Below are 61,410 nucleotides of genomic sequence, written 5' to 3'. Positions count from 1 at the left end.
CTCTACTTAAAACTTTATGCCCTTGTTTGCCTCTTCTGACCTCAATCCTGTGCTAACTGAACACTAATCAAACAGAATAAGATGACTAAAATTGCTATTGTCTATAACATCATTAATGTACTAAAATTGCTGTTGTAGATATCATCATTAACACACAAAATCAGGTTGTTTCTCCAGAGCAGGATGAGCTCACAGATCCCCCAGGTGCCTAGAGAATTGTAAACTGGAAACATCCTGACTTCCACAACTATGATTAAGAGATGTCACAAGATGATGGTTAATCCCAACTTCTTTTTTCTTCTTCTTTTTAAAAACACTCCCAACTCAAAGGCCAAGTTGGAGCAGATCTGAGGCTTGTCTCCCACTCCCTTGCTTGGCACCCTGCAATAAACCCTTACTTTATTGCAAACATCAGCTGTCAGAGTCTGGCTTTCGGTGCTGTAGTCACAGGAGCTCTTGCTCAATAACAAAGCCACATGCAGGTGACTTAAAAGTTATGTTGAAGGTAACGCTGAAGACTGTTACAGGCTTAGCAAATCAGGTATTACTTATTTATTGTTTATAAAACACTGGAGAGCTAATATTTGATGATCAGCTTTACAAAGCCTTTTGGAAGTGGGAAAGACTGGAGCTAAGGGAACCAAGGAGGAGGATTAATTAGAAAACGTGGAGCCAGAAAAAAAGTGTCTGCTGGAACAGAAAGGACAGGAATAACTTCAAGAGCTATTTCCAGGATAGAATGAATAAAACTTAATGATGGATTCGGATGGTGGTGATGGGGAAGGGATGTATAGGTAGACATTAAATCAAAAGCCTTATTGAAATCAGCTAGAAACAATGGGGATGAAGGTCCTCAACTGTGATCTCAATGAGTGAAGTCCCAAAAGTTCTATCCCCTTCAACCATTTCCAGCCACCAGCAGCAACCACTGCTTCCCTCAATGTCACTTTTCCACCAGTCACCTCCACTGGGGCTTTTTACCTATATCTTCCAGTAGTTTCACCTCCTTAAATTCACTCAATTAATCAGCTCAGTGAGCCTTCATCATGATCTCCCATTTTAACATTCCCAGTCTCTGAGCTGTCATTCACCATATTTCTACTTCGCCCTTAGAAGGAAAGGAAACCACCTAGTTTTCTGTGTTTTGTGAGGGTCACAGGCTGGGAAATTACCTTATCAGTACTTGTTTAAATTTAGTTCCAGGACTTTGGTGGCTCAAGGATGAGGGGAAGCATGGATGGGGGTGGAGGGAAGGGCAGATGACCAGCAGGGGTTGGGTGCAGGGTGGGGTACCAGTCTTCAGATTGGTGGGGTCGAGCAAAGGAACCACCAGTGGAAGGCTGTGAGGGAAGGGCATGGTTGTAGGGGTGATGGAAGCAGGTCATTGGGGGAGGTGGTGTTGGGTAGGAGTAGGGGCAAGCAGGGCGCTCAGGCAAGAAACCGGAGAAGGTGGCAGGAGACAGATGGGCCAGTGGCTGGAGCAGTGACCGCTCTTGCTTCTTCTGCTTAGCTCTGCGGTTCTGGAACCAGACCTGAGGAGGAGGGAGAATAGCCACATTAGAGCCCCTCTCTCAAATAGGTGGCATTGTCATATGCATCTACACACTGGTACAGGGCATAAGACTCCCCCACATCCCCAGAGGAAGTAAAGCTCTTGCAGAAGGCATAGCTGAACCAGGACTAGTGACAAAGCAAGACCCACACCATTCCCCCAATCCATATCTAAATTTGCCCTGCTACAACTTTGGGTGAGTAAGAAATGTCAACTTGTAAAAAGAAAGAGATAAACATGACACAGTGGCATTTCACCTCCACAGAGAATGGGAAATTTCCTCTAGGGTTATTAGAGACTAAGACTATGGATGAGTTTAATTGTTACAGACCAGGTTAGATTTAGGGTACAGTTTATTCTTAAGATTAAGTAACTCTATGGTTAGAATTGAGCAAGCATCAGGTTGAGTTTCAAGACCATGGTTAGGGACAAGGTTACATACGTGTGTGAATAGTTAGGATTGAATTTCTGTTGGAGTTCACATCACTGTTAAGGATGGAGTTTGACATTGAAATTCAAGTTAGATTAGGTTAGCCCCAAGGTTAAACTCCAGTGAAATTCCTGACGTAGATGAGGTTATGCTGACTGTTGGGTAAGACTCTGTTCTGGTGAACATTTGGGTTAGGGTTATAGTGCCCTGAGAATTTATGCCCCAGTAGTTCCCAATCACCGAATCTGCATTTCTTCAGGGGATGGTGGGCGGAGGATCCTGGGCCATCACCAGGATTCTGGCCTCGCTGAGACCTGTGTCCTGGGCCAGGCCTTCTCGGGCCCAAATGTCAGGGTAGCAGTTCCTCCAAAAAGCTGACTCCAGCTGTTCCAAGTGCGCTGGACTGAAGGTGGTGCATTGGCGGCGCCAGGAGTGTGGGCGACCCCTCTGTTCTCCTTGTGAGCAAAGACTTGGTCTCCCCACTCGTACACCAGAGAGGTTCCTGCAGGGCTGAGTGCTCATGTCTGAGAAGGAGGGTGGAGGAGAATTTGTTGCCGCATGGATCCACCCATCCATCCCAGACCACATATGCTGGAACCCCCAGATTCTACTAGGACCCAGTGTATTGCTCATATACTCTGCCCTGACCAGAAATTCTTCAGCTTTCAGAATTAGCTGAATCCAGCTCAGCCTTGGCCCTGCTTCACTTCTGATTCCCTTAACCCATGCTGCCCTCTCCACATGAAGTCTGCCCCTCAGTCTCACTTGTCCTAGGCACTCACGCTCCCTCTGCCTCACTTCTGCACCTTGTGCCCACTCCCCATTACACTCCCCCAGATACATCCCCATGTAAGGCATGCCCCTCCATAGCCTTTCATCTCTCTCAGCACACATACCACCTTCCTGGGTCTCACCCTGTGGATCTCCTATTCGCTCTGACAACCTAACAAACTGCCCAGGTCTCTGTCTAAGACCCCTATGACTTGCTCCCTGCTCTCATGGTTCACATGCAACTTAAACCTTTATATTGTTCCCATTGTCCTATTCCCTCCACCTGGGAAGATGAAACATTCCTCACTCTTCTGCTCAGACACACCCTCCTCACACATACATTTCATCTTCTCCCCTATCCCAGTCCTGGCCTGGCCACCAGGCTGCAGGAACCTGAGCTCATGGGAAAGGCCTGCCTCTTCTCCCTACAGACTCACTAAGCCCCCACACTAATTAGTCTGAGAGCCAGCTGGGGAATAGAGAACAGGAGCAAAAGGAAACACCTGGGAGGCACACACTGAGAAAAGATATCTGGATTGAGGATCCCAACCCCATGGGGACCCAGGTGGTAGTCCCTACCCCGTGCTCACTGTCCACCTTAGCCCCCTGCTCTCCTCAGATCCAAAGCCCTGGCCCCTCCAACTCTCTTCCTTGGAGAAAGCAGTGCAGTGAGCAAACTCTGAGGTCAGGAGTGAGGAGACAGCTTTTAGCTCAGCCTCTGCCGCCTCCTCATCCGTCACGGTCTCAGTGTGCCACTCTGTAAAGCAAAGGGGTTGTATCAGCCCATGTGTATTAAGATTCTCTTGTTTTTAACATTCTAGGATTCTGGTTTTTTATTTCTCCTCTTCACTTTCCTCGTGATGAACCATCGCCCCATGGAGCCTGGGCATGGAGCATGCACACCTGCTGTCTCCTCAGGACCACCCCAGAGATTCACTCACCCACCGTGGAGGTCAAAGTCCCAGCGGCTGCAAAGCCCTCGGGCCAGAGACTGCTGCAAACTCGCCCCTTCTTTTCTTTACCCTGCTCACTCTTCCCTTCTGCATCCATGGCTCACATCAAAGACCAAAGACAGCTCAGTCTCATGTCCCTGATTCTGGATCAGTCTTTCTCTCTTTCTGTTCCCCTCTATGCCTTGTATTTCACTGCTTTCCCCCTGTTTATACCTCTCTCTGAATCTCTCTCCCTGTGTAGATATAGATAGATAGACCTTTTTCTCTCTCTCCTTTTTTCTAACTTTTATTTCAATTTCTAATTCCCCATTCCTTTGCTTGAGTATCATCTCATTCTGCCTTTCCCTCACCCTGTTTCTCTGTTATAGTCTGCACTTTTCTCCGCCTGCACCTTCTCTCTCTGGGATGCTGTTCTCTCCTTTTGCTCTCAGATGCCTACTTTCCCAGCTTGCAATCCCACACTAACTCTTTCTCCCTGAGCCTTGGAGGAGTGACCTGTTCCTCACCCCTGTGAGCCCATCCAATCATTGCCTGGTCGCCAGAGCCCCCCATCATCAGGGGAGGATCACAAGCCAGATGAGGGAAGGTGCTCTGTTGGAGGGTCTAGGGACTGGGGACCAAGAGCTCATACTCCCGGAGGACCAAATTCTTTTGTCCTGTTAAATCCCCTCCTGGGAGCAGGCAGGGGAAGGAAGAGAAAATGCATTCCTCCTGAGACTCCTCCTCAGAACCTCATCATGAGGGGAGAGGGAGAGGGAGAGTTTGTGCAAATGGAGATGAGGAGTAGGGCCTGCCTTGTGTCTCAGTATGTGGGTGATTCCCACAGACTTCTTTATATGAAACTAAAAAACTAAAAACACAAGTACATTCTGGCCCCTCCTAAATATCCTGATTCTCAGAATACACTGGACACCCCGTCAGGACAACCTGAACCATAGGATGAGTCTCCCGGACACCATACTTCTCAAGTACTTTCTGTTTTCTTCTCCCAAATGTCACCTCCTCATTCACTCAGAACCCCCCAGGACTCCCTGACCCTCCAAGGTCATCCAGACCATCAGAGAACACTTACCCTCAAGAGCATCTGTATTCCAGGTGCATCCTTATCTCCCTGGACCTCAGGTCTCTGCAGAAGACTGAGATTCCCATGACATCCCGACATTCTGATTCTTCAAGGAAACCCTGACATACCCAGCATTGCTGAGCAGTCAGGACACCCTGACACACGCAGTACTCTGCTTCTTGAGATTACATAGATCTAGGAATTACATTCTGACATCCGTAGGACATCCTGAACCTTTAAAGACAACCCAATATCCTAGGACTCTAGGGTTCTCTAGGACGCACTGAAACCTAGAGTATTCAACCTCAACTAGGAGATTATCCCTGTCCCCCGCCATGAAGTTCTGAAATGTCAGAATAGACTGAATCAATGAGGGCACCCTAATCCCCTTGGAACACACTGTACTCATAGGACTGTCTGATCCCCTATGTTATGCTAATCTTTCACACACATTCTTTAAAAGAACAACTCAAGACAGAAAAACATAGTAATCGTCCAGGATCCTGAGGCTTACAATATGATCCATGGATCAGAAGTATAAGCAGCACATGAGAGCTTGTTAGAAATGTAAGATTTGAGGCCTCACTTCAGTCCTACTGAATCAGAATTTTCACTGTAACAAGATCCCCAAGAGAACTGACTGTACACTTGTCTTCATCAGCTCTGGCTGCCATAATAAAATGCCAAAGGCAAGGTGGCTAAAACAACAGGTATTCATTTCTCACAGTTCTGGAGGCTGAGAAGTCCATGATTAACGTGCCAGCTGATTCAGTTCCTAAGAGACTTTTCCTGGGTTACAGACAGCCACCTTCTGTGTCTTCACAAGACAGAAAGAGAACTCAGTCCTGGTCTCTTTTCTCTTCTTATAAAGACACTACTCTAATCTTGTGGCCTCAACCTCACGATCTCACTTAACCCTAATCACCTCCCAAAGGCCCCACCTCCAAATATCATTGCATCACATTGGGGTTAGGACTCAACATATGAAGTGGTGAGGAGACACAAACATTCAGGTCATAACAACATAAAAGTCGAGAAACACTGATCCAAGATGCCAACCCCTCTCCCCCTACCCCAGGGTATACTGTGACCTCCTAGAGAAACTCGAGCTGCATGACAGCTCTGCCTCCCAAGATTCATGTAGTCAACTTGGATCCACAAGCACACACTGAATTCCAATACTCTTGCTGCCTCAAAATAGCCTAACCCTATAAGGGAACTCTGACCAGCCATCCAAAGCAGCCTGATGATCCCAGGACACTCTGATATTACAAAGAAACTCTGACCTACTACCCTGCTCCCCAAGACATTGAGACACTACAGGTTTGACTTGACATCCCAGGATACCATTATTTCCTAGTAGGCTAGGGAGGAGTATTTTTCCAGGGCATTGTAATTCCCACTCAAACTTGACCTTCAAGGAAGTCTGATACCCAGGGTTCTCTCACACTACCAGAAGCAGGATGGTGTGGTGGGGAAGAATACAGGTTCTGGAGCCAGGCTGCCCTGGGTTCAAATATCAGCTATACCACTTACTAGCTATGTGATCCCAGGCTCATTACTTTGTATCTCTGCACCTCAGCTTTATCATCCAAGGATAATAATACAGTCAATTCTCTTTATATAGGTAGTTTTCTTCCATAAAGTCATGATAAACACTGAATTGGTGAATACTGAACCACTGTTACTAAGGGAAATAGGTTCCTGTGAGCCTCTGACCACAATATTTTTGGTCAACCAATCAATACATAACATTGTTGTATGTGTGTCTCAGTTTAAATACACCTTACTTAATATATATTGTAAGCTCATTAACATTGAACTCATGGCCAACAGCACTATAACTCATGCCTGAACAAAGATTATTTTCTCCGTTAAACACCTCATGGACCTCCTGCACTTAGGAACACTAGACAACATTGCAGCACTATGCTTGGGGGCCATTTGGAACAGTACTATTACCTTCAAAAGACAAAAATGTATAAAATGTTGGCTTAGACAAGATAGAAGTTTATTTCTATCACACACAAAATAAGTTCAGAAATAGGTATTCAAAGGCTGGTACAGTGGATCTAAGATGTCATCAGACTCCCAAGCTCAGAAATTTCTACCCCATTATCTTACTGTAAGTTTTCCATCCTCATCTTATGGTCCAGGGTGGCAGCTGGAGGTACTGTCATCATTTCCACACCACAGGCCAGAGAAAGAAGGAAAAGTAGAAGAACGAGCATCCATGTGCCACGATGGTGGTGCACCCCAAACTCTATGGGACAGAAATTCCTGCACTCAGGACCCTTCCTGACCTTGGCCTGTCCCTATGTGCCTCTTCCTCTGGCTGGTCATTTGTGTCATTTATAGTATCCTTTAAAATGAACCAATAATAGTAAATAAACTGTTTCCTTGAGTTCTGTGAGACATTATAGCAAATTATCCAATTTGAGGATGGGGTCATGGAAACCCCGATGTGTAACCAAGTTTAACAGAGTATGAGTAACCTGGGGGCCCAGTACTTCTGATTGGCATCTGAATGGGGGTATCTTTGTGGGACTGAGCCCTTAAGCTCTGGAGTCTGTCTTAGGTCAGAATAGTTAGTATCTGAATTAAATTAAATTATAGGGCACCCAATTAGATTGGAAAGGAAAAAGTAAAATTGTCTTTGTATGTGGACACAATAATCTGCCATGCAGAATTTTTGATGGAATTATAAGGAATCTATTATGGCTAATTAGTGAGTTTAGCAAAGTTTCAGGATTCAAAACCAATATAAAAAAATAATCATATAACAACAAATAATAAATAATTTGAATTATAAACTTAGTACCATTTACAGTAGCATAAAATATGAAACATTTAGTGTTAAAGTTGTCAAAAATATGAGCAATCTGTACACTGAAAACTAAAAATAATATTCATGAGTGGAATAAAAGAAAACCTTTTAAAATGAAGAAATATGCTATGCTTTTGGGTCAGGAGACTAATTATTGTTAATTCTGAAATTGATAACATTTCATGTGGTCTCAAAATTTCATCAGACTTTTTCATAGAAATTGGAAAACTGATTCTAAAATTTATATAACAATGCAAAAAACCTAGCATTGCCAAAACAGCTTTGAAAAAGATCTAAGTTGGAAGACTTACACTGTCCAAATTCAAGAATTATTATATAAAGATTGTACTCAAGACAAATGAGTCTTGGCCATCAGTCTTGGCCATGAGTCCTGCCATCAGTATAGACTAATATATGAATGAAAAGGAAAGAATTCAGAAATAAACCCAAATAAAAAGGCAATTTAGCAGAGAACGTCTAGCTTTTTTAAACAAGTGGTGCTGGACCAGTTGGCTATATAAATCATATGGGGTGAGGGGGGATGGGACTTGGATCCATACCTCATACCATATTTTAAAATTAACCCAAAATGGACAACAGATCTGAATGTAAAATCTAAAATTATAAAACTTCCAAAACACGTAAAAAATCTTTGGAGGGCTTCCCTGGTAGTGCACTCATTGAGAGTCCACCTGCCAATGCAGGGGACAAAGGTTCATGCCCCGGTCTGGGAAGATCCCACATGCTGCGGAGTGGCTGGGCCCGTGAGCCATGGCCACTGAGCCTGCATGTCTGGAGCCTGTGCTCCACAACGGGAGAAACCACAGCATTGAGAGGCCCACGTACAGCAAAAAAAAAAAAAAAAAAAAAAAAAAAAAAACTTTGGGAACATGGATTACATAAATATGTCTTAGTTATGACACCAAAAGACCATATATAAATGAACAAACTGGTAAATTTGACATCAAAGTAAGAACTTCTGCTCTTCAAAATACACTGATAAATGAATTAAAAGACAAGTTACATACTGGAAGAAAACATTTGCAAATCATATATGTAATAAGAATATTTATCTGTTAATTCATATATCTGATAAAGGTTAACTATGCCCAATATACAAATTCAAGAATATAAAGACAAACATTGTAATTTTTAAAAATGCAAAAAAAATGAACAGGCAATTCACCAGGAAATATATGCAATACAACAACCTTGGAAAAGAGTTTGGCATTTTCTTAAAAATGTTAATTTCTTAAAATGATCCAGCCTTTCCTCTTCTAGTTAATTAATCCAAGAGAAGAAAAAGCATAGATCCATATCAAGTCTTGTAGTTGAATGTTGCCTGTGACTTTATTTCTGAGACAACACAAGTCTTCATAGATAGGCACCTGTATGAACCGTTGTAGTATAGCCATGAAATGGAATATTACCTGCAATAAAAAGGAATAAACTACAACTACAGCATGGATGAATCTCAAAACAATTATGCTGTTAAAGAAGCCAGACAAAAGTGTACATGTTATAGGATTTCATTTCTGCAAAACCCAAGAACAAGAGTTGGCAAAGCACAGCCTATAAGCAAAATTCAGCCCTCTGCCTTTTTTTTTCTTTTTTTAACAAGTTCTTTGGAACATAGCCATCATCATTTTTTTCATATTTTCTATGACTGCTCTCCTTCTACAATGGGAGAGGTGACATTGCAACATCTAGAGTACTCAGTAACTGGCCTTTTACAGTAAAAATTTGCTGACTCTTGCCTTAGTGTACATGTTGAAGTACATAGAAAACACAATGGAATCTATAGAAACATTCTTAGAATTGATAAGCTAATTTCAGAGTACAAGGTGAATACGCAAAATCAACTGTGTGTCTATATGTTAGCAATAAAAGATTAGAATTTAATCCTCCCCAATTTAATCAACAGATTCAATACAACACAATCAAAATCCTAACAGACAATTTTCAAGAAATTGACAAGCTGATTTAAAGGTTTATATTGAAAAGCAAAGGACCTAAAATAGCGGAAAACCTTGAAAATTAAGAACAAGTTCAGGTCACTTATACTATTGATTTCAATATTTAACATAAAGATTCAATAATCATGACAGTGTGAAATGAATGCAACACACAGAAACTCCAGAAATAGAATTGAATTTCAACAAAGGTGCAAGTATAATTCAATATGGAAACAGAAATCTTTTTAGCAGGTGACGTTGGAACAACTGGTTATCAGTATAGATAAAAACTAACTCTAATTTTTACCTCACATCATATTCACTCACGGAAATGAATCATAAAGTTAAATACAAAATTCTATTAAATTACTGGAAGAAAACATGGTACAAAATATTTGTTACAGTGACTTAGGCAAAGATTTCATGAATAGGACATAAAAAGCATGACTTTAAGGGGAAAGAGTGATAAGATGAACATTAAAATTATTTTTTTTCTCTTCATAAGGCATAAGAAAATTAAAAGCAAACCACAAACCGGGAGAAAATATTTGCGAAATTTACAATTGAGTCCAGAAAAAAAACCCTCAAAAAATGAGATGAAAAACAGCTCAATAAAAATAGGCAAACAACCCAATAAAAAATGGGAAAATATTTGAACATAACTTCACAAAAGGAGATATATGAATAGGCGATAAGTATAAGATGCTCAACATCACTAGTTATCAGGAAAATGCAAATTAAAACCACAATGAGATATTATTATACATCCAGTAGAATAGTTAATGTTAAAAAGACTGACAAGGGCTTCCATGGTGGCACAGTGGTTGAGACTCCGCCTGCCGATGCAGGGGACGTGGGTTTGTGCCCTGGTCTGGGAAGATCCCACGTGCTGCGTGAGCCATGGCCGCTGAGCCTGTGTGTCTGGAGCCTGTGCTCTGCAACGGGAGAGGCCACAGCAGTGAGAGGCCTGCATACCGAAAAACAAAATGACTGACAATACCCAGTGTTGATAAGGATGTGTAACAATTGGAAGTATCAAATATTGCTGATAGGAATGCCAACTGTCCAGCTAGTTTTTGCAAAAACAGTATTGCAGTATCTTATAAAGTTAAAACATTTACCATAAAACCCAGTAATCACATTCCAAGAAAAATGAAAGCATATGGCCACACACAAACTTCTACAGAAATATACATGGTAGTATTACATGCGCATTGTATACATATATAGTGATATGCATACATATTATACATAATAGTTCTAAACTGGAAACAAACCAATTTCCTCAACTGTTGAATGGTTATAAAAATTGTGGATCTCCTTACTATGGAATACTACACAGGAATGAAAAGGAACACAATGTTAATAAATGCAACAAATTTGTGATACATTGACAAAATGGATTAATCTCAAAAGCATTATGCTAAGTGAAAGAATTCAAACACAAAAGACCACATACTGTATGATTCCATTTATATTAAATTCTAGGAAACACAAAATTGTAGTGAAAGAAAGCAGATCAGTGATTACCTGGTCATGGAAGGGTGCTAACTTCAAAGGGAAACAAGAAAACTTTTTAGGGTGATATAACTGTTGTGTTTCTTGATTGTGGTGGTGGTAACATGACAACATGATTTTAAAATTCATCGAAGTGTAACGTAAATGGGTAATGTTTATTATCTATCAATTATAACTCACCCCCCCAAAATTAATTTCAAAATATGGAAAGAAAAGAGGCATAAAAATTAAACAAATGATGGCCTCCCTGGTGGTGCAGTGGTTGAGAGTCCGCCTGCCAATGCAGGGGATACGGGTTCGTGCCCGGGTCCGGGAGGATCACATATGCCGCGGAGCGGCTGGGCCCGTGAGCCATGGCCGCTGAGCCTGCACGTCCGGAGCCTGTGCTCCACAACGGGAGAGGCCACAACAGTGAGAGGCCCGCATGCCGAAAAAAAAAATTAAGCAAATGAAAAAAATAGGCAATTATTAACTTCAGGAACATTCAAAATTTGTGCCAGGATAAACAAAAGGATTAGTACACAAACAGTGTATAACAGAGTCAGAAAGTCAATAATAGATATTGACATACCTCCAAATTGTGATGTGCCTATAATAGGAGCATTTGAGGAAGAGGAAAAGGGATGGTGAAGTGGTATTAACTCATCACCTGTCAAAATGGGAAGACAACATATTGTAAGTCAATGATCAAAAATAGCATTATAAACATATTATTTAGAAATATGTAAAAGTATTTATATTGGGAAGTTGGATCATGGAGTGGAAAGACAGGTAGGGAACTACGTTTCTATTTAAAGAATTGTTTAACTTTTAAAGCTATGCTAATATATTTATTTGACTAAAATAATTTTAAAATAAAAATTCTTGATTAAATACTTGATTTATTCAGTTTTTATATTCCTTTATTATTAATAAGAGCATTTAAGGATATTTTCCCATAGCTTTTTATATTTTTTCTCTAATTTATGAATCATTTGGTTTAAACTTTCTTTTTGATATGGGGATTATGAAGAACACTGTTTTAAATTTTATCAAATGAACATTTCTTTTTACATTTTGATTTGTGGTTTCTAATTTTTGGCTTTGTGGTGAAGGCCATAAGAGAATATATCCTATGAAATCAATGTTTGATTTCATTGATTCAGTTTTCATTTCAAAAACTCTATTATAAAGTTTTTGTTGTAGTAAAGAAAATGGCCAACATTTGTAATTATTCCCTGGGCTTAAAATAGGAATATATATTCTCTATTTTCAAGGTGGAAATATGTGTATTTTATATGAGTATATATATATATACATATATATATATTTTTTTTATTTTATTTTTTTTTGCGGTACACTGGCCTCTCACTGCCGTGGCCTCTCCCGTTGCGGAGCACAGGCTCCAGACATGCAGGCTCCGCGGCCATGGCTCACGGGCTCAGCTGCTTCGCGGCATGTGGGATCATCCCGGACCAGGGCACGAACCCATGTCCCCTGCATTGGCAGGCGGACTCTCAACAACTGCGCCACCAGGGGAGCCCTATATATATATTTTTAACTGATGTATAGTTGATTTACAATGTGATAATTTCTGCTGTACAGCAAAGTGATTCAGTTATATATGCATTTTTTAAATATTCTTTTCCATTATGGTATATCACAGAATATTGAATATATTTCCCTGTGTACAAATCAAATTTCTTTGTTGTTTATACAAAATCTCTGTCATATTTTTTAATTAACTACTTGATCTTTCAAATTCTGGGAATCTTATATTAAAGTCCATCATTAAGACATGAATCAACTTCTTTAAAATTTTTTTTAAACCTTTGCCTAACCTATTCCTATTCTACATTGCTTACATTGCTATTGCAAACAGTTGCTACATTGTTTTGTTTGATTTCATAAGTGTGATTAAGTTTTATGAATTTGTCCTTTGTTATCATAAAATATTCCTCTTTTGTGATTTATGCTTTCAGTTGACTTAATTATTGCTTTATCTGTAATTAATAACACCACCAATGTTCTCTAATTTTTGCACTTGCCTAACACATCTTTGCCAAATTTCATATTTGTGTTCTTTCTTTTTTTAAAATTAGTTTTAAAACTCACCTTGTAAAAATTTTGCTATGTATATGCACACAAATAGAAACTTAAAAATACACATCCAAGTTCCAATAGCCCACAGATATTATTTAGATGACCACATATATAACCCACACCCAGTATTCCCTACCCCCGTCCACAGGCCAGCATTTCTAAGTGGTACGTCTGGTTTCCTATGTCAGGGACACAGCAACTATTACAGAGATTAACTGAGACAGAATTGAGGGTCTGTTCTTAGACCTTACTTTCTTACTATAAATTGACAAACCTTTTATTTGAAAGAAGAAAGAGTGCAGAGTCCTAAAGACTTAAGGATTATACAAAAGGGAGTCAGTGTAGAGCAAAGAATGGAGCTACCATGAATATCTGTGGGCCAAGTTCACTGGCTTCACAATTTTTCTTCAGATCCATTCTGAGCACAGAGCAAGGGACCAAGTATATTTTGTCTGTGACATGGGTGTGAGATGTACTTGAGGCAATGGGAAGCAACAAGTCTGAACACTAAACTGATTTCCTCTCAGGCTGAGATATCTGTGTCCAGAGAGGATAGGAACAAAGAACCCTTAGTATGTGTGCCTTTAATGAGGAGCTGTGGGGAATCCACCTTAGAGGCACCTGTCTGAATCTAAGTGTTCTCCTCCAGGGAGAAAATCTTTCTGACTCCCCCACTAGCTGTGACTTTCTCATGATTCAGGGTCAGGCAAGCAGCCAGTGGAGACAGGGGTCCCATGATAGCCTCTCACAGCAGCAGAGCAGCCAGGTAAGAAAATCTGGGAAAGCAGGTGAGGACACAGTTATCTCCCACAGAGACAGAATCACACAGACAAAAACACATACATGTACATTTGGAGAAACACACACTAAATGCTTCAGCATCTCACCAAGTTCAAACGGGAAACATCACCTGGTTTAACATGTACAAGCCTTTCCTCTTTCAGGATGTACTACCCATTGCAGAATAGAGCAAGCATGTTTCCAAGGTGGAAATAGAAAATTAAGCAGTGGGAAACGAAAGAGGTAATAACTAAGGGCAGCAGTGCTAAGATCAGTGACGGCCGGCTCTTAGAAATTCTGGCCAAAAGCTCAGAGCCAAGAGCCACCCTCTTTCCTCACAAAGGAGACTCTTCTGTCAGACATTCAAGACCCTCCTATTCTGCCCTTAAGCTCCACCGTTTTATTAGTTGCTTCCTTGTGTACCTTCACTGTGGTCTATGACCACATTAAAGAAGTGTCTCAGAGGGTGGTTGCTTGGATGCCACATGGAACCCCACAGAGGGGGTCAGCTTGAGCTGCGGTCCAAGCACTAAGCATCCTCAGTTTTAAGGTCCAGGAACACAAACACTCAATGCTGCAAAACATGAGATGTCTCAGGGACAGTCACAAACTAAAGAGATTCACAAGGGACTGATGTATGAAACCAGGCCCTCTTACCATATTGACTTGGGGGTGGGGCCAACGTTGCTTGTACTCCTGGTAGGACTATCCCAGCAAACATTGACAGGAAGTGGCTAACCTTAATGCTGGCAGATCTCTCGACATAGAGTCTGGGTTATTTAGAGCCTCTACACCTGTTTTTGCCTTTGCCAGTTCCCAGACAATAGGAAAAACCCTACACCATCCTGCTATACTTCTTTCACCTTCTACTACCATTTCCATTATGGGAAATAGCTTACAATTAAGACCCTAATATCAACATCTACTCTTTGGAGCACAATGAAAACGTCTGCACAAATATTGTTTTGGTTTTTCCTTGATGCAACCCCTGTAACCCCACTTCTACATTCTACATCCTTTCCCTGAAGTACTTTCTTTCAATAGCTCTGGGTACTGCCAACTTCTGCCTTTCTACCTTTTAATTCTGTGATATAATTTATGAGAAAATGGCTTCAGATCTCAGAATTTTACATTGGTTTTACTAATTTAACTCTCAAAATGCTGGATATTTTATAGTCACCATACTATATACATCCTGCAACCACTCTCCTAAAAGTATTGCCTGTGACACCCTTTATCCCAGTCAGTCAAGACATTTAACCTGTAAATCTCCTCCCCTGAAATGCCATCTCCTCTCCTCTTTACTATTCGAATACTGTGTATTCTTACATATTCAAAATTCTCTATCTGACTCTTTCTGCCTGCATTAATTCCTTAAGGCTGGGATTATCACTTGGATATGCCCCCATAACTTTACTTTCTCTATGAATCTCCTTTTCCTCTTCAAAAATAATACCAAATACCAGTGATCCTGTTTTGGCCAGCACAGGGAGAAAAGTAGTCTCTTCACAGAATGTCGTACATAGCAAACTCACTAGCACGCTTAGCTCATCCAAGCCAACATTTGTGAGCTACTGCAATGACATTTTGATGCTATCCAGTTACAACGTTGAGGGAAAACTGCCAGGCAGATCCTTCAGTGCCTAGAATTAGTATAATCCTGAGAAAATAAGAGAGATCCAGAATGAATTTGAGTGAGTTGTATAAAGTTATTCGGGTAAAAGAACTTATGACTTTAAACAAATAGCTAAATCTCATTGCTTCATTTTTCCCTTCTGCTTAATGAAGCTTGTTATTTTTTAAATTTACATATTTTAAATCTGTAAGAAATGTATGTAAAGCAGGAAGACACTGCCTGGCACCTGGTTATAGTCTCAGTAAATGGTTGATAATTGAAACTTGGAAGTAAAACTAGGGAGGAATATAAAGAAAAGGGCATTTCAGCTGTTTCAAGACTATAAATGTTATGCTTTCTTTCAATCTAATCTGTCATCACCTAATTTCTCTGAATCCCAGGTTCTTCATCTCTGATTCTTCTTCTCAGGGTCCTCACTTATGAATGATGGATGACAGAAGTTCCTGGTGGCCTAGTGGTTAGGATTCTAGGCTTTTACTGCTGTGGCCCAGGTTCAGTACCTGGTCAGGGAACTGAGATCCCACAAGCCATGTGAGGCGGCCAAAATATATATATATATATATATATATGAATGATATGGATTAAAAGAAATTGTGTATGTGAAAATAACTTGTATATACCAGATATTCATTAACTGTTAGTGAAGTATGAATTAAGCTGCATGAAACCAAAGATAATTAAACACAAATTAAAATTATAGAAATTAACCAGCTATTTATTTCATTAAAACTCGCTTCATAGAATTATCTAATGTGAATTAATTCTCAATGACACAACAGTATCATAAAAAATTTGCTCAAATGATGACATTATCAATCTCATCTACTTTTATGTTTGAAGTGTTATTAATTAAGAAATACATTTTGGATCTGGTATCATTAAAAACTTGTACTCTCTAAACAATATATGGAGGCTAATTAAATAAATATTTCCTTTTACTTTTGACCACATTTTCTCCCCTGCAGACATGGGCAGAGACAACCAGACTGGAGTCACAGAATTCATTCTCCTGGGACTCTCTGGGCAGTCAGAGCAGGAGGAGGTTCTCTTTGGGCTGTTCTTGTGGATGTACCTGGTCACCCTCATTGGGAACTTTCTCATTGTCTTGGCTATCAGCTGTGACAGTCATCTCCAAACACCCATGTCCTTATTCTTGGCCAACCTCTCCTGTGTCAACATCTGCTTTTCATCAGTCACAATCCTCAAAAAGCTGGTGAATCACATACTGTGAAGCAAGTCTTTCTCTTACATGGTATGTACGACCCAGATTTACTTCATCATTTTCATCAACAGAGATGGGTTCCTCCACTGTGTGATGGCCTATGATGATTATACTGCCATCTGTTGCCCACTCCACTACACCATGATCATGAGGCCCAAACTCTGTGTCCTTCTGGTGGCTGCATCTTGGGTCAGTACAAATCTGCATGCTCTCCTACAGACTCTTCTCATGGTGCAACTCACATTTTGTTCCAACAATGCTGTGTATAACTTTTTCTGTGACCCTTATCCTATTCTAAAACTCTCTTGTTTGAATACCTTTATCAATGACCTGATGGTATTCACTGTGGGTGAACTGGTATTTATGACACCATTTGCATGTATCATCATTTTATATGATTACATCTTCTGTAATGTACTGAAGTTGCCATCTGCCCATGGAATAAGGAAAGCCCTGTCCACGTGTGGATCCCACCTCACTGTGGTCTCCCTGTTCTATGGGGCAATCCTGGGAGTCTATAAGCACCCTTCATCCTCGTACTCAGTGCAAGATGTGGTGACTATTGTCATCTTCACAGTGGTGACTCCTCTCATCAATCTCTTCATCTACAGCTTGAGAAATCATGACATGAAGGGAGCTTTAAGGAAACTAATTTCATATTCTATAATTTAAAACTTTTAGAACTGAGAGGACTCTTGGATAGCATACATTTTTTCATTTTACAAACCAAGAAACTGAGTCCCTATAGGTGTAAATTTAACCATGACTATTCCTGTAATTAATGATATGTGATCATGGTCATGCTTTTAAATATGAGGCTGATAGGTGCTCATAAGTCATAAAACCATTAGTTATGTATAAAAGGTGTGATTTTAAAACACTTATTTTACAGACAATAAAAATTCAGGAAAACACAGGATTGGGTCCAGCAACCCTATGAGACAGTGGCTACTATATGGTCTGAGAGTTTCAGAAAACTTTAGAGTTGGCTCTCCTCAGTGTCACCTGTCCTCTATGGCCTCACATTAGGAGATGTTAAATTATCCCCAATTTACTGAGTCACAGAAAAGTTACCTTTTCCAGGGCTGTACAACGAGCAATTACTGGTTACAAGTGGTGCTGTTACTTTCAGGGTCTTTGGTCATTACTGAATTAGTTAACTTTTCCTCTGTCTTAGGCTCAATTCCTACCTTCTCCTCTCACAGCTCAGAACCTAGCCCTGCACTATTCTTCTTCCCCCACAACCAATCTAACTTTTTGGTGCTTTATTGCCTGGCATGGGTGTCAGGGATGGGTATCAGAGGGTGGCGAGCCTCAGACAGTAGCTAGAATTCCTCATATAAATCTCGGTATCCCTTCAAATTTAGATGGGCTAAGAGAAGCAGAGGTTCCCTTAATGCTAAACTGTCCAGAGTTCCTATAACACCTTAGGAACATGAAAACATGAATTAATTACAGGATTTGGATTACAACCCAGAACTTCTGACTCCAAGTCCAGAGTTTGTTCCAATCCATGGGCATAGTTTCCAGGAGTCCTTGCCTCTTTTCCTACTCTACACGTGAGGGTTCCCACCTCGTCTCCCCTGGTGTCCAGGGAGCACTCACCTAAATCTCCAGTTGTCATTCTTCAGAAGCCTTCAATTCCTCATTGGACTTCTCTCCTTTCTCAATCTTCTCTACTCTCGTGAAAAATCAGTACTCATTGTCCTCACTATCACCTCCTTTCCCACTTGGTCCCAACACTGACCAGCTCTTACCATGAGCACAGCAACAGGCTTATCGTGGTTCTGACTGCCTCCTGCTTCCCCCTACACATATCTGTCCTGCACACAGGATCAGTTTAATCCTCCTAAAACACTGATGACATCCTGTCAGCCACTCCTTATAGAAATATTGAAGAGGCCAGGATAAATCCAAGTATTACCTTCAAATACAAGCCCAAGATGACTCGGCCCCGAGCCATACTTACAACTTTGTTTGTCATCAACTCACATAATTATATGTTCCATGACTTTCTCCTAATTCTCTTCCTCTTTCTTTCATTCGTCTGCTGAAAAACTCCCTTGATTTTTTTTTTTTTTTTTTGTGGTACACGGACCGCTCACAGTTGTGGCCTCTCCCATTGTGGAGCACAGGCTCTGGACGTGCAGGCTCAGCAGCCATGGCTCACGGGCCCAGCCGCTCTGCGGCATATGGGATCCTCCCGGACCCGGGCATGAAACCATATCCCCTGCATCAGCAGGTGGACTCCCAAACACTGTGCCACCAGGAAAGCCCTCCCTTGATTTTTAAAGACTCTAATAATTGTGCATTCCCCTTAACTCCTTTACTAATTACATCTCACAGACATGTACTGAGCACACAACACAGTTCTTCTTGGTTGTAGTAAATGAACTCCCAAATGTATGTTGGTGCCAGTGGGAACCTGACTACATGTGACAAAATCAATGTAGTGTTCTGAACTGTTAAGTTTTATTTTAGAAGTACTTTAGTGCAAATATTTGAGATATAATAACATGGACTAATGTTGGTGTTTAAGGTTACATGACTCATTTTTGTCTCATCATATTCTTCCTTGCATTACCCATATCTGCATACATGTCTCCTCTGGTTATTACATTACATATTCACTTTGATAAAATACCATAGATTATGCATGGGCACATCCCATACAATGCTCAGTAGAGTTTTGTTCATCCCAAATAATCATGTATTGAAAAATCACTGATGATGTGGTAGGCAAGTCTAAAGGTAACCTGGGAAGTGAACATTCCTAGACACACAAAAAATCAGAAGGGTAAAAATTTAAATCTAGGGAACTAAAGTACTGAGAAGGTTACTCCAGAACACAGAAAGGTTTCACTGCATACTGGACCCAAAGAAGCAGCAGGGTTGAATGAAAAGAGCCATGTTTGGGATATAGTTTTAATGCTCATCCATCTCTCCCTCAACTGTCAGTCAAAAGTTGGCTGTGAGAAGGAGCATGAGGATAGAGAGAAATCAGTGAACTTACAATAGGGTACAAAGTCAAAGGGAAAATCACTCTCTATCTACATGGTCCCCACTCGTTCATCTGAAGGGAGAAATCATCATTCACCAGACAGAAGATCCTGTCTGAAGGGGAAAAGAAATCTCAGCAGTGTGGTGTTAGCAGAAAGAGGAAAGGCCTCTGTCTTGCTCAGACTGGCTGTGGTGTGAGGTTATATGCTGTTTAATTCTACCAGAGCCTCAACTCTTTAAACCTCCTACTTCTGAGGACCACCTTCAACTCCATCTTCACTGGCTCCTTGCATTACTTCAACCACTTAAGGGGAATGAAGGGGAAATAAGAAAAGGGGTTTACTCTAAGGTCCAGGTAGAATCAGCCTCTGTTGTGGTTTCCTGCATGTGAGAGTCACACATGACATGAAGTGGTCATAAATTAAAGCTCAGCCTCATGCAGGGCTTCGAGGGACCTCTGCCCATAGAAGCAAAGCAGTGCCAGGCTGGCACAGTCCCCCCTGGGAGCAGCCAGGAAATCAGGATTGTGTCTGGGAGTTCACCCTCCAGAGGCTGAGTTAGCAGATGCCAGGCCTCTGCCAGGAGCCTCTTCTCTGCAGCTGGGACTCCCTAAAGGCACCACCCCCACTTCCCCACAGGCAACTTCCATCTAGCACTAGTTAGCCAACAGGAACAGCTCTTTGTGAGCCAGTTAAAACCATTTGGACACAAACCACCTAGAGGGGTGGGATAGGGTGGGTGGGAGGGACGGAGATTAAAGAGGGAAGAGATATGGGAACAGATGTATATGTATGACTGATTCACTTTGTTATAAAGCAGAAACTAATTTAAAAAATTAAATAAATAAATAAATAAATAAATAAATAAATAAATAAATAAATAAAAACAACAACAAAAACAAACAAACAAAAAACATATGGAGGGAAAGTTTGGCTTCACCTCAATGATGTTGGAATAAAGGCTCATCCTTCTTCCTGGCACATTTCCCCAGATACTGTTCTCCCTGGAGGGAGCAAGGATTGTTCCATGTCACGGCCATTGGAGGTCTTTTCAAGTTTCATGGAATCATTTTCCTCTAACTTGTCCTTCAAGTGTCTGTTCCAAGGCCACGGTTTCCATCAGAGTCCAGCACCATCTCTCATGAGCTGAAGAAGCCCTTCCTGCTATTCCCTGGATATTGTAGCCTAGTAGATATTCTTAGTGTTCTGCCTGTAATATCTTGTCTCCTTGTGCTTGAGGGCAGAAAGCTAGGCTTTATATGAACTTTATCTATCACATTGTCAATTGGCCTTCAAGTAGATGACTTTGTTCTCGGCATTGACCTTTTGTCACTTGAATATTGAAAGCTGGCTATGTCTAACTTATGAACTCTGATTCCAAATGAATCTGGTTTTCTAGATTAACTTTTCATTTGTGAGCCACACAGAGGTACCCAGTGTATTGCCAAGCCCACCGTCAAAACAGGCCAACTTTTATTCATTCTAAACTTCAGGCGTATCCTGTTGCTCATCAAAAACTACTGGTTCAGGTTCATCATGATTTCTAAATGTGAGATACAAGTGATATAAAGGCACAAACTTGCCCCTGTATTGTGGATGGATATATTTGCCAAGAAGGATGTGAGGTTATCTTTGTTGCATGAAAGTAGCTGCAGATGTCCCTTAAGAATTCAGACTTGATGATGCAGATCAAATCCCACAATACAAAGCCATGATTACAACACAAACTCCCTATAGAACCTAAAAAGACCAAAGAACTGCCTAGTGATCCAGTTGTTTCAAGAAATTTCTATCGTAAACAAATTCAGCTTATATCCTTAAAAATTGTCATAATGAAGCCAAAAGTAGTCTCAAGAAATCATATCTAATATAATATTTTGGTAAAGAAGTTATTCAAAGCCAAATAGGTAAATAAATTACTCTGACTTTACTACATGAAGTGGGGAGGAGAGGATCAGGAAGGAGGGAACAGGGACATGGTATAATACTGATGACATTTATATGGTCAGGCCACTCAGGATAGGGGTTCTCTTCCTCTCTGAACATCCCCTGCTCAACCACTGCCTGCTTCCCCTATACCCTACTCACACGACTGAACTTCCTACATGCTTGCCCCAGGCCCAGGCTACTGATTGTCCTTATCAAAGGGGTAGTATGGGTCCTGGTAACTAATGCGCCAAACTGATGTAATTCCCTCTATAACTGGCAATCTACACCCCCTACCATCCATTAAGCCACTGATGTCTCTGTTGCTGACTCCAGGCTTCTTCTTTGGTCTTAAACTGGGCAAATGTAGGCCTTATAGGCCTGCTGGGTGCAGCCCAACAGTTGGCAGAGCCAGCCAGGAGAACAAGGAAACTCCAGTGAGCACTGAGATGTTGGGAAATACAGGATGGGGAATGGAATGTTGCAGGGGTTGTCCACTAGCTTGTGGGGCCTGAAGGTTGTGGGTTTTATCCCGGGGTGACCGGCCATTCACACGTGGGGTCCAAAAGTTGAGGGGGTAATCCTGAAAGTTGCAGGGGTAGTACTGCAGTGGATGTCTACTAGTATGTGGGACCCTGTAGTGGCTGTGCATGATGAATGGGGGCTGCCAAGAGATCTGGAGAACAATGGCCCCTCATGGCTCTGCTATTGTATCAAAGTGAGCCTTCTGTAATTGGTTAAGCTAGCTCTCTGGAAGGAATTGGTATTTCTCTTCCTGTACCTTTGAGATGTATATGATCTACCTGGGTTCTCAGGAACTTTAATCTAATCATATGTGATCCTTAAGAGTACATGAACAAAAAGGAGCAAGGTTTTAGAAATCTTTATTGGAATAATTATGCTTTGGGAATGTCTATCTAAAATAGTCTCTAAGATTTTTGTAACTTGAAACTAAACTAAGTTACATGAAGAGAATTCACTGACTAAGTCATTTCAAAAAAGGTAAAATAATGGAACATTAATTCCTGGGCAGGTCTAAGTTTAACTACTTTTGCCTGCTTAGGAGAATAAGACTAAAGCATTAAGCTTTCCAACCAGGAAATGCACAATTGTTTCTTGGTTTTTGCGAGAGATTAAGGTTTTTTAGGGTTAAGATTATAATCAGTCATAATTCTAGTTACTATAACCAAGATGCTTTATCGCATACATTGTGATAATATGTTTAACTGTGACTTTTTAAGTCTTTTGTCTTTTGTAGACAGTTATTGTTGTACTCTGATGCTTTTGCAAAAGTGCTTCATCTTCCAGATTCATAGGAACGACCTTTTGACAATAACAGGTCTCTGATAAATTTCAGATTACAGTTCAGAACTGGGTAAGAACTTAAATAATCCTAAAGGAAAACCTGATGGCTTCTTAAAAAGTTAATGGAAGGATTGGTTACTGAGTGAACAGGTGAATATGGTCATAATATTTATGGGTTTTGTCTGGAAAGTTTTGATCTGTGTTTTCCAGATAGAGGGAAGCCTTTCCCCTCAAGTTAGTTGTGACTTACAGCAATTGGGTAAACTACTTCTGAGGGTAGAATTGAAACATTTTTCTTTTCTCTCTGCCCAGTCCCTCCAAAAACTGGGACTCTTGGTTTCTGAGCAGCCTTATCAGATGAATGGGAAAGACTGTCTCCTGGCATGTGCAGGAATCTTGATATTTGGGATACCTCTAGAAGACAGAAATCCACTGAGGTGGAGGCTTATGGCAGTGTTTTGTCATGGTGTTCCTGGCCTTGAGAGGCCTTTGGGGAATTCAGTCTGAGACTTCTGAGGACTTATATCTCAGCCAGTTTGAAGGAGCTGATATGATCAATTACACACAAACTAGTTTTGATTTGCTGTGTTTGGTGGAGATGAGGGTTATTTCAGAGAGAAAAAAGACTATATTTTAGGGGATGTTAAATTCTAGTTCTGTTAGGTAAGGTCTGTATTTATGACAGTTATTGTGTCTGATGTTATTGCCCTGATGTTCTGAATGGAAAGAAAATTATCTAGCGAAATTTTCACAGATTATGACTACTCATGAAATGTGACACTGCTTGCTTTAAGTCTGCTGCTAATAGCACATGTGCAATGCTTGTGTGACAATTGAGTGTAAGTGAAAAAACGTATAGCATATATAGTGTTTCCTCATTAACATATCTCTGAGCCTGTTCCTGAGATCAGCTTAGTTTTCCTCCAATGTGAATGAATAGGTGAATATAAAGGAGACCTAACAGCGAGGGACATGATCTGAACCTGAGGTAGGAGCCAGCACCCCAGCATTGAGGGATGGATATTTTGAGCATCATTGCTTTCTATCAAGATTTGCAATCAAAAGGGGAAATGATGGAAAATATGCACATATTCAGGCATGGGGGAAGTCAGAGGGCTTATGCATGTTTTAACTTAAATTTTACCAGCCATTTATGATAAAAATCCTGCAGAAAGTAGGCATAGAGGGAACTTTCCTCAACATAATAAAGGCCATATATAACAAACCCACAGCCAACATCGTCCTCAATGGTGAAAAACTGAAACCATTTCCCTAAGATTAGGAACAAGACAAGGTTGCCCACTCTCACCACTCTTATTCAACATAGTTTTGGAAGTTTTAGCCACAGCAATCAGAGAAGAAAACGAAATAAAAGGAATCCAAATCAGAAAAGAAGAAGTAAAGCTGTCACTGTTTGCAGATGATAATGTACTCTACATAGAGAATCCTAAAGATGCTACCAGAAAACTACTAGAGCTAAACAATGAATTTGCTAAAGTAGCAGGATACAAAATTAATGCACAGAAATCTCTGGCATTCCTATACACTAATGATGAAAAATCTGAAAGTGAAATTAAGAAAACACTCCCATTTACCATTGCAACAAAAAGAAAAAAATATCTAGGAATAAACTTACCTAAGGAGACAAAAGACCTGTATGCAGAAAATTATAAGACACTGATGAAAGAAATTAAAGTTGAAACAAATAGATGGAGAGATATACCCATGTTCTTGGATTGGAAGAACCAACATTGTGAAAATGACTCTTCCACCCAAAGCAATCTACAGATTCAATGCAATCCCTACCAAACTACCACTGGCATTTTTCACAGAACTAGAATAAAAAAATTCACAATTTGTATGGAAACACAAAAGACCCCGAATAGCCAAAGCAATCTTAAGAATGAAAAACGGAGCTGGAGGAATCAGGTTCCCTGACTTCAGACTATACAACAAAGCTACAGTAATCAAGACAGCATGGTACTGGAACAAAACAGAAATATAGATCAATGGAACAGGATAGAAAGACCAGAGATAAACTCACACACATATGGTCAACTTATCTTTGATAAAGGAGGCAGGAATGTACAGTGGAGAAAGGACAGCCTCTTCAATAATTGGTGCTGGGGAAACTGGATAGGTACATGTAAAAGTATGAGATTAGAACACTCCCTAACACCATACACAAAAATAAGCTCAAAATGGATTAAAGATCTAAATGTAAGGTGAGAAAATATGAAACTCTTAGAGGAAAACATAGGCAGAACACTCTATGACATAAATCACAGCAAGATCCTTTTGGACCCACCTCCTAGAGAAATGGATATAAAACCAAAAATAAACAAATGGTACCTAATGAAACTTCAAAACTTTGCACAGCAAAGGAAACCATAAATAAGGCAACTCTCAGAATGGGAGAAAATATTTGCAAATGAAGCAACTTTTTCAGTTGGATTAATATCCAAAATTTACAAGCAGCTCATGCAGCTCAATAACCAAAAAGCAAACAAACCAATCCAAAAATGGGCAGAAGACCTGAATCGACATTTCTCCAAAGACATACAGATTGCCAACAAACACATGAAAGAATGCTCAACATCATTAATCATTAGAGATATGCAAATCAAAACTACAATGAGGTATCATCTCACTCTGGTCAGAATGGCCATCATCAAAAAGTCTAGAAACAATAAATGCTGGAGAGGGTGTGGAGAAAAGGGAACACTCTTGCACTGCTTGTGGGAATATAAATTGATACAGCCACTATGGAGAACAGTATGCAGCTTCCTTAAAAAACTACAAATAGAACTACCATATGACCCAGCAATCCCACTACTGGACATATACCCTGAGAAAACCGTAATTCAAAAAGAGTCATGTACCAAAATGTTCATTGTAGCTCTATTTACAATAGCCCGGAGATGGAAACAACCTAAGTGTCCATCATCAGATGAATAGATAAAGAAGATGTGGTACATATATACAATGGAATATTACTCAGCCATAAAAAGAAATGAAATTGACTTATTTGTAGTGAGGTGCATGGATCTAGAGTCTGTCATACAGAGTGAAGTAAGTCAGAAAGAGAAAGACAAATACCATATGCTAACACATATATATGGAATCTAAGAAAAAAATGTCATGAAGAACGTAGGGGTAAGATGGGAATAATGACACAGACCTACTAGAGAATGGACTTGAGGATATGGGGAGTGGGAAGGGTAAGCTGTGACAAAGTGAGAGAGTGGCATGGACATATATACACTACCAAATGTAAAATAGATAGTGGGAAGCAGCCTTATAGCACAAGGAAGTCAGCTCGGTGGTTTGTGACCACCTAGAGCGGTCGGATAGGGAGGGTGGGAGGGAGGGAGATGCAAGAGGGAAGAGATATGGGAACATATGTATATGTATAACTGATTCTTTTCGTTATAAAGCAGAAACTAACACACTATTGTAAAGCAATTATAATCCAATAAAGATGTAAAAAAAACAACTAAACATAGAATTATGATATGACCCAGCAATCCCACTACTGGACACATACCCTGAGAAAACCATATTCAAAAAGACACATGCACCACACCCCAGTGTTCACTGCAGCACTATTTACAATAGCCAGGTCATGGAAGCCACCTAAATGCCCATTGGCAGATGAATGGATAAAGAACATGTGGTACATATATACAATGGAATATTACTCAGCCATAAAAAGGAACGTAATTGGGTCATTTGTTGAGACATGGATGAATCTAGAGACTGTCATACAGAGTGAAGTAAGTCAGAAAGAGAAAAACAAATATCGCATATTAACACATGTATGTGGAACCTAGAAAAATGGTACAGATGGACTGGTTTGCAGGGCAGAAATTGAGACACATGTGGAGAACAGATGTATGGACACTAGGGGAGGAAAGTGGCAGTGGGCAGGGTTGAGGTGACGAATTGGGAGATTGGGATTGACATGTATACACTGATGTGTATGAAATGGATAACTAATAAGAACCTGCAGTATATAAAAAAAATAGTGAGGGAAGCTGTGTATGTGGATAAGGTAGGAGGTATATGGGAGCTCTCCGTAGCTTCTGCTCAGTTTTTCTGTGAAGCTAACACTGATCTAAAAAAGTAAAGTCTACTAAAAATGTTGGTAAAACTGGTTTGGGAGAGAAGATAAAACATCCAATTTAAAACATACTAAGTTTGAGATGCCTAAAAGAGACACTTGTTGAGAGAGTGAAAGAGATACTGTTAACTCTGTCAAATAACACTGTTTGGTGTGTTAAATACTGTCATACTATTATTTAGTAGAAAATTTCCTATAAAAATTCTATGGATACTAAAAAGTTATTTTGATCAAAAAAATCACCTAATTATTTAATAAATAAATTGGTTGTTAATGGCCCATTTTATAATATAAGTCCTGGTGACCAGGTATATACTAACCTGTCTTCTTTTCTGTATTAAAAAAGCTAACAAGCACATTATTGTACTATAGTTTTGCATGATGTTGCCACTGGGGAAATGGTAAAGTATACACAGGAGCCCTGTGTGTTATTTCTGACAACTGCATGTCAATCAGTAATGATCTCAAAATACAGTTTAATGAAAAAAAAACAATTAACCAAAGAACAAGGGGATGGGTGATAGGTAATAAGATAAGGAAATCCTTTCTCTTTCTCTGTGAAAGAATTTGACCTTGGAATAGCATTTTAGCTCTGTTCCCCTGGTAACCACCCAAGAAAGTATGTCAACTGTGTTTCTGAACAATCTTATTTATGTTTCTGACTGCCTTGGTAACATGCTCAAAAGATTCATCAGCTGCATGATGAGGCAACATTGCTTAAGATAAAACTGACTCCTGATTGGTAAAGTGTATTTACACTGGGCAAGTCCCTTGCAGGAACCTTGGAAACTCAGCTGTTCTCATAGGCTGTTACAAGATACATTAGATCTGATAGGGCCTAGGGCTTCAAAGCCATCATGAGTCTTGCTTCCTTGTACCTGAGCTATCATTTGAAACATCTGAGGAGACAGCTGCTGAATAGTTGTATGCACCTCTGGAAAGACCACTCCCACTGAAGGGAAATATCTGACAAAGACCAGCTGGCACACTGCACTCCTTGTATCTATTCAAAACATAAATGAAACAATAAAATGGTGTGAAGCCAGCTGAAATTATGGCTGCTGGGCCAGAAGATACTTCTGGATACTTGGAGGATGTGGAGGATAATGGCCCCAAAGTTACACCTATCTAATCTTAGCTATATATTCTTGGATAGAAGGTATAAGATCTAAATTTTTCTGTATGTTAAGATGCATGGGTACGTTTATTAATCATAATTTTTTACCTTTACCTCTTGGGACAGAAAATGCTCACTTCAACTTAAAGACTATTCTCAGATTTGTCCTTCTGTGTGGGCCATTGTTACCTGGTGTCTGGAGGCCTTGAGAACACACAGAATCACATGCCTTATGAGCATAGTGCTTTAGACACAGGAGGAAATCTGTAAGGGGTATCTTGAAATCTTTACAAAATATATTCTATGCTAGCAAGAGATTAATATGCCACAATTTGCTAAGTCACATTTCTTGGGCTGATGTATTGCTGAGCCAAGAAATGAAAGAAAGTATTAATGTAATGTCATAAATAATGTGAATGAGAATAGAATAAGTGTGGATTACTTGTTAGAACTGGATCAATTTTAAATGTTTCAAAATATGTGCTCCTTAAACCTAGCCAATGATTTTAGCCCTATAGCACAAGATTAGATTTGGGTTTCAATGTTATTAATTGGTATAGGTATAATGATATGCAGTACTGATTACCATGCATGTTGTTATGTATTAGACAATTCATTAATTAAACCTCTTATAGGAAAAATTTTAAAGATGATGTAAGGATTCGAACCATGGGGATGACGTGCAGTGTGACCCATGAAGTCTACTGGTGGTAGAGCAAGCAGTGTGCTTCCAAGTGGGGTCATCTGAAGACACAAAGCTGTGCCACAGCTCTGGTACACAGCTGAGCAACGATGAACATAGCATATAGCGAGAATGTAGAGTCTGTGCTCAGGATAAATTTTTTTTAATTAATTTATTTTATTTTATTTATTTTTGGCTGTGCTGGGTCTTCGTTGCTGTGTTCAGGCTTTCTCTAGTTGCAGCGACTGGGGGCTACTCTTCGTGGCAGTGCGCTGGCTTCTCATTGTGGTGGTTTCTCTCGTTGTGGAGAACAGGCTATAGGCATGCGGGCTTCAGTAGTTGTGGCTTGTGGGCTCTAGAGTGCAGGCTCAGTAGTTGTGGCGCACAGATTTAGTTGCTCCGTGGCCTGTGGGATCTTCCCGGACCAGGGCTGGAACCCGTGTCCCTTGCATTGGCAGGCGGATTCTTAACTACTGTGTTACCAGGGAAGCTCAGGATAAAAGTTCTTAACAGCATGAAACAACTGAACTGAGTTTTATATCGTTTTTTTTTTTTTTGTGGTATGTGGGCCTCTCACTGTTGTGGCCTCTCCCATTGCGGAGCACAGGCTCCGGACGTGTAGGCTCAGCGGCCATGGCTCACGGGCCCAGTCGCTCTGCGGCATGTGGACCAGGGCACGAACCTGTGTCCCCTGCATCGGCAGGCGGACTCTCAACTACTGTGCCACCAGGGAAGCCCTTATATCAGTTTTGATATTAATTTTATCAATTTGAGTTTGATGAAATTCAGCCAGTCCTTTCAGAGGCATTCCCTACCTACAGAACCATTGTTTGACACACCTAAATTCACCAAAGAATGTTTAGGAGCAGTTACTGTGACCAAAAGGCTAAGGGATAGTTTAAAGCATCTAGAGGTTTAGTAAAATTTAATTTATGTTTGGGAGAATAAGAAAAATAGCTCTGATGGAGGACATCCCACATCACTGCAATTCCTGACTCCCTTCAGATCTGCTTGTGTCCTTTGGTACCAAGTAAATCATATTTCACAGAGACCTTGAAAACTGTGATAGTGACTTGAAAGAGACTTGAGCTGATACTTCACAAAAGAACATATACAAGTGGCCCATGAGCACCTGAAAAGGGTCTCAAAATCATTAGTCTTCAGGGAAATACGAATTGAAAGTACAATGAGATGCCATTATGCACTCAGTAAAAGGCTAAAATGAAAGAGATGACAGTGCCAAGTGTTAGTGAACATGTGGGAACTCTCCTGCATTGCTCCTGGGAGTGTAAAATGAGAAAACCACTTTGGAAAGCTAGTTAATAGTTTGTATAAAGTTAAACGTCACCTACTGTTATGGACTGAATGTTTGTGTTCCTCCCAAAATGCATATGTTGAAGTCCTAACCCCCAGTGGATGGTATTTGAAAATGAGGCTTTTGGGAAGTAATCAGGGCTAGTTGAGGTCACGAGGGTGGGGCCCTCATGATGGGATTAGGGCCCTTATAAGAAGAGATACTAGGGAGCTTGCTCTCTCTCTCTTTCCTGCACTCACAAAGAGATCATGTGAGCACACAGCAAGATGGCAGCTGCCTACAAGCCAAGAGAAGAGGCCTCAGAATAAACCCTACCTTGCTGGTGCCTTAACCTTACACTTCTCAGATCAGACTTCCCAGGTCTTTTTAGCCTCAAGAACAGTGAGAAATAAATTTCTGTTGTTTAAACCACCCAGTCTGTGTATTTTCTTATGGCAGCCCAAGCAGAGTAATACACCTACCCCACAACCAGTTGTTCTAGCCTTAGGTATTTACTCAAGAGAAATAAATCGATGCCCACCAAAACACTTGTGCACCAATGTTCATGGCAGCTTTATTCATAATAACTTAGAAACAATCCAAGTGTGCATCAACAGGTGAATGCATAAATACTGTTGTACATTTGTGCAATGAAATACTACACAGTGGGACTTCCCTGGTGGTCTAGTGGTTAAGAATCCACCTTACAATGTGGGAGATGTGGGTTTGATCCCTGGATGGAGAACAAAGATTCCACATTCAGCAGGGAAACTAAGCCCGTGCAGTGCAACTACTGAGCCTGCACGCCACAACTAAGAGAGCCTGCACACAGCAACTAGAGAGGAGCCCACATACCACAATGAAGAGCCCACATGCCACAACTAAGACCCGATGAAGCAAAAAATAAAATTAATGAAATAAATATTTTTAAAAGAATGTAAATTCTATTGATATTGGGTATTTTTTAAAAAAGAAAAAAATACTACACAGTAATGAAAAGAAGTATCGATACATAGACCATAATAAATTAATCTCATAAATAATATGTTGAGGGAGAGAAGTGAGACACAAAAAAGTACATACTATAAGATTCCATTTATATGAAGTTTTAGAACTGGCAAAACTAATATACAGCAAAAAATATCAGAAGAGTGGTTGCTTCTGGGTGGGTAGTTTTGAGTGGGAAGTAGTTTGAGGGAACTTTCTGGGATAATGAGAATGTTCCATGTTTTATTTGGGGTCAAACAAATTTATCAAATTTGACGAAAATGTACACTTACAAATCTGCATTTAAAAAAGAGAATAAATGAAAAGACAAGAAGCTTCATTAACATGACTGTTTCAAGTTGTTGTTTTGGCCAGTTTGTGATATTGTGATTTATAATAAGAAATATATATATGATCTTCAACCAGTTTCTAGCACAGAGCTCCCAAAACCCTTGGGATTTCCTAAGTGGTAAGAGAGATAAATGTGTCTTTTGATATTCATAACAAGCTCTTGTCAACCACACCAGACCTTATGTTAATGAACTAATTTTTGGAAAACACCTAAAGATGGGGGCAGGTTGCCAGGGAACAACCCATGTTATTAGAGGGTTGAAGTAGCCCCATCCCTGCTCCCCAATATCAAGGGAGGGAAGAGGGGCTGGAGAGCTGGAGATTGAGTTCAATCATCAATGACAAATGATTTCATCAATCATGCCTATGTAATGAAGCCTCTATAGAATCTCAAAATGACTGGGGTTCAGAGCGTCCAGGTTGGTGAACTTGTGGAGGTGCTGGGAGAGAGGTGCTGAGAGAGAGCAAGAAAACTCTGCATCCTTTCCCCATACCTTGTCCTATGCCTCTCTTCCATTGGGCTGTTTCTGTATTATATCCTTTTATAGTAAACTGGTGATTTGGTAAGCAAAATGTTTTCCTGAATTCTGTGAGCAGCTGTAGAAAATTAATCAAACTTGAGGAGGGGGGTGCATAAACCCCTGATTTATAGCCAGGTCAGAGTCACAGGCAACAACCTGAACTTGAGATTGGTGTCTGAAGTGGGGGTGGAATTTGGGGTGGTGGACAATCTTGTAGGACTGAAGCCTTAACTTGTGGCATCTGATATCATCTCCAGCTAGCCTGTGTCACAATTGAGTTAACAGCTTGGTGGTGTTAGAAAAAATACAGGTTGGACATTTAATGCGCCCTCCTGTGGATGAATATGGAGCAGAGCTGAAGACAAAGTTGACATCAGTGAGTAAGCCCAGTAAGTTTCTCTGGTTGGTATCGATTTTGAAATACTTTTCACATCATCTCTTGCAGAACGGTGCTTGCTTTAAAAAAAAAGGTGTGTGTGTGTGTGGTGTGTGTGTGTGGCATTTTAATCATTCAATATTTTCTTTACCAGCGCCTTAATTGCATTGTTCTCACCATACACTCTTTCTTGAAAGCAGTACATTATTTGACAGTTTGTTGACTAGATGAGAAGGGACAGTGAAACTACCACGACTCTCCAATTGTAGAAGTATCTGGTCTCAGAGACTGCTAAGGGCCTATATACCCCATTTCTAACAGAAATGTGACTAACGACAGGGAAGCCCCATGTGTGGGGTCTTTCATTAATCAGAAAAGAAGTCTTCCTAGAAAAGATTTGTTTCAGTAGTCCTAGACTGTGGTACTCCAGAGAGTTTGACACCATTGGGCACTGAACCATTTTAAGAGTCCTCTGGTGAGTGGGAAGAAGGTTATTTGAAGGGAATGGAAATAGGAGAGAACCTTCCTTGCTCAAGAGAACACAAATGGAAATTGTGGCCTAGACATTCATTCCCTTACAACTATCAGTAACTATGCACTCTTGGGAAAGTCTTAATTAACCACAGGTACCTGCAAACTCTAGAAAAACTCATAAAAAGGTACATCAGCATGTACAGAGTATGTACAGCAGCATTTTTTTTCCAAGAAATTTTATTCTGGTAAAATACACATAAAATTTACCATCTTAACCATTTTCAAATATACAGTTCAGTGGTATTAAATATATCCACAGTCTTGTGCAACCATCACCACCATCTATCTCCAGAACTCTTCATCTTGTAAATCTAAAACTCTGTACCAATTAAACAATAACTCCCCACAGCACCTCCCCCCAGCCCCAGGCAACCACCATTCTGCTTTCTGTTTCCATGATTCTGACTATTCAAATAACCTCATATAAGTAGAATAATAGAGTATTTGTCTTTCTGTGACTGGTTTATTACAGCAGCATGTTTTTTAAAGCTACTATTACTCTTACTTGAAAATGAAAAACAAACAAATAAATCTTGAGATAGTCTATCATGAGTCATTTGGTTAACGAGAGAGAAAGGATTTTGTTTAACCTTGTTTTCTGTTTCATGTTTATTGTTCTGCTTCTCTTCTCTGGCCTTCTCGTATGTTACTTAAACATTTTTTAGACTTCCCCCTTGATTTATATAGTCTTCTTCAGTATATCATTTTGTATAATTTTTTAGTGGTTGCTCTAGGCATACACACATAACTTAGCAAAGTACAGAAAGCTTAATTCCACTGAGGTCCCTCTGTCTCCCCACTTTTTAAAATATAATTGTCTTAAGTCTTTCCTCTGTATACATTGGGCACCAATCGTGCTATCATTTTACTTCAACCATCACTTCTGTTTTAAGAAACTCATAGTTAGGAGAGTCTGTTTTAGTTATCCCTATTTTTACCCCTTCTGATGTCCTTTTTTTTCCTCTCTCTACAGTTCCAAGCCTTCTTCTGTTATCATTTACTTTGTTTAGAATACTTCCTTTAGTTATTCTTTAAGGGTAGTTCTGCTAGCAATGAATACTCTTGGTTATCCTTTGTCTGAGAATGTCTTTATTTCCCTTTTACTCCTGAATTGTATTTTCACCAGATATAGAATTCATGGTTGACAGTTCCTTTTCTTTCCATTTGAGAAAAACATGCTGCTTCCTTTGGCTTCCACAGTTCAGATGAGTGGGGGGTGGTTTCCCACTGGTGTTTGGTTACAGTAAGGTGGGTATTACCAAAAAAGTTCTCTTTGTTTGGCCACCATTTTCCCCAGTTTCAACTAAGGCAAATAGGCTTTTCTTAGAGTTTTGTTTTTTTCTTGTCTGGGTCTGTTGTTGGTTCTGGCTTGTAAGCTTCTGCAACACCCTAGCTGAGACATACAGGAGGTGATAAGGAAAACAAGGGAATTTACCACATGTCCTTCCCTGGCTCTAAAGTTCTCAGTTTGCCTTCTTCCTTCCACATTTCAGTCTTCCTGTGCTTGTTTGTTGTGTTATGTCCATGGATATTTAATTGTAAAAGGGATGACATGGGAGGAATGGGGCTACTCCATTTTGGGTCAAACCCCAGGTATGGAGTTTTCCTCAACATTTTATTATGAAAATTTTCAAACACAAAGTAAAGTTGAAAGAATTTTACAGTGAACGCCCATATACCATCACCTAGATTCTACTAATAACATATTACTAAATTTGTTTTATCACGGTTCCTAAAAGATAAAACTTGGAAACAACACAAATGTCCGTTGACAGTATAATAAGTAAAGCTACCTGCAATAATGGGGATAAATCTGACAAAATGTTTGGAGAACAAAGCACACAAAAAATATGACTATATGACTCTATTTTATAAAGTTAAAAACAAGTAAAACTATTACATAAGGATGTATGAGTAGGTAGTAAAACCATAAAGAAAAGCACAAAAAGGTCTATCACAAAAGTCATGATAGTATCTGATTAGTGATTAGGAAGAAGGCACTGAGTGTTAGTAGGGGGCTACCTCTCAAGTTGGATAGATGTTTACAGGGGTGATCTCTTTATAATCATGTGTTACACTGGATTATATGTTCTAATTGGCTTTCTGTATGTATATTTCACATTTTTTAATGTATGAGAAATATGACTCTATTTTTGTTTCATACTCACAAATGTGTATATGCACATACAACAGCATATATAAATAGCATATAAACATGTAACCAATGTTTCTGATGGATTTATTTCTTTATTACATGTTTCTTCATTCCATATACTGTGTGTAAATTTTTTTAACAATGAATGCATTATTTTCATAGACAGGATAAACAACAAAGCACTTTTCTCTTTAAAAAAATGTGCATATACAGTATTTCAAAATGATACCAAAAGTTTTAACATTTCAATAGGAAATGGGCAAAGTACATATACAGGCAATAATATATCTGCATGGTTCAATAAATATGATATTATATTTAATTTCAAATTAAATATAAAAATTTTGCTCTATTAAATAAAAAAAGAGCATTTTTTAAATCGTTAAAAAGGAAAAACCCAGAGTGGGCATGGGTGTCAGAAACTGCTTATGGAAATATAAATTGTAAAATCTTCCTGGAAGGCAACTAGGCAATGTACTTAGAATTCTACCAGTCCTTGATCCAGCAATTCAACTTCAGGGAATTTAAACTAAAAAGTAATTTTCGAGCTTCCCTGGTGGTGCAGTGGTTGAGAGTCCGCCTGCTGATGCAGGGGACACGGGTTCATGCCCCGGCCTGGGAAGATCCCACATGCCACAGAGTGGCTAGGCCCGTGAGCCATGGCCACTGAGCCTGCGCGTCCGGAGCCTGTGCTCCGCAACGGGAGAGGCCACAATAGTGAGAGGACCGTGTACCACAAAAAAAAAAAGAAACGAATTTTCGAGCTTCCCTGGTGGAGCAGTGGTTGAGAATCTGCCTGCCAACGCAGGGGACACGGGTTCGATCCCTGGTCTGGGAGGATCCCACATGCCCCGGAGCGACGGAGACCTTGAGCCACAACTACTGAGCCTGTGCGTCTGGAGCCTGTGCTCTGCAACAAGAGAGGCCGAGATAGTGAGAGGCCCGCACACCACAATGAAGAGTGGTCCCCGCTCACCGCAAGTAGAGAAAGCCCTCGTACAGAAACAAAGAACCAACACAGCCAAAAATAAATAAATAAATAAATAAATAAATAAAAATAATTTTAAAAGATATAGCTACAAGGATATTAATGGAGCAAAAAACTAGAAAAAATATAACTAACAGTAGGGGTAAAATATTAGGTAAATACATTTAAATAAATAAGTTTAAATATGTTTAACAAAAGAATTTATTTAAATGCAATGGTTTGTACTGAAGTCACTGAAAACACTACTGACGGATAATATTTATTGGCCAGTTCACATATTCAAGGCATATTCTTAAGTGGGGAAAAAACCCACACATAATTGTAACCAACATAGGTTACAATTGCTATCTGCAATATTCCATTTTGTTAAAAACAGATTGGTGTGACTAGCAGAGAGATTAATATGGAGTTCAAAGGGCTGCTAAAAGATGTTCACCAAAATGTTAACCATTTATTTTTGTGTGGTGGCATCAAGTGCATCTTTCTTTATTTTATTTATCAAACCTTCTAAATGGGCCATGTGTTTCTTTACCAAAATAAAAATTTGTTGCTTTCTCGGTGCCTGAAATGGCCCTCCTCTCCTGCACTGCCTCTGACTCTTCCCTCCATTCTCACTCTCTCAGTGAGGGCTGCGAGGAGCCACCCTACTCACTTTCCCAAATGAGCCCCAAATCCCCACCACACTGCTCTTCTTTCACTTTTTCCCATAACACTTATCTCCTAAAATGTTATATAATGATATTCATGGCTTATTGTCTGCTCTCTACCTCCTTCCCCCACCCCCACCTCCAAAAACTCTTCTCCAGAGCAATGATCTCTCTTTTGCCCACTGAGGTATTTCAAATCCTTTACAATGGGGCTTGGCACATAGCAGGTGATCCATACATTTTTTTTCGAATATAAATTTCTTTCTTTATTTTTGGCTGCGTTGGGTCTTCGTTGCTGCTCACAGGCTTTCTCTAGTTGTGGTGTGAGGGGGGCTACTCTTCGTTGAGGTTCGTGGGCTTCTCATTGAGGTGGCTTCTCTTTCTTGCCGAGCATGGGCTCTAGGTGCACAGGCTTCAGTAGTTGTGGCACATGGGCTCAGTAGCTCTGGCTCACCGGCTCTAAAGCACAGGCTCAGTAGTTCTGGAACACAGGTTTAGTTGCTCCAAGGCATGTGGGGTCTTCTGGGACCAGGACTCGAACCCGTGTTCCTTGCATTGGCAGGCGGATTCTCAACCACTTAGTCACCAGGGAAGTCCTCCATACACTCTTGTTGAAAGACTTACAGGGAAATAGGTTTGTTCTTGGCGGTTGTCTACTTGCCTTGCTCTCATTTACGCAGATGCAGAGCTACAAGTGACTGCCCTGTAGGAACCTCGGTTTCCTCCTGGAAGAACCGGGAACCCAGGAGCCAGCAGCCCAAGGAGCTCGACCACGAACCCAGAATGGGGTCTGGACAAGTGATAGGCTCAGCCAGGGCTCTCCTCGCAGACAAGCTCGAAGAACTCCATTTCCCAGAATCTTTTGTTCTCGCATGGACTACATTTCCCAGAGGGGCTCGCGACTGTCCCTGCCCCGCCCCTCCCGGAGTTACGTGGGGCGTCGGGCGTCGGGCGTGGGCCGTTGGCTTGAGCTGATTACCCGCCAGAGGTCCGCCAGGGCGGCACCGCGTGGAGTCCCCAGCGGAAGCTTCTGTCCGGCCGTGGCAGTTCCGGAGCCTCCAGCCTGCGGCCCGCGGAACCCCCGATGCCTGGGCGAGGTGAGCGGTGGGGGGTAGGCAGGATGCGGGAGGGAGGACCGGGCTTCGGGAGGATCCGTCGCCGGGGCATGGGGCACAGGCCCAAGAGACGCGAGCCGGGTCTTTGTGGGCGCCGGCGGGCCGAGAGCCGGGCACCCCTGGCTCTGTTCGCCTGCCGCACCCAGCCATCCCACTGACGTGCCCCTGAACGAGACAGGTCGGACACATCGTCCCCATTGACTGGACCCAGCCACCCTCCTGCTTCTTCCCAACCAGTTCCCAGCGCGCTACCTGCTCAGCGCCTGCCAGCATTTGAATTTGTTTCAGGCTGGCAGTGAACGTGAGAAAATTATTTCCTCCCCTTACCATCACCCCTGCACTCCCGAGTGACAGGCTTGTTTTACGCGAGAAGTGAGTCGCCAGCTTCTCCCAGTGGCAGAGCCAGGACTGGACCCAGGTCTTTGGTTTAATGTGCCCTTTCCTCAAGACAGCAGCCCCTCCCCGCCATAGGAGAGCTGATGTTTTCCCTTTTCAAAGCAGCTTTCTCTAGAAATCTGGCAATTGTTTCCTTGACAGGAGGGGGAGGAATTGGGTGGGAATGCTTGAGGTGGAGAAAAGTTGTCACATGCACGCAGGGAGGTTAGAGCAGGTGCTCTGGAGCCCGCGGTGCTTGGAACCCTGGTGCCACCCTCCCTGGCTGTGTGGACTGGGACAAGTTGCTCCCACTCTGCCCTCAGTTTCCTGATCTATAAAATGGGGTGCTGACAGTGCCAACTGTGCTGTGGGACTCGATGATGTATTGATAGGTAGTGCCTGGCATGCGGTGAGGCTCAGGGAGTTGCTGCTACTGCTGATAGAGTCCTAGGACTTTTCCTCTGAGCCAGGGAAAGAGCTGGGCCTGGACCAGGATGACCCAGCCCTTCTCTCTGGTCCTGTCTAGCCCTCGTTCCTTCTGACTTCCTTCTCTGGGGGCACTTGGCATCATTTTCAAGTGGTATAAAGGTTTCAGAGCTGCTGATTCTGAGGGGTGGAAAGCAGAAGGGGCTTCCTCCTGGTTCCCTTTTTCTTCTCTCAGATCTGGCTTCTGGAGACTTCTCCCATCCTAAGGTGAAACTGCCCAGAAAGAGGACATGGCTACTGAACAGAGGGAAGCAAGGTCTCAGGTGAGTTCATTGCCATCTCAGGTCTTAGAGATAGATGGGTTTTTTTTTTTTGTTATTTTACCCTTAAACTGAAGTTTTCTCCCCAATACAGTCTTCACCAGGATTTGGAGCCCATGTCCTTCTGCCTTGGAAGAGTTGGTCCACCCTGGTGGATGTTGGATTGCATAGGGAATGCTTGCCTCCAACCCCCCAATCCATGGCCTGTGTTTCTCTTTTTTTTTCTAATAGACATTCTTTTATTCATTAATCTCAATTCACTGTATGATTACTGAATTGATAGGTAAGATGTCACATGTCTTATACCACATGGGGTCAGAACAAACAAACATGCACACTTGGCAGAGTTCCTTTCTGGCCTGTCTCCTTTGCTCAGTCGTGTCCCCCTCCCTACCCTTGGCCAGAATGCTTTTCTTTTTCTTTCCGCCCCTGAGAAATCCTCATGATACCTTTGCCAGGCTTTTCCCAGTCCATAGTTTTTAGTTTTTCTCCATCTTAACTTTCTGGATCATGTGCCTTGCTTCTGTCACTCTCTTGAAAACTGATGTTGACCTGCCATTTTCATCTTTATGTTGTGAGAATGAGGGTGGGACCCCATCCAGGTGAGCCACTGTGTGAACAAAGGATAGCCATGCTGGTGGGGATGTAGATGGAGAGGTCTCTTGACTCCAAGAGCAGAGAGAAGACTCCTCAGGAAGCAGCAGTGAGAGTTTCATGGGATATTGGTAGTGGAGAGGCAGTGTATACAGTGATTCCTCAGTGGGGCTTTTGAGCCAGATGGCCAGGTTTGTGCCCATCTCCTCTGTTGCTGTTAATGGGTCTTGGGCAAAAAACTCCACCTCTCTGTGCCTCAGTTTCTTACCTCTCTGTGCCTCAGTTTCTTCACCTGTAAAGTGAATACAACAACTGGGCCTACCTCAGAGGGTAGATGAGAGGATCCTGGGAGTTAGTGCATGGAAAGCATTCTTATCAGGGCCGGGCACATAGTAGATGTTCAATATGTGGTGGTTGTGGTAGCTAAACGATATTATTTTAGTTCATGATGTCTATCTATCTACTGTTGGTAGATAGAAATGACTATACAGTGTCCTTCCTTTACTCATCCTCATCTAACAATAGTAGTTAACATTGCTGGGGAATATCCTGAGGGCTTCAGCTTTGTTCTCACTCTCATAGCGAAGCAGAAGTTATTACCCCCATTTTACACTTGAAACTGAGGCTCAACGAAGTCAGGTAACCTGAAATCAAACCCAGGTATGTCTGGCCTCTAAGTTCATGTTAGTTATCATCCAGCCTTTCCTCTGGTACATCTTTCAGAACACAGGGCAGGCCTGGCTCCCAAATGACCAGAGTTCTCTGCAATGTGATGTTGTGTATCTTTTGGACCCATGAAATGTGGTAGTGGTTGATCTTCTGAGACTGTGGCTAGGACCTGCCTCTGCATATTTGGGCTACTGTTTTCTAAGCCCTTCCCATTCCATTCCAACAGAGCCAGGCTGCTCTCTTACCCAGAATCTTCTCCATCCCTGCTTGTGAGTCCTATGTGACATTTCTCCCTAACCTCACCTGCTGCCGATACATCAGTACTATGTGGACTTGTGTGTAAAACTCAGTGACAGGACGTTTAAGACCAGAGAGAGAATATACCTACCAAGTGCTGGGTTAAAAGAAAACTTCAGTTATCGTCTTGTCTCTGCCATTGGTAAAGTATGTGACCTGGTGTCTTAACTGCCCTGGACCTTGTGTTTCTCATCTCTAAAATGAGGATTGAACGAGGAAATAGTATATGGTCCTGTCCAGCGACACTTTTCTTGTTCATATTGTTTCACGTGTTTTTCTTGTCTGCCAGTTGGATTGTAAATTCTTTTGAGGGCAAAGATCATTTCTTGTATTCCCTGCCATGTGCCAATAAATTATCTTATTATACATGCACTGCATGTTAATGTTAAAAATCTCAGAGAATAAAAAAGTAAAATCACTCTTACCCCAACATCTTGAGATAATCATGGTCATACCTTTGGTATGCAGCCCTCAGAATAATTGTCTGTGTACCTTTATTTATTTATTATTTATTTATGTACATGTGTACATATGTATGTATGTATTTTTTATTTTATCATGTTAGCTTTTTATTTTGATAAAATATACATAAGATTAAATTTACCACTTTATCCATTTTTGAGTATATTGGCATTAAGTGCGTTCACAGTGTTGTGCTACCATCACTACTCTTTACCTCCATTGTATGGATTATCATTTATTACTTAACCCTATGAGATAGGCGTTGAGAGGCAGTTCCTTGGATTGGAATTCTACCTCTACCACTGACCAGCTGTGATATTGTGATTTATAATACGAAATATATATTTGGTCTTTGTCCCTGTTCCTGGCACATAATTTCCAAAACCCTTGTGATTTCCTAAGTGGTTAGTAATATGTGCTTTTTATCCCGGAAATTACTTCAGAGCAATGAAGGCACAATGGGTGTGTTTTGTATCCACACCAGAGTTTATGTTAATGAGGTTACTTTTGTACCCCACCGAAGGATGCGGGCTAATTGCCAGGGGAACCAACCTTGATTAAAGTGTTGGAATTTTCAGTCCTGCCCCCCAATAACCCCTCTTATCCATCTGTCACCACCCGAGGAGATGAAAGTTGCATCAGTCGCCAATGGTCAGTGATTTAATCAATCATGCCTATGTAATGAACCTCCATAGAAACTCAGAAGGGTTCAGAGTTCTTCCAGGTTGGTGAACATGTAGAGAGTCAGAGAGAATGGTGAATCCCGAGAGAGCATGGAAGCTGTGCACCCCTTCCCTGTGCCGCTCTTTCACCTGCCAGTTCCTATATCTTCTTTTATAATAAACCCGTAATCTAGTAAGTAAATGTTTTCCTGAGTTCTGTGAGCCACTCTGGCAAATTAATCAAACCTGAGGAGAGGGTTGTAGAAACCTCCAATTTATAGCCAGTCAGTCAGCAGCACAAGTAACAACCTGGACTTGTGATTGACATTGAAAGGGGGCCAGTCTTGTGGGAATCTGACACTATCTTCAGGTGTCAGAATTGAGTTTAATTGTAGGACACCCAGCTGGTGTCCCACAATTGCTTGGTGTGTGGAAAACCCCCCACATCTGGTGTCAGATGTGAAGTAGTGTTGTATTAAGAGTAGCGGAGACATGCAGGAGGAGTGAGTTTTCCCTTCATACCAGCTGTGTGACTTGGATAAATTTCTCTTTGTTTTCTCTTGTGTAAAATGGACACAATAATAGTACCTTCTTCATAGGGTTGTTGTGAAGATAAAATAAAGATATACACTAAAGGTTAATATAAAGCTCTAAGAATAGTACTTAGCCTGAAAAAAAGCATTCAATAAATTATAGCTATTTTAATTTCCATTATTACTGTCCTCAAGCTTTAGGGAGCACAGAGTGCCTTCAGTTATTTAAACTAGCTCCCTCAGTGATTATTGAGGTTGTTTCCATTTCTTTGCTGTTACTAACACCATGATAAATGTCCTTGCATGTGCATTTTTGTTCAGTGTTCATTATCAAACAAATATAATAATTGGAGAGTTAAAGAGTATGCACATTTTAAAGCTTCTATTGTATGTTATCAAATTGCCAACAGGAAGATTATTCTAATTAACACTCCCACTAATGGCCTTAATACCTCCACCCATCTCTTGTAGCAGTTAACTCGGGGCCTGGTTCATACTTCCTGCTACTCAGTATCTATTTGTCATTGGTCAGTTGTTCATTAAGCAAATGACCTGGAACCTTCAGAACCTAGAATAATATAGAAGCATTTCATGGTAGCTCGTCTACTCCCCACTGCCGCCTTTTTCACCCTGTGTGATGGGTGGTCCTGGGTGAGCTGAGATGCTTGTCTCTACAGGTGTCAGTGACGTTTGAAGATGTGGCTGTGTTCTTTACACGGGATGAGTGGAGAAAGCTGGCTCCTTCTCAGAGAAACTTGTACCAAGATGTGATGCTGGAGAACTATAGTAACCTTGTCTCATTGGGTAAGGAAATTTTCCCTGTAGATACAGAGTTCAGAAATTGGGATACCTCAGCATCTGATTTCCAGGGTAAAAGCCCTGGGTCATTAAAAACTTTAGCTGAGTTTTGCCTTAGCACTGTGCAAACTGGATCTCCATAAATAAACCTGAAAACCTTTTTCTCCCTTGTAGGTATGGAATTGCCCCATGGATGGGACAATCTACAGAGCTGCACATTAGAAATTCCCTCACTGCAGGCAACATTTTCCCACTATGACTGAACTATGATGTGTTTGCTCATCTCTTAACAGAGAGCATCCCTCAACCTTTTTCTTTGACCCAACACTGGCTTTTTTCAATTCTCTTTTACAGGGGTCAGCAAACTTTTTCTGTAAAGGGCCAGGGAGTAAATATTTTCAGCTTTGTGGGCCACATATAGTCTCTGTAACGTATTCCTTTTCTTTTTTTTTTGAACCATTCTTTGCTCAAGGGCCATGCATAAACAGACAGTGGCCTAGATTTGGCCTATGACCCATAGTTTGCTGACTGCTGCCATCTTTCAAAGGGAGTCAGATAGTGTTTTCTCATTTTAAACAAGCTACTTGGTACATAATCCTTTCCACAGATACCTGTTACAAATATTAATTTAATCTGTACATTTAACAGACATTTAACAGTATATACATATTCCCTCTTGTATAGAAAGCTATTAGCACCCTGTTAATCAAGTCTGCATGTTTATCATACTTCACTAACATACAACTAAATGTTACATTGCCCCTTGCTTTTACCCTAACACACCCCTCACATTGTGGGGGCACAACTGGAGCATCCCACAGAAGTTCTCTGTATCATCCTTTGAGTTTTCTGCTCAGATCTCAGATACCTCTTTGTGTCAAGGCAAAATCAAGTCTTTTTTTTCTTTTTCTTTTTTTCCTTCTTTTAGGTCTATGAGCAGGACTCCCATTTTCCAAACCCGAGGTGATCTCCCTGTTGCAGCAAGGAGAAGATCCCTGGAAGGTAGAGAAAGAAAGCCCTGGAGGCTCCTCTCTAGGTGAGTGGGTGCGGAATCTCTGCAGGCAGCAGTCTGGTAAGTGAGTGCATGTGCAACTCGGAGATGTTGGTCAGGGAATTTTCTGCATGTTCTCAGTCCTGAAGAAGTTTTGGAGAAGGGATGCTAAGGCCCCTAGTCACAAGCTTCCTCTTCTTCTCTGATAATTACTGCACAAGTGAATCTCTCAGGATCTTTTCTCTTGTGACTTCCTGTTGTTTCAGAGGAGGGCTACACTGTCATGCATTCATTCAGCAAACTTAGTGCATTTAAGGAACTGCAGATAATTCATTCAGACTGAAGCTCAGGGTATATGGGAAAAGAAAGAGATGAGGAAGGAAATGAGATTAGAGAGCCAGGTGGGGGCCACACTATGAAGTGCTTTGGTACAGTTCTTAGGGATGGGAACTGTCCATGGATGACTGGAAATAATTCAAGAGTTTCAAGCAGAAGAGTTGTATGGTTGTTGATATTTTAGAAAAAATAGTCTGAGTCTGAGATACTTTAAACGTCCTTCAGTAAAGGCTAAAGAAGCTGAGGTGGGTCCCTACACTGGCACACAGCACCACAGTCAGAAAGCAGCAGCACTGGTGTGGGCAGAGCTCCAAGCTATGTGAAGGACTAAAGCAAGTTACGGTGCATTATTATGACATATCGTCATTTATGTGTAAAGAAAATTACGTGGGTGTTTGTCTATATGCATTATGTGCGTGTAAGTGCCAAGAGAAAGGTCGGGGGACACCTAAGCTGGTAACTAGTTACATTTTGATTGAGACTGAGAATGGGCATTGATGAAAGGGGACTTTAGTTACATGCAATGTTATTAAAATTTTCACAGAGAATATATTCATGAGTCCTTATTACACAGTTTCAATTAAATAAGAATGGTTACTTTGGAAACACTGTTGGTCCTAGATTTGAAATGAGGAAAAACTAGAGGTGGGAACCTTCTGGAGATTATTCCATAATGTAGGTAAGACTACCTGGAGGGAGGCAAGTGCAGTGAGTTCAGGAAAGAGGAGAGGTCCCTTTATTAAGGGTATAGGACAGGTTCGGTGTGGGATGGGTTTCATTTGAAATGTTAGTGAAATATGGGTAGAGGTCACCAGTGGACAGCTGTAGAAGGTAAACAGGGTCAGAACTCAACAGGGAGGTCAGGGAGCCATCAGTGCAAAGGTGGCATTTGAAGCCTTGAGCTGAGCAGATGAGGGAACGGAGGAGAGGACAGAGTCCCAGGAAACCTCAGTGTTTATGAGGTGGGTTAAGAAGGAAGAATCTGTGGCTGAGCCTGGGAAGAAGTCACCAGAGGAGAAAACTGGCAGATTCGGCTGTCATGGAAGTTGAGGACTGAGAGCTGTTGACTTGGGGAGGCCAGGGCTCTGGGGGAGCCAGGTTCTAAGCCTCGCTCACTGCTTTCCTGTCCCGTGATAAACAGCAGTGCAACCTTGGACAGAAGGATGCAGGTCCTGCCCTGGCGGAGCTCAGTGGAGGGGGAGGCTAATCGCACACAGGGCTGTGGAATGACAGCCTCCGGTGAGGACCTCGGGGGAAGAGCCGCAGGTGCTGTGAGAACGTGGAACAGGAGGGGTGCTGTGGGCAAGGCTTCCCGAGGAAGGGCCGGATCCCACATTGTGAGAAGCGTTCAGGCACAGGAAGAGCATGTCCGAGAGTCCAGACAAAGGAAGCCAGTGTGTGGAGACGGGAGCAGGGAGAGGGGGCCGGGACCTGAGAGCCAGGCACAGCCTCTGAGGAGTTGAAGTACCCTGGCCATGAGCCCAGGTTTATGTTCTGCAAGGATCAGCCTGCAACCAATGTGGAGCCACCTGCCATAGACGTAGTAGGACTTGTCTGAGGTTGTTGTCGGGTCCAGATGAGTCAGTGATGACCCCTCACAATGCGGGCCCAGCAGAAGGGCTGTGGGACAGGCTGTCTCGATCCCTAAAGCACCCACACCTTTAGTAGAGCTCATTCTTCCCCGTATAATGTGAGATCTTTTGAGGTGGGAACCACACTTATCTCTCCTTATATCTTTTAACTGTCACTTGGGAGAAATATTCTAATTTTGTGGGAACTGCTAGAGACCACCACAAAGTAAACAGAGAACGCAGGCAGCAGGAAACCAGTGGAGAGTTTAGGAGGGGCGTCAGGTGTGGACTGAGTATGGCATGGAAGATCAAAGGAAGAGACGGAAGAATTGTTCCCTTTCCATTCGCCTCGGGAGCCTCTGATCCATGAGGAGTCCCCCTTCCTGAGTGAAATGTTAGTTGGATTAAACTGAATAGAAAGTATGACTGGAGTCGAAAGCTGTCCAGAGAGACCCTGAAACACCTAGTGGTGATGTCAAGTCCTCAGGTTTGGGAAACTGTCCCCAAAGGAAAACTCTGAGTGGGTGTCTGGAGGAAGTAAGGCCATCAGAGCCAAGCAGTGTGTGCATTTCTCTTGATGGGATGAACCTCCTCTCTTTGGTCAAAGGAGACAGTGAGATGGGGCGTCCTGGGTGTGCTGGCGTGTGGTTGTGTCTCTCCTGCACCCCTGGTGAGTCTCCCATTTGCCTGGACTAAAGTGCCCTTGGAACAGTTTCCCTTCCAAGGGGAGCTCACTTCCCTGTGAGCTTAGGTGAGGGGCCTGGATGTTCTTGGAAGTACCTTGATCATTAACTCTAGACCAAAACCAAAAACCAACCCTTTGAACAACCAGTGACAGAAAAGCTTATGCTTCCAGGGTAGGACTCCTAGAACCTCTAATTGCCTCCAAGTGTGTTTTTAAAATATAATTTTCACTTCAAGACTCCTCACAAATAGGAAAAACAAGACAAAAAGGGAAAACAAACTGTCATCCCTGGATCTGTATGTTTCATGTTGAGAGATGGGAGGAAATGGCTTAAAGGGTACACGTCTCATCTGAGTCTCTTACTTAAGAAATGAGTCCAAAGTCTAATCACTATTCTGGCATATTATGTATATAAGTTATCTATATATAAAATTAGAATAATGTGATTCAATCAACTTGAACGTCTCATGAGTTTGATTTACACCTAACATGAAAATATTCTTTTATTCAAAAAATTTAAAATCCAGGGATGATCTAGGTAAACAGTTACCTCCAATGAAAAGGTGTTTTTCTTCCTTTGTCTTTTTCTCTTCCTTTGTTATATTTATGCAAGAATTCAGGGCAGACTGAACCTGGAAGGGTGGTCAGCTAAGGGGTTGCTTGTGGACTGCCTTCCACTCACCGAGACTTGCTGGGGCTTCATCTGCACAGAGAGTAGGGGTCTTTTTCTAATTTGCAGAAAGGTGCTGTAGGGGTTATAGCAGCAGCCTAATGAGATAACATGCAGTGGTTTTAAGGAGTGAATTTCTTACAAGGTGAAAGTTGAGCCCAAATGCTCTGTAGCCCTGTTTACTATGTTTGATTTAGTCTTGTTCTCATGTCCTGCGCTCCTCTTCTGCCACCAACATCTACTGTCCTTGTAGCTGCCAGAATGGTCTATTTAAAAGACAGATCAGGTCATCTCACTCGCATGCTCAAAACCTCTAGTGGCTTCTATCACATAGAACACAATCCAAAGCCCCCAGCGTGGCCCTCAGAGGCCTTTGTGGTCTGGCCCCAGCTACCTCTTTGCCTTCACCTCCTTCCTCTCTGCCCTTCATTGGAGAACTCTAATCACCCTGGCCTCCTTGTAGTTCATCAGGAAGGCCAAGCAGGCTCCCACCTCAGGGCCTCTGCACTTGCTTTTTCCTCTTCTGGACCATTCTTCCTGATGGCCAGGAGCCCACTTGACTCACTTCCTCACACTATACAGGTTTCTGCTCAGATGGCACTTTGTCAGTTAGACACAGCTCATCCTTTGTTCTTTGTCCTCCGCAGGACACAGGTCCTTTGTCCTCCACATTCTTTATCCCCTCACCATGCTTCATTTTCTCTCAGAGTACTTATTACTGCAAAATAGTACATATTTATTTATTATCAGCTCTTCCTCTGGATTGTAAATTCCCTCATGCTGGGTTGTCTGTTTCATTTGTTCCCATGTCCCCAGTACCTAAAATAGTGTCTGGTCAGAGTCAGCTTCCAGTTAGTGAATGTATGAATGACTTGGTTAGGTAGTCGTGATGGAGACAGAAAAAAGGGAACCAGTTGCAGAGATATTTGGCAGATAAAAGCAACAGGACTTGGAGATGGTTTAGATATGGAAGATAGAGGAGATGGAGTTGTCAAGGATGCGTGCTTGGTTTGTGGTTTGTTCTGGGATGGACAGTGATATCATTCACTGAGATAGTGGTGCTAGGAGATCAGATTTGGGGGATGGTATAAATATGGTTTTGGATGAATTAAGTTGTCTTTGGTTAACCCAGTTATTCAAGTGGAGATGTCAAATAGCCTGTTTGACATGGAGTTCCACCCCTTATAATATACCCTGGGCATTAAATGTAAATTTGGGAGACCCTGTCACTAAAGATAATTGAAACAGTGGTTGAGTTTGAGTTAGCCTGTGGAGTGGATTCAGAGTACAGCAAGAGCAAGAAAGAGCCTAGGACTGAATCTTGAGGAACTCTGACAGTTCATGGCTAGGCAGAGAGAAATGAACCCATAGGGAAGACAAGGGTAAGGTGTACTATAGAAGGAAACTCGGGAGTCTAGTGTCATTGAAGTCAAGTCTCATAAAGGATGGTATCAGTAGAGGTAGGGAAAAGTAGATGAACTTGAGACATATTTAGATGGCAGAATAAACAAGTCTTGGTAATTGATTAGCGGAGGGAGAGGTGTGAAGGATGCCTTTTAAAGTTTTGATTCAGAACTGGTGCCAATTACAGAGACAAAAAGGTTATACAGGTTGGGGGGAGGAAATAATCATAAATTCAGTTGAGCTGTCTTTGAGACACTCAAGTTGCTGTTTTGAGCTGGGTTTTGTATAATTAGGTATGGAGAGTAGAGAAGTCCTGCCTAGAGTATGTTTATAGATGAAGCTGGCCTGTGGAAAGGGTACAGAGTGAAAAGAATCAGGGGCCTAGCACTCAAACCTACGGAACTCCAAGGATTAAAGATCAGGTAGAGGAAATGAGCACACAAAGGAGATGGAAGCTGGTAGAACATGAGAAGAATTTGGAGGCAAGTTCAGGGTCACTGTAGCTTAGGTAGTGAGCATCTGAAGGAAAATGAGGGGTCACTATCAGATGCTGCTGAGAGGTAAGTTAGGTGGGGACTGAAGAGAGCATCTTGCCTTTGTCACATGAAGGTCATGGTTGCCTTAGAGTAGTGGTAAGGACAGAAGCCAGAATGGAGCCCATGAGGGGTGAGTGAGCAGGAGGAGATGAATATGTGTGGGATACGACAAGGTGAGATGTGACAAGGAGGCAGTAGTTGGAGAGCTCTTCTATGCAAATATAAACAAATATTTCTTGTTTTTCTCTGTCCACTCAAATTATATTATACAGCACACATTATTCTGCCCCTTTCTCTTGATATATATTGAAACTCTTTCCATGTCAGTACATAAAGAGCTTCCTCATTCTAAGGAGTAGTTCTACGGCCTTCAGCTAGCTCTCTTCTTGGCTGGCAGAAGAGGTGATTTTGGTTGTATGTGGCTTTGGATAATGTTAGCCCATTGGGTCCAGTTTGGGCTAGAATTTTATAAATGCTATGGCTTCTAATTAGCAATATGGATATTGGTTTAAAGCTGTACCTTTATCGTGTACCCATATGATGTCCTGGTGTATTACAGTTAGAGTTAATCCAACTGTCCATCAAAGGAATCTGGTTGAATAAGCTGAGGGACATTCTCATGGTGGAATTCTCACTGTAAATAAGAATGAGGAAGAATTCTGTAAATTCCACTGTGGGGTGATAATATTACTAAGTAGGGGAAAGTGCAGAACAGAACAGTGAGAATAGGAGTTTTATCAAAGGAAGGAGGAGATACCAAAAAAGACAAAGTGTATATTTGCTTATATTAAATAAAATAGAGAAGCCAAAAAAAAAGGATAAAAGCAGATGTATAAAAATGGTTACCTATAAGGTGAAGGAAGAAAAAGAAAAAGGATTGAGAGAACAAGGATAGAATGTAGAATTTTTTTAAGGTACCTTGTTTTTATAATGTTGACTTTGGAACCATAAAAATGTTTTATAGGGCTTCCCTGGTGGTGCAGTGGTTGAGAGTCCGCCTGCCGATGCAGGGGTTCGTGCCCTGGTCCGGGAAGATAACCACATGCCACAGAACGACTGGGCCGTGAGCCATGGCCACTGAGCCTGTGTGTCCAGAGCCTGTGCTCCACAGCGGGAGAGGCCAAAACAGTGAGAGGCCCAAGTACCGCAAAAAAATATATATATATAAATTAAAAAACAAGATTAAACAAAAATGAATAAGTGTCCCATAAATATTGAAAGCAAAATGAAACAAATGACCGTAATTGTGTTTCAGGTTGTTGGCTTAGTCACAGAGAAAAATTATCTCAAATGCTTTTAAATCACAGCAGCTTGAATAAAGATCCTTAGTGATTTATATAAATATTATGGTTTATAATAAGTAATATATATTTGGTACAGAGCTCCTAAAACCCTGGGAATTCCTAGGTGATGAGAGCCACAAAGGTGTCTTTGTTATGTTAATGAGGTTTCTTTTGGACCCTATCTTAAGATGGGGCCTGGTTGCCATAACCAATCATGTGATTAGAGGTTTGAAAGTTGACCTCCAGGGAGGGGAGGGGGACTGGAGGTTGAATTAGTTGCCAGTGGCCAATGATTTAATCAATCATGCCTGTATAATGGCGCCTCCATAAAAACCCAAAAGGACAGATTCAGAAAGCTTCTGGGTTGGTGAATATGTGGAGATCTGGGGAGTGTGGTGTACTTAGAGAGGGCTTAGAAATTCCATTCCCTTTCCCCATACATTGACCTGTGCATCTCTTCCATCTGGCTGTTGCCAAGTTATATCCTCTTATAATTAACTGCTGATCTAGTAAGCAGAATGTTTCTCTGAGTTCCATGAGCCACTGTAGCAAATTAACCAAACCTAAGAAGGGGGTCATGGGAACCTCTGATTTATAGCCAGTTGGTCAGAAGTACAGATGATAACCTGGGTTTGTAACTGGTGTCTGAGGGAGGCAGGGGGCAGTCTTGTAGGACTGAACCCTTAACCTGTGGGATATGATGCTATCTCCAGGTAGATAATGTCAGAGTTGAGCTGAATTGAGGACACCCAGTTGGTATCCAAGAATTGCTTATTATTGATGTGGAAACCGCCCCCCCCACTTCCACATTGGAACTGGGTGAAGAACATGTAATTAATACTTTATAGGCAAAAATAACTTCAAACAATAATGTTGATTTTGGTGGTTATAAGAAAGGTATGTGGTTATGTTTACAAATAGAGTCCTTATCTTTGAGAAATGTGTTCTGAAGTATTATTGATGAAATGATATAATACAGAATTAGCGTAATTTAGCATATGCTAATGAAAGAGACGTAAGGGAGTTGTGTTAATTTTCTCAGCCTGCTCCAACAAAGTGCCACAAACTGTGTGGCTTTAAACAACAGAAATTTATTGTCTCACAGTTTTGTGGGGCGATTCTCCCTCTGAAACTCCAGATAGAATCCTTCCTTCCCTCTCCCTACCTTCTGGATGTGGCCAGTGGTCCTTGTTCCTTGGCTTGCAGCTGCATCACTCCAGTCTCTGCTTCTCTTGTCACTTGGTGTTCCCCTGGGGTATCTTGACATGGTCTTTCTGTGCTTGCCTGTGTCCAAATTTCCCTTTTATAAAGACACCAGTCATATTAGAACCTACCCTAATCACCTTGTCTCAACTTGATTGAATCTGCAAAGTTACTTAACCTTACCAAATAAGGTTATATTCTGAGTTATTGGAAATTAGGACTTCAACATATCTTTTTTGGGTGATGCAATTCAACCCATAATAAGGTAATAGATGAAACAGCATTAGTGGTTGTTGATGCTGGCTTGGCAATTCATTGTACAATTCACTCTACTTTTGTACATGCTGAACATCTTCCATAATAAAAAGCTTTAAAAATCAGAATTACCAACAACAGAATTTCTAAAACAGCATTTCTCTTTTTCACCAACACAGGCATTCTGGAATACATTTACAGATGTGTAGTTCTGCCCCCATCGTGGTGTTGTGTGTAATTCTCAGCATATAGCTCCCTCAATTCTCTGACTCTAGAAAACCTTATGAGACTGCAAATGCATGTGACATTTTTATAGGAATAATTTTGAATCTGACCACCTGTAGGATAAGGTGGGAAGGATATAGGTCTGGAAAGTTGGCTTGGGTTCAAAGATTTTGATGCTGCCTTTAGCCCTCACACTATCCCTCCATCTAATCTATGGCTAATCCTTTAAAATCCCATTTTAGACATTTCTTCCCCCAAATTCTGGCCACCACTAGTACGCCTTCCCAGCTTGTACTTGCTACTATCTGAGGGTAGTTTGGATGTTGTTGTAAGCTCACATTTTCATCCATTTCTGTCTTGTGTTTTTGTTGTATAAATGACCACACTTCTCCTTTTTTGTCTCTAATGCCAAACTGGGAGCTCCTTAAAGAAGTTAACTGTTTCTTTTCATTACCAGATCTGGAATGTCTTGTGGATCACATGCCTAAGATAGAGCCTGACATGTTGTAGGTGCTTTTTAAGTATTTGATGAATGAAGTAAATAAGGAGCAGTCAGTGCTTTTTGAAATAATAAGAGGAGTTCTATATAGTAAGAAGGTTAAGTTCAGTGGGAAGTAATACTAGAAAGGTGAGAAACAGGTCAGAGGATCAACTTGAAGGTCAATAGCAATAGTCACTATTGAGTAAGGAGATGCTGAACTTGGATGTATTAATGATGGTTGTTAGAGACATCTTAGTGAAGAGATTCAAGGGAATTTGATGACTGACTAGACTTGGAATGCAGGGGAGAGAAGATTCTGAGATGAAACTAAGAATTCGTGGCAAAGGAGCTGAAGAAGTTATGATATAATTCAGAACTTGGAAACCCAAAAAGAGTTCGAAAGGAATGCACTGGATTCGGATTTGGACAAGCTGAATTTGAAGAAAAATACTCAAATGAAGAGTCTAGCAGGCAGCTGGAAATACCTCTGTAAAGTGTTTTGAGGCTCAGGATAGTCATTCAGATAGGAGGTGTGGGAGTGGATGAAATCATCTAGGGAGAGAAGGTTGAAGAGAGACTCACAGAGTTTCATAAGCACCAAGGGAGGAGAAACTAGACCTAATGACAGGAACTAGTCAGGGTGGTGGTCATTGGCAAAATCACCTGTTCTCTAAACTTCTGACCTAAGTCATAACCTTGTTCATGAGTTAGCTCAGGCCCAGGCTTGATTCTGGGAGAGAGCAAAAGTTGAACTGCACTTCAGGAGACATATCTTAGACCTACAGAAAACTTTAAGCAGACCATAAAGAACAGTTAGGATGTCCATAATCCAGGACTCATGTCCCCTTCATTGGGAAACATGACTGTTTTAAGTTATTAGTCCCATTCTGGACTAAGGCATTGGCACTTGAAGTAGAGTTGAGGTGAGTTTCCCAGTATTGGTATGGACCCTTGTAGCTATAATTACTTCCATTAAAAAATAAAAACTCCCCATGTCCTGTTTCTCTATTCTCCTTTAAACAGAACTTTTCAAAAGCATTTCTATACTTGATGTCTCCATGTTCTCACCTCCCATTGTTTCTTCTGTGCACTCCAGTAGGGCTTTCTTCCTTACTAGTCCATGAAAAGCAGTTATTAAATCCCAGACAGTCTCCATCTTGGCACAATCAGGGTTAAGTTTTTAATTCTTAAATTGTTTAACAAAGTTGATCATTGCCTCCTCACTGGAGTACTTTCTTCCTTTGGCTTCTGGACCACCATACTCTTCTGCTTTTCTTCCTTTTCTTGCCCTCTAGTATTACAATGCCTAAGTGATTTTTTCAGTTCTTCAGCTTTTTTTTTCTTTTTTGGCTGTGTTGGGTCTTCATTGCTGTGCACGGGCTTTCTCTAGTTGCAGCAAGCGTGGGTTCTTTGTTGCGGTGCGTGGACTTCTCATTGTGATGGCTTCCCTTGTTGTGGAGCACGGGCTCCAGGTGTACAGGCTCAGCAGTTGTGGATCATTACCTGGTCCATAGTAGGCAGTTAATAAATATTTGTGAATGGAAAGGATGTCTCCAGCATATGCAAAGATAACAAAATAAGAAAAAAATATGTAGTGCTCCAGAAACTGCATGTAGTTCAGTATACATGGAAAGAAACCAGGGGAGGGAGATGATTACCGAGGTGAATGAAGGTCAGATCATGAAACACCTTGTTGACCATGTTAAGTACTCTGGACCTTACTTATATACAAATCATTGAAGATAATTTGGAGGATCTTACAGAAGTTTGCAACATGGTAAGATGTGGATTTTAGAAAGATTACTGTGGCTACAGTGTGGAGACTGAATTGACAGCAAGATTTGAGGTGGGGAGACTAGTTAGGAGTCTATGGTGGAACAGTAAAGCATGAGAAACAGAGTACCATTTAGGCACCCGAGCCCAGTGCTCAGGGCTCTAGTAAAGTTGTTGGTTGTAAAACTGCAGTCTTTACATACAGACCTAAGGCAGGGTCTCTAACTTTGCCTTATAAACTACAATCCAAAATTTTGGAATCTTGCTATTTTCTTCCCAGCTCGTGTAGTAACCTAGAACCAATGACTGATGTTCATAGGGAAAGTACTCCATTTTTACCACTGCCTCCCACACTTGTGCCCAAATAATGTTATTGAAATTTGGATCACTTAAGCAAGATTTAGATGGATAAGGAAATTGAAAGGTGTTGAACAGAAAATAAAAAACTCCCCTTTCTGTTACAAAAATAGTAAAGATTAGAGAGCAGATAGGTTTTGTGATTGGCTAAGTGAAAAAGAGCTATTACACAAAATGCACATTATGGTCTCTTCCAGAAGATGTGGTTCCTAATTTAATGAGTGATTTATTGATACTTATCTATATATGTATTTTAAAATGAGTGTTATTCTCACTTGCTCGGCTTGGCAAATATCAGTGCCTTAAAAAAATAGTAAAGATGGGTGCATTTAAAATTAGTCAGAGAGGGTGTGTAGAATGGGGGAAAAATCCCAAACCCTAGGGAAAGCAGTTTTAAAGTAGAAATAGTAAGTTACCCATGAAGGAAACTGAGAAGTTAACACTGGTAGAAGAAAAGAGAAAAGCAGAATATATTATGTTCACCAAGCAGAGAGAATCTGTAAACAGGTGAGAAAGTGAATGTCAGATAGGAATCTCAAAATACAGTGAGTTGCAAAGGAGCCCTTTAAATGGTTACTCTAGCCCAGGAGAAAATGCCAAAATATATGTATACCTATTCCCCACCAGAATTTAATATTCAATGAATTGTGTCCTTACCCAACTTTAAAATTTATTGAATTTAATTCTGTTTTTTACCACCTTATCATGTTAGCCCTTTTTACCATTTTATGTTTATTCCTGTCTTATTGATCTTTGACTCTTTTCTATGCTGCTTGCATAGCATCTCCTGCTTGATAAATGAGCAAGGCTGCTTTCTTATCTTGCAACTTTTGGCTTCATGCCTACCTGTTGGCACCTCTGTAGATTAATTCAGTAATTACTTCCTGTTTGAACTGGCTCTGAAACCCTCCCACTGCTTGTATAATGTACTGTCCTGGAAGGCAACTTCTCATGCAAGTCTTGAATCCTGTGTGTGTGTGTGTGTGTGTGTATGAAATTAATATATAAATAATTGAGATTATTTGACATTGTTCAAATTAGGTATATATAAGTTATTAAAGAAGGTTAACAAAACAAACATTTTGTGTATAATTCAGATGCCATTAGGAGGATCTGTAGGTGAATAGGGCATGCTAATCTGCTTGCAGAGAACATTAGGGTAGAAAAGGAAAGTGAAAATATTTAGATATAGATAAATATAATTACATATATAGAATATATAGATATATATTTTTAACACTGTGGTGAGTTCCTATAATAACAGGAATGCTCTATGGAAACTCACAGTCAAGAAGGGACTCAGAGTTAACTTTTGAACTGAATCTGAAGGATACAAAGGAATTTGGCATGAGGGAAAAGGGATGAAGACTTTCCAGATTAGGAATGATTACACAAAGAAGAAAAATGTCATGAAGATAATTTCGGATTCTATCATAGGCTTTGGACTCTGATCCCAGGCTGCCTTTTCCAATTCATGGCTCCCCTTTGAATCCCTCTTCTCCATTTTCCATTAGCCAATTCTTCTGATCACTCTTACACTCACCCTCTTTAAATGGGTTTGTTTAATCTTTTCTCCACCCTGTTGTTCTCAACTCATGTTGATTGATTCTCTGTACTGCTTAAATCTCCTAAGTTTTTCTTCTTACTGTTTTTGGCCATATACCAAGACCTTATTTAAATACCATCAATATTCAGTCTATACATTTAGTCTCAGTAGCCAAATGCTGTATCACATGGAACATCTTCAGTTTTTTCTTTCCCTTCCAGGATGGAAGAACAGTTATAAAACCACAAAGTCAACTCAAACACAAGGTTCTTCATTTCAGGAGCTGATAATGAAAAGCTCCAAAAGGAATGGACCCTGGGACTTCAAATTAGAAAACCCCTGCAAATATGAAGACAGATTAGAGAAAAAGCAGAAGAAAAAAGAAAGTGTTCAGATAGTTTCAGTCGCTCACAAAAAAATCCTCACTGTAGAAAGGAAACATAAAAATACTGAATTTGGCCAAAACTTCAGCCCAAAGTCAGTCCTTGTTAGGCAACAGATGGTTCCCAGAGAAAAAACCCCACCAAAATGTGAAATACAAGGAAACAGCTTCAAACAGAATTCCAATTTATTTAATCAACAAAAAATCAACACAGCCGGGAAACATTATAAATGTAGTATGTGTGAGAAAACCTTCATTAATACCTCATCCCTTCATAAACATGAGATAAACCATAGTGGAGAGAAATTGTTTAAATGTAAAGACTGTTCGAAAGCCTTTAACGAAAGTTCAGCTCTTATTCAACATCAAATAACTCATACTGGAGAGAAACCCTATGTATGTAAAGAATGTGGGAAAGCCTTCACTCTCAGTACATCCCTTTATAAACTCGTAAGAACACACACTGTGGAGAAATCCTATAGATGTAAAGAATGTGGTAAATCCTTCAGCAGAAGGTCAGGCTTTTTTATACATCAAAAAATCCATGCTGGAGAAAACCTCTATAAATATAACCCAGGTAGGAAGGCATCTAGTTGCAACACATCCCTTCCTGGATGTCAGAGAATGAATTCCAGAAAGAAGTGCTATTTATGTAATGAATGTGGCAAGACCTTTAAGTCTAGTTCATCCCTTCGTTATCATCAGAGGATACACACAGGAGAGAAACCTTTTAAATGTAGTGAATGTGGGAGAGCCTTCAGTCAGAGTGCATCTCTTATTCCACATGAAAGAATTCACACTGGAGAAAAGCCTTATAGATGTAATGAATGTGGAATAGGTTTCATTTCTATTTCACGACTTAACAGACACCGAATAATTCTTACTGGTGAGAAGTTTTATAATTGTAATGAATGTGGTAAAGCCTTAAGTTCCCACTCAACACTTATTATTCATGAAAGAATTCATACTGGAGAGAAACCATGTAAATGTAAAGTGTGTGGGAAAGCCTTCAGACAAAGTTCAGCTCTCATTCAACATCAGAGAATGCATACTGGAGAAAGACCCTATAAATGTAATGAGTGTGGGAAAACATCCAGGTGTAACTCATCCCTTAGTAATCATCAGAGTATTCACACAGGAGAGAAACCATATCGATGTGAAGAATGTGGGATATCTTTTGGCCAAAGATCAGCTCTTATTCAACATCGAAGGATTCATACAGGAGAGAAACCCTTCAAATGTAATACATGTGGGAAAACTTTTAGACAAAGCTCATCACGTATTGCCCATCAGAGAATTCATACTGGAGAGAAACCCTATGAATGTAATACATGTGGGAAACTTTTCAATCACAGGTCATCTCTTACTAATCATCATACAATTCATATTGAAGAGAACCCCTAGAAAGTAGGTTTGCATGTGTGACATTCTGAAAGCAAAGCTCATCAGAATACATGAAAGTGATGTAATAAATGTAATGGATATGAAAAGCCATTCTATGATTTAGTCATCAAATAATAAATTCCAAGGATAAACCTATGTAATAGATAATGAGAAAAGTGGAAATTGTTCAGTCCTATCAGACACTTTATAATAACCTAAAATGAAGAATTCCGGACTGGAGACATTGACTTTGGGCATTTGTAAAGTAATTGTTTTCTCTACAGCATCGCATGCTGCATATCATATGTCATTGTTGTAAACATCTGGGTGATGAGGGGAAGTGTGCACTGGATTTCCTGTTAAACTGTAAACTTAATACTTTTTAAAAAATAACTGACATTGTAATAGTATATAAAAATGTGGTCAAAGAAATTATACATTTTTAGAGAAAAGGACCAAATGAAAGTTAAAAATGAATTGTAAACTACCTCTGACTTTCTGGGGTTTGTCCTTTTCCTGCCTTGATGTCAAACTTTGGGCCTGGATTTCATTTAAAAGTAGAAATAAAAGTCTGTTCTCTTCCTTTGTTCTTCTAGTAATTGCTGTGAATTGGAAATTTTCCACACAATTTTTAATTCTCTTCTCAGAATTATTTTTTTTGCTCTGAAGTCATTTATTATGAAATTATACATGCTATATACTGTGAACTGTCATCTTAAGTATATTAAATGGAAAAATAAGCAATTTTCAAGTTTAAAGCTATTAAATTATATTTAATATATATTATACATATATATTTAATAACATATATTCTAAATTCACAGCAGAAGGGGCTGTCAAAAGTAGTTTAATGAATCTAGCATATGTGCCAAAATATCGGAAGGTACATCAATCACTTCATGAAATAAAAGAGTATGTTTTTCCTACTTGGTGTTCTCTAGTGTCAAACAATTTTAAGAAAACAAAAGGAGTAATTTATAAGCAACTCAGTAGTTTGGTTGGTTGGTTGGTTGAGTCCCAGCTTTGGGACATGTACTATGCTGCACACTGGGAATTTTAAGAAAAAAGTCACAGGCCTTCAAGAAGCCATGAATGGAGGAAAGGGGATGGAGGACTATCAGATGAGTAAAGCAAATTATTATGTCACTGTATGTAAGTGTGGTTGTTTTAACAGGCAGATAGATAGGTTGTGACAATATGTTGCAGTGCAAGAAAGTTGTAGAGATGTGGACGTGATGAAGGAGAGATTGAATGTAACCAAGGAAACCTGGTGACATCAGAGAAAGCTTTCCAGAGGCAGTGATGCCTGAGCCAGGTTTTGAGAGAATAATAAGAACTCTCCAGAGGATGAGATAAGCATTCCAAATAGGAGAGGTAGAGGTGAGTAATACCATGACACCTTTATGGAAACTCAAGTATAGAACTAATGAGCAGGAGAATGGAAGATGTTAAAGTCTGAGTAGAAGGCAGAGGCCAGATAACAAAGGGCCTATTTGCCATGAAAAGAAGTTTGGATTTTATCCTGAAATTGATGGAGTCAGTTAAAAATATTAAGTAAGGAACATTGTTCTGGTAACGATGTATAGAGGGTGTGTTTAGTATGTATTAAAGCTGTATAGACTGATGCCTAGAAATCTGGGCTATGGTAATTCAAGTGATAGGTGAATGAGAGTCCAAACTCAAGCAGGGATAGCATATATGGAGAACAGGAGACAAGATAATGGATTAGAAACAAGACATGGTGTTCACAAGCAAACAGATGAGGTTGGTGAATGAGAAGGCTAAGCTGACTCGAAGGTAGGGTTGCCAGGTATCCTGTGTATACTGGATATGTCTCGAATGACTTTGAACTGCATCCTGTATTGATTTTGTCAGGTCACCCTTATTGTAATAAGTTGTGCTTTTTCCCAGTAATGAAAATCGAGCAGTTGAAACTATTTTTCTGCTTCAGTAATTGGCACTTAAATGACTTAGGTGGCAATGCTAGCTGAAAATTGTATCTCCACAAAGACCGAAACAATCCCTTATAGTCTCTCTCATATTTTTGGCGGAGGAAAGACCAAAGTTGGGGGGGCGGGGTGGGTGTAGGAGAAGGTAAATAAGAATTGAGAGTCTTCTTTTCCATATTAAAGAAAGGAAAAGACTTCTTTTTGTCAAAGTCTCAAGTTGTAAGCCAGTAATCACCATTAATTAGAGATTACTTTGGATCAGTACACATGCTCTGAAAATCAACAGTGGCCATGCTTCTGACAGTTAGCAAGTTAAAGAGACTGCAGCTTCTGAAAGTCAGCCAATTTGTTACTATCCCATGCCTGTAGACAAGTCAGTCAGCAGATACCTCAGTCTAGTGACCATACTTCTGAAAGTTTGCCAGTCAATAACCGCCTTATTTCAGTGATCACACTAACATAATTGAAAGTCTGTCAATCAATAAACACCCCTGCTTCTGAAAATCCACCAATCCTTGAACGAAGCTTCCCAAAACCTTGTATGAGATCAGCTGTGGCTTTCTTTGGGAAGGTTCTTCCTTGCGAATACAGCTCTCGCTTGCAGCCATACATGATGTCCACCTTTTCCGCATCACATATCAAAGTTCAATTTATTGTTAGTTGGTAACAACTTCTACAGTTCAACCCCAATTTACTGTTATAACTTTAGCCTCGTGAGTGACAAACAAAATCATGATGCCATGAGACTATCAAATTCAATATTTTCAATTTCTGTGGTGTTTGCTATCATCTAGTATTTGAATCCCAAATGCAAATGTAAATTCATGATTAATTTTCAGAACATTGGTTATCTACTAAATGAGGGAAAAAATCCTTTTGAAACCTTTTCCACAGCATGAAACTGTTCATTCAATATGAAAAAGTGATAGAAAGTCATTTATAAACCAGTATCTGTTAACAGCTAAACCTAAGAGATATAGGATTATCTCAGCTATAAACAGATAAAATACATTTTCTAATTAAAACAAATTCGGATGAAAATAAAATAATCACAGCAGAAGTTGTAATGACCGTCCACCTTGTGTATCATCATTATCAATCTTTTCAGCACAAATGACTGATCAAACATACCAGGAGTATTTTCTGATTCTAAAATTGCAAAAAAAATTTAAGTGCCAGGAGAAAATGCTGTTACAATAAAAAAATGTAATAGCTCTATTTACTATTACAGAGATTATTAAAGATCTAAAATGCCTTGTCTTTTTACAACACAGCCCAAGTTGCAAGTAATCACAATACTGAAAAATAAATCCCTTTGCTTGTATGTTTTTCTCG

General features: G+C 40.7%; 2 protein-coding genes and 1 pseudogene across 6 annotated transcripts; 2 read left to right on the top strand and 1 right to left on the bottom strand.

The window, feature by feature from the left end:
• Window positions 1–1,193: 1,193 nt before the first annotated feature.
• LOC308609926 (homeobox protein prophet of Pit-1-like) lies at window positions 1,194–3,803 on the bottom strand (the record flags this gene model as incomplete). The annotated part of the gene is made up of 3 exons (XM_081259205.1): window positions 1,194–1,532; window positions 2,274–2,506; window positions 3,695–3,803. The coding sequence occupies 3 exons, from the start codon at window positions 3,801–3,803 to the stop codon at window positions 1,194–1,196; spliced, it is 681 nt and encodes a 226-aa protein (XP_081115331.1).
• Window positions 3,804–16,534: 12,731 nt separating this feature from the next.
• Window positions 16,535–17,461, top strand: LOC308609907 (olfactory receptor 1f45-like; annotated as a pseudogene). Its single transcript has one exon. The product of its transcript is annotated as an olfactory receptor 1f45-like (transcript).
• Window positions 17,462–37,651: 20,190 nt separating this feature from the next.
• On the top strand, window positions 37,652–58,672 carry LOC308609921 (uncharacterized protein). Of its 4 annotated transcripts, XM_081259199.1 has the most exons (5): window positions 37,762–37,891; window positions 38,946–39,033; window positions 42,925–43,051; window positions 43,986–44,117; window positions 56,583–58,667. In XM_081259199.1, exons 2-5 carry the CDS (start codon window positions 39,001–39,003, stop codon window positions 58,145–58,147), a joined length of 1,857 nt encoding a protein of 618 aa, XP_081115325.1. In that variant the 5' UTR covers window positions 37,762–37,891; window positions 38,946–39,000; the 3' UTR covers window positions 58,148–58,667. The 4 variants fall into 4 exon arrangements, with proteins under 4 accessions (XP_081115324.1, XP_081115323.1, XP_081115325.1 ...); XM_081259198.1 differs by lacking the exon at window positions 38,946–39,033 and having other exon boundaries at window positions 37,652–37,891; window positions 43,986–44,081; window positions 56,583–58,672; XM_081259197.1 differs by lacking the exon at window positions 38,946–39,033 and having other exon boundaries at window positions 37,652–37,891; window positions 56,583–58,670.
• The last annotated feature ends 2,738 nt before the right edge of the window (window positions 58,673–61,410 follow it).

Source organism: Mesoplodon bidens (genome assembly GCF_964165515.1).
Source record: "Mesoplodon bidens genome assembly, contig: HAP1_SCAFFOLD_92, whole genome shotgun sequence".
Lineage (NCBI taxonomy): Eukaryota > Metazoa > Chordata > Mammalia > Artiodactyla > Ziphiidae > Mesoplodon > Mesoplodon bidens.
This window is presented reverse-complemented; position numbering and strand designations above follow the sequence as displayed.

What these genes read in the sequence shown, in the direction of transcription:
- LOC308609921 (XM_081259197.1), top strand. Translation starts at nt 37,667, where the DNA reads ATGGACTACATTTCCCAGAGGGGCTCGCGACTGTCCCTGCCCCGCCCC. An exon ending in ACCCCCGATGCCTGGGCGAG is followed by an intron (nt 37,892 to 42,924) that starts GTGAGCGGTGGG and finishes TTGTCTCTACAG; the next exon opens with GTGTCAGTGACGTTTGAAGA. An exon ending in TAGTAACCTTGTCTCATTGG is followed by an intron (nt 43,052 to 43,985) that starts GTAAGGAAATTT and finishes GTCTATGAGCAG; the next exon opens with GACTCCCATTTTCCAAACCC.